This window comes from Convolutriloba macropyga, chromosome 9, assembly GCF_964194025.1.
Source record: "Convolutriloba macropyga chromosome 9, txConMacr16.3, whole genome shotgun sequence".
Classification (NCBI taxonomy): domain Eukaryota; kingdom Metazoa; phylum Xenacoelomorpha; order Acoela; family Convolutidae; genus Convolutriloba; species Convolutriloba macropyga.
In genome coordinates, this window is record NC_134476.1 from 56,761,652 (window position 1) to 56,833,740 (window position 72,089).

General features: G+C 35.3%; 4 protein-coding genes across 4 annotated transcripts in view; all 4 read right to left on the reverse strand.

Moving 5' to 3' along the window:
• LOC142345485 (uncharacterized) overlaps positions 1 to 8,206 on the reverse strand; it is a 13,965-nt gene extending 5,759 nt beyond the window's left edge. The window contains exons 1-4 of the mRNA XM_075397551.1: positions 8,099 to 8,206; positions 7,912 to 8,009; positions 4,613 to 4,817; positions 2,186 to 2,654 (exon numbers count right to left, since the gene is read on the reverse strand). Of these exons, the coding sequence (XP_075253666.1) occupies positions 2,186 to 2,654; positions 4,613 to 4,817; positions 7,912 to 8,002 (765 nt within the window). The 5' untranslated portion in view covers positions 8,003 to 8,009; positions 8,099 to 8,206. The remainder of the gene's footprint in view (positions 1 to 2,185; positions 2,655 to 4,612; positions 4,818 to 7,911; positions 8,010 to 8,098) is intronic.
• A 21,170-nt stretch (positions 8,207 to 29,376) lies between these two features.
• On the reverse strand, positions 29,377 to 30,349 carry LOC142346274 (uncharacterized). The gene has a single exon (XM_075398787.1). The coding sequence runs from the start codon at positions 30,268 to 30,270 to the stop codon at positions 29,377 to 29,379; it is 894 nt and encodes a 297-aa protein (XP_075254902.1). The 5' UTR covers positions 30,271 to 30,349.
• Positions 30,350 to 44,463: 14,114 nt separating this feature from the next.
• LOC142345486 (uncharacterized) lies at positions 44,464 to 46,682 on the reverse strand. The gene is made up of 2 exons (XM_075397552.1): positions 45,481 to 46,682; positions 44,464 to 45,181 (listed from the first exon to the last, which is right to left on the reverse strand). Exons 1-2 carry the CDS (start codon positions 46,460 to 46,462, stop codon positions 44,730 to 44,732), a joined length of 1,434 nt encoding a protein of 477 aa, XP_075253667.1. The 5' UTR covers positions 46,463 to 46,682; the 3' UTR covers positions 44,464 to 44,729.
• A 14,909-nt stretch (positions 46,683 to 61,591) lies between these two features.
• Positions 61,592 to 64,273, reverse strand: LOC142346275 (uncharacterized). The gene has a single exon (XM_075398788.1). The coding sequence runs from the start codon at positions 64,271 to 64,273 to the stop codon at positions 61,592 to 61,594; it is 2,682 nt and encodes an 893-aa protein (XP_075254903.1).
• Between the last annotated feature and the right edge of the window lie 7,816 nt (positions 64,274 to 72,089).

Below are 72,089 nucleotides of genomic sequence, written 5' to 3' on the forward strand. Positions count from 1 at the left end.
GCCAATATCTCAACTCAAATCTGTTGAAAGGCCCGGACTTGCTCAGCAATCTTGTTGGGATTATTTTAAGTTTCAGAGAACGTCATATCGCAATATCCACCGACATTGAGCAAATGTTTATGCAAGTCGAAGTTGCTCCTTCAGACCGTTCAGATCTTCGTTTCTTGTGGGATCACAACGGATAGAAGAAGTATATGAACACGCTAGAAGTATATGAACACACAAATAGAAGAATATGAACACACTAGCCACATATTTGGTGCAACGTCATCACCTTGCATTGCATCGTACGCTCTACGTCGTTCTGCGAAAGAATCAAACATTTTCCTGAGGTTTCCCATATTGTTGAACGCAATATCTACCATGACGATTTGTATATTTCCACCGACGACGCTGAAAAGGCTGTAAACATAATGAGCAGCACTAAAGCTTGCCTGTCTCTTGGTTGTTTTAACCTCACCAATTGAAACTCTAATTCGGCTGCATTTTTGCAACAAGTTAGTAGGGATCAACTTCTAAACACAAACGAAGCTTCACCTCAAATTCAAAAGGTCCTCTGATTACCGTGGAATGCAAAAACAGATACTAATGTAATCGAGAAAAAATTGTTCAACAAGTTTCCCTTGCATAACACTCTGGTAACGCAAAGAAAACTTGTGGCTTGTTGCATTTATTTTTGACCCTATAGGTTCTATAGCACCACTCACCCTTCGAGTTCGTAAAAGTTTACAGGCCGCCTTGAATCATGGACCAAAATGGGACAAAGCATTGGACCTCGATGAGTTTGCAGATCTAACTCAACTGCAAAATGAACTACGAGACTTCCTCAAAGTTGCAATACCTCTGTGTTTATTAACAAAGCAAGAAAAGAAACAGCTCTCCGTACACTCTCAGAGGCGATGGAGTATGCACGCAAAAAACGTTGAAGCCGCACGTGATCAAAAAATATCGCTTGCTTAGCGAATATTTTTCACACCTATTTTTCTAGTTGGCTCTAAAAATCGATATGAACAAAAATTATTCTCTTTCCTCTGCTCTCCAATTCGTTCAGCCATTTGACCAAAACACGATTTCACGTTCAGCATTGACTGTTAGAACCTGTTTTAAATACACTCCATAACATTATAGAACATAGCCGGCAGATTGCCAGAATAGCTGTGAAAGAATAGACCTGCGTGCCATATAATAGAGATAGAAACAGATACAGATGTAAATTGAAAAAAAAAAATCGACGCCGCTCAAAAAACTAGGCTAAAAACAGTCGGCGATAAATTAATAAAGCTTGTTAGAATTAATTCCACAGAAGCCTCTTATTAGAGACCTTTAGGTTCCTTTGACCTTAAACAAATTCAAACTAAACTTAAGTTTTAAAGTGCAAAAGTCATTTTTATTGAGTGAGGCAAGTCACGTATGATCAAAATCTAATCACGCAAATAACCTAAAAACTTTCGCTGAAGCGAGTGAGAAAGGACGTCACGCGCGCAAATGCCGTTAGTGAGAGGAAGAAGTCATTCAGAAAATTTGACTTTTTCAGCTTTGCTGTGTGAACAAATGTAAAACGAAAAAAGAGCGTCAGACGACGAAACAAAAAACATAGCAGGACAAGTCCTCCGTACGAATCAAAGAATTTTCACTGACTAAACAGAAAACTAGACCCTGAACGGACTATGAATTGATTGGGAAAACCATTTAGAAAAAAATCCGATCCAAAAGAACGAAAAAACAGTAAAAATCAAAGTGAAATTGCCGCATGTGAACAAAAAACCTCTAGCGAGAAAGCGAGTTTTTGTTCAAACACTGTTTTCTCACTCTACTTTAAATTTAGAGCGAAAAAATTTCACGCCGCAAAAGCACTCGCTTTTTCGGTCCACTTCGTATTTCGGCGTGACCAAAATCACTACTCCAATTTGACTTCAAAACTCTTGAAAATGTGTGAACAGATCTTAAAAAAAGACAGCGCCCCAATACAATTCAAATTCTTTGAATTGTAAAAAACCAAGAGCACCGCAATATAGCTTCGCTCAGCTTACAGCTTCGCAGCTATAATAAAAAAGACGCTCCACCAATACTCCTCTACGAGTCGAAAAAACCACGAACACCGCAATAAAGCTGCACTCAGCTTACAGCTTCCCAGCTATAATTAACAACAGAGAACAGTAAAAATTTTATAGATTAAACCAGTGACCTGATTTGGCGATGAGTGAACAAAGTGTCGTGGGTTGTGTTGGTACTCGTGCTGGTGGTGTGACTGGTGTTGGTGGTGATAGCTGTTGTTATTGCCTTGTTGTCCAATGTGATATCCATAGTGATGTTGCTGTTGGGAGTGATGCCTGTAGGTGTTGTGCTGGTGCATGTAAGGTTCCTTAGGGACACCACTGCCACTCGTAACGTGACTACTGATGCTACTTGCACTATTATTACTACTACTGTTGTTGCTGCTATTGTAAAAGGAGGAAGGGTGCGTTGGTCGCTCCCCCTGATAACTGTTATAAGAATTACTTCGAGTATATTGGTTGTTACTAGGTTGAGGGTTAACATTATGAGTTGATGGGTGCTGATGGCTATCGATGGGTGTTGAAGTCTGTTGTTTTGTCTTCTGTTGCACTCCAGGGTTGCTGTCTTCTGGTCTCGACTTTATCGAATCCGTTGTTGAACTATAAACATAGCCGGCAGGTTGCCGGAAAATAGCCGCGATAGACGCTTGTGGCGTTACATGAATTGAAACAACTATAGAAATAAAATAGACAGATCGACCACCAGTCCTTTAATAGACCACTAGACTTTTTGGGTTAGCTTCGGACTGTCATTTTATGAGACACAAGCTCTATAAGGAGAAAGCCCTAATAGGGCTTTTCAAAATTAGGATCTTTTCCGTTTGTGCCCCTCAGCTTAGTGGGCGCATATTATTTGCACCCCCCAGATGCACGTGCAATATTTGGGGGGGGGGGGGGGCTCAAACGGAAAAGATCCCAAAATTAATATTCGAAATCAAAAACTCAAGACTCTAATATTCAAGAATTAGGGCATATGTTTGGCACTACTTAGATGCACACTATTGACCTTTAATAAGTAAATGTTCATAAAATTTGAAGTTTCATAAGTGAGCTCAAAGTCATTTTTTTGAGTGAGGTAAGTCATTGAAAAAGTCAATTCCAAGAAGTCACGGTAAGACGAAACAAAAATCTGTTAGACGAAGTAAAAAACATAGCAGGACAAGTCCTGACGTACAATTCAAAGAATTTTCATTGATTAAACAGAAAACTAGACCTAGAACGGACTATGAATGGATTGGTAAAACCATTTAGAAAAAAATCCGATCCAAAAGAATGAAAAAACAGTCAAAATCAATGTCAAATTGCCGCATGTGAACCAAAAACCACTAGCGAGAAAGCGAATTTTTGTTCAAACACAGTTTTCTCACTCTGGTTTAAACTTGGAGCGAAAAAAATTCACGCCGCAAAACCGCTCGCTTTTTCGATCCACTTCCTGTTTCGGCGTGACCAAAATCTCGGAAACGACTCGAAGGAGAAAATTGCCCATACTATTGACAACTAATAACCAGAACAACTATTGTGAATCTTGAACCTCCACAAACGCCATAAAAAAATTAAGGAAGAATAGAAACGGCATTCAAAAACAACTTGATTAAAAAAACGGGAAAAACGGGAAATGAGTTTTTTTAATAGTACAAGGAAACATAAAACTGAGTAAAATTCTTTCCAATTAGAGCAATGAAAAGCTCGCAAAACAATGGGCAAGTCATAATAGGCTAAGCTAATAAACTTGTCTAAGACATAGTCCAAGTCATAATAAACTTGTCTAAGACTAAGAAAAAAGAAAAACTACAAAAAAATAAAAATGGTTTAAAATTTCTCAATTTTTCTGTCAATTTTCCTAAGAAAAAAAATTAGTTACATCAATAAAACTTTAGCCAGTTGGTAGCTGAATATTCCTTAAGCAACAAACTTCTATTCGAATCCCACTTAAAGCATTAAAACAAAAAAACGGGCAAAAAATTATTAAATTTCGTCTAAAAATCAGCAAAACCGATCAAAAACCTCCAAATGAGCATTAAACTCAAAATTAACTACTTGAAACCTTCAAAACCTTCAAACTACTTGAAACCTTCAAAGTTTCAAAAAACTGCTTTTAAAAGCCGCACGTGAACAAAAATATTTCGCTCGCTTAGAGAAAATATTTTCACACATCAATTTCTCGCTCTCTCAAAAACAGCGGTATAAACAAAAAACCACTCTCTTTTCGCTCCGCTCTTCACTTTTGTTCAGCACCAAAATCACTCCAAATTTTTTCATGCGTTTCATCTGTCAGACGAAAAATCGGAGGTACAAAGAATCGCATAAAAAAGACCAACATGACTAAAATAGTAACTTGATTTGAGAACAATTAATACAATGTGAATGAAGCACGCGTTTCTGAATGTGTTCACTCAAAATTTACTACTGGGTTAGTTACACTTCACAGCTTACTAGTTTCACATCGACTTGAACTTCCTCAAAAGTCGGCTGAGGATATTGTTAGCCTCGCTTTGTTTATACTTAATTGTTCAACCATACTGCTATTTTCAGTGTAATACATTGAAAGAGTAGCATACCTATTATGAACAGGAGTAGCAACAGATGCAGTATCCTTTGGACACGAGTCCTCTTCACAAGTAGTAGTGTGGCTGTCTCCAAAGATTCTCTGTCTAGCCTTCATGTAATCTTCCTCCCTCTGTTCATATGTGCGAGTGTCCACTTGACTCTTCACTGCCCTAATTTGGGACAAAACTGCAGCTTGTTGAGGCTCACAGGCAGCAGCTAAAATTATAAAACAAATTCTTAGTCGAGAATTTTTACGAGATTCACTGTCTTCGATTTGAAAAAAAAAACGACCCAAACTTTTTCAGTAGGCAAAAGCTCTTGAATTTATTTGCACCATAAATAAACATAACAACAGTGAAATTGATCAGTCACATCTGGTGTCTCTTCCAATAAAATAATGGATTGATAAAAATCAAACCAATTTTTTAATATCTTGATGAAAAAATGACCGATTTAAAATTTGCAATATTTTATAAAAATTTACACAATTGTCATTTCTATTGTTTCTTGATCCTGGATTGAAAACAGGTGGTTTTTATTCATTGAATTTGAGAGCACATTTGTTATCGCATTCAAAGCATCATCAGATTATCGAACAGTCTTAGCGTGAACAAGCATCTGAAGAAAGTCGTCAGATTGCTTGAAAAGCTGCAAAAGACTTGCGCGCCCTATAAATACAGCTAGAAACAGGTAAGCTGAAAAAGTTATCGAGGACGCTGAGAAAATGCAAACAATGCAAAACATAGCTGGCAGATTGCCAGAAAATAGCCGCCAGAGCTTTGCCGATCTGCAGTCTGAAAAAGTTAGAGTAAAAGAGACCAAAAAAAATTTATTTTATTAAATGATGGGATGTTAAAATTTGATTAACAATCTCTTCATAACCTACTGCTGCTTCAATAAGCTGCTCTCAAATAACCTTCAGTTAGAGTGACACGCACTCACTTGATCTTATCTCTTTGAATTAAAATTAAAAAAGTCAATTTCAGAGTGACGAAGTCATTTTGAGAGTGAGTTAAGTCACGTGTGACCGAAACCTTATTCACGCGAATGAACAAAAACTCGCTTCACTAAGAGGGAAAAATGACGACACGCACGCAATTTAGTTAAAATTTTGAAATTGCATATAGGAATAAACAGAAATGGTCGTCAAAAAATCCTGACGAAATAAAAAACCAAGAGAATATAGCCCAAGCTATCGCTTTGCGGCTATTTAAAAACATTTATCGAAAATGATGAAACTGTCTGTAGAAGCCTTTTATACGGATTTTTATTACACATAGGAGTTTCTCTGACCTTTAAACATAACTAATCCAATTTTAATGTTCGAAAGTGTTAATGTTCAAAATTTTAATGTTCAAAAGTAATTTTATTGAGTGTAGGTCATGTATGATCACGCAAATATAATCACGAATATAAATTTAGAGCTTTCTTTCTCTCTCTCTCTCTCTCTCTTTCTTTCTTTCTTTCTTTCTTTCTTTCTTTCTTTCTTTCTTTCTCTCTCTCTCTCTCTCTCTCTCTCTCTATCTCGAGAGAGAGAGAGAGAGAGAGAGAGAAATTACGTCACACGCACAAACACCGTTAGCTAGAAGAACAACTCATTCCGAAAATTTGACCTTTTCAGCTTTGCTGTGCGAACAAATGTAAACCGCAAAAAGAGCGTAAGACGACAAAGCGAAAAAACTTAACTAGGAGAATTTCGGAAGCGAATCGAACCGTTGGCGCTTTACAAAATAAACGTAAAGGCAATTACCTTATATATTAAAACATCAATTCTCATTTCACAAATATGGTTTTTTTAAAAAGGTAAATTTTACACCACTGTCACCACGGGAAAAATTTGAGCATTGACATCATTGGAGGAAATTAAAAACAATTAAAAAGCATTCAGTAACCATATTTAAAAAACCGAGCAGATCAGCAGATGTCATATCATATTACTAAAAACATTTGGTAGGGTTAAAAAACGGCTAAAATTCTAATAATGGCCAAAAAATGACAGGTTCAAAAAAAAATCTGTCACGGCTAAAAATTGCCATGAAATAATTCATGACACTAGTCGTAAGATGATACAACTACGTGATCAGCTGTTTGACCCAAAAAACAAATTATGAAAGCATAAAGCAGATAATATTTTGAAACAAAACTGATTTTTTAAAGAAAGCAATACTAAAATATAGGAATAAAACAAAGCCACTGGATTTTTGATCTGGAGTAACTGTACTTAAAACAAAAAACGTATACTTCTCACTTGTTGGAGAAATGAGTTCAAACTATTGCAAAAATTAATATAATCATCAAAAAAAAACTTCTATAACAAAACCGAGAAACCAAGAATAGCAGCAGAAACCGAGTGCTGCCAAATTTTAAATGAAACAAACAAAATTGGAATAATAATTTTAAGAAAAAAGCTCAAATAACTGAATTTTAAGCAGCTGATAAAAGCAGAGCGAACAAAACAATGGGCGTCAGGAGAATGCAACAATGATGCATGCTATTTGTGGAGGAAATGGACATATGATAGATAGTTGATTTTTTTCATAAGGAAGATTTTTTTTAAAGTTAAAATTTAAATTGAAATAAAAAAGAAATGAAAAGGAAATTTCATTACTTGGAATTCGACCTGGAAAAATTAAACAGCGATCCTGCATAGATAAAAAAAATTCAATAATTTGAAACAAAACAAATTTAATGTCCAAAAAAAAATTAAAATTGCACTTCTGATAAAGTTGCACTGATTATCAAAGGCTGAACGCAAAAATATGTCCCCATTTTGAAACCTGAATGCATTTTTAGCCTCTCAAAAACAGTGCGATATCAACTTAAGGGGTTTACATTTTAATATCAAATAAGACTGTTTCTACAAGAAACCAAACTACAAACAAAGTACTGGGCCACTTGGGTAAAAGTAAAAGCGGCGAGCAATTTCTCTTTGCTTGAAAAAAATTAGTTCAAGGCAATTTTACTCACTTTCGCTTTCAGGAAAAAAACCGTCTGATCGCATAGTAGTCCGGTATATAAAAAAAACCTCAAGTAAACCAATACTCTTTTTCAAGTGGTAAAAAACAGGAAAAATGTAATATGGCTCCGCTCAATTTACAGCTTCGCAGCTATAACAATGAGACTCACAAAAAAGACTCACTCACATATTTGTCTTGTCACTGAAAAAAATTAGGGATAGCGCTCAGATCATCTGGTGTATATGTTGATAAACAAATGAGATTAATCACGAAAAAAAGAGCTCTGAACAAGCAGTCAAAGTAAAAAAAAAATATTATTGTCAAGTGCGTCACTGAGATAATAGTATGCTTACACTCTGTGGGCTTCTTCTTCAAAATTTTGAACTGCATAACTGGTGAGGGCGGATCAGTTGAATCATCTACAACCTCGGATTGAATAGCCATTTTAGAGCTAAAACCATTCAAGACAACTTCAAGTTGCATCTCAATGAACTTGCCAAATTATATTAATAGAATAAATTGGAAAAAAAAATATCGTACCTTGGTTCAGGATTATACTTGGTCAATTCTTCGATCTTCTTGTCTAGAACCTAAAAATTCAACTATTTTACAATATAACAGCATAGGAGAAACGATTCAAAGACATGAGATAATTATTCTTTCAACAGCTAGTCTTTTATTTCTTCAGATAAAAATAATATTGGGGAGATGAGTGGAATCCGGCTTCCCTCAAGATCAAATCGGAAACTTTTATAAGCATCCGAGAAAAACATGAGTGGTGCCATGGCTGCTGATATGTGGATTATAATGAAATAAACTTTTATAATGATTTCAACAAATGCGCAATTTGTATTTTTTGAGAAATGTATGACGCTACACACATGTAATTAATAGTAATCGTCAGGCAAGGGAAGTAGGGAGGAGAGTATCAGCGTCATATAGCAAAACCTTATAACCATAACCAGCTATTATTAATAAAAACAAACTTTCTCATTCGACAGATGGAAAGATGATTATATCAAAAAATATATTTAAGAGTTGCAATGGAACAGGTCCCGTTGAATTGGCACATGTTTGGCAGGCTGTCCTTATATAATTAATTGAGGATTAGTTCTTCATACTCAATCGTCGAGGCCATATCCGACAATTAAGCTGCTGTGAAGTTTATAATGCTTGTAAAGACAGCTCTTTAGTTACCGCAAGAGCACCTTTCTGTGAAACCATTCTGTTATACCTGGAGAATGGGTAGATTTGCTCGGATAAGACGTGTTCTAGATCTTACATTTTTGGGTGTAAACTAAGAAGGTCTTACTTATGGCTTTCTCAAAAATATTTATCATTAATCTTAAAGCTTGCCTACTAGTTCTACTTCTCGTAGTCTAGAACTCTTCTGTCCTATGAGTGTAAGTAGGCAGTGCACGGGACCCGATTATAAAGCCTAAGAAGTTATATCTCATTGATTATTAGAGAGTAAAGAGAGAGAAGAATACTTTATTGTCATCCAGGTATGGCTCCAGAGTTAGAGTCCCGTTATTCAGTCATCAAAACTTAGTCTGGTGGATGAATAAAATTTACAAAATCAGAATAAAGTATTCAGGAAAGATATTAAAGTAAATAAATAGAGTTTATGTCTGTTGTCTTTGGATGTCAACCAAAGCAGGCTCCATCTTTCCAAGTTGTCAGAAGTCTCCATTCTTTGAATATCCAACTCTCAGATAGGTGAAGGAAAATCGTATCTATGAAGGAACAAAAGTATCTATGAAGGAACAAAAGGTGAAGGAACAAAAGTATCTATTCCATGATCCACAACTTGGGAAACAACCCAGTGCCTCCTGTTGGTGAGATGTCCTTCTGCTGTCGGGGACTCAAATGACATTGTGATATTGTTAGATGTTGGGTGTTAACTAGTACTAAAAGTTTTGTTACGCCTAGGAGTTCCTTCATTTTCTCAATTTCCGGTTTGGTATGTTTATTCTATTCTAAATATCATTCGGATTATTTGTATATCGGAGAAACATCTTCGTTAGGACTATAAACAGTTGTGTTTTTATAACACTTCACATGCATATGTAATGTCAGTTCAGTTTGGAAAAAGAAAAACAAAAAGAAGTTAACTATTTTCATATTTTGTTATTAGTATAGTGTAGTCTCATACAGTAATTTGTTACTAAGAGGACTGTTTACTACAGTAAAGATTCGTGCCTGCTAACCGACAGATCGTAGAAGGATATTTTGAACTATCTCTTGAGGCAATACGTTCATGTGACCACCTTATTTTCTGATATGACCTTATGTAATTGTTAGTTGTTGGCAACCTTGGGTTAGGAGGTTGAATTTTCGTTTGATAAAACATTTCTAGTGTTTAGAATGTTTAACTGTTTTGGTTTGTTTTGTTGATCATCTGATCATATCATGCACAGGTGTGTATAATGTCTATTGGTCGTGCAATACTATTCAGTTTGTACAATAGTACAGTTTGTAACTGCCGTCAAACATATACTGCGTATAAATTACTGTTTCAACTGTGTTCATTTAATAAAACCTTCAAAATTCAAATTATATTCAATTTATATATAAAAATAAATAAATATTTCGAATACATATGTTATATATAAAAAATGTACAATTTATATATTAAAAAAACAAATATTTCGAATACATATGTTAATTCTGAAATTTTTGCTTCTGATTCAGGTCACTTTGTAACTTTTCGGTATTAAATACTTTTCAGTTTTACAAAGCATACATATGCCCACATGTTTCTACGTTGTGATTAGAGGGTTTCATTATAAATTACTATACCTATCGACTGCGAATTATTATTTCTCATCGCACGTTAAGCACTCTATTTCATCAAAATTGCTAGCAAGTTTTAATATGCGTGTTAATGGTTGGTCTTATATTTGGAAATTTGACTTCATATATTACAAGTTTTTTATTTCACAAATTTACATCCTTTCTATAGCTTATGGCTGTCCATCAGTTCAATAAAATAATTCCAATTTTACTTTCATTTAATCCATATATGAAGGTATGCTTTGCTGTATTGTGGTATAATTAAACAGTCGTTTAATGTATCATTCTATACGGTAGCAACACTTCCGTGATATAAAAACTATATTTTATTTCAGAAATTAAGGTTTAACATAACTGTATTTTATCTTTTCTTTCTGTTTTCTAGGAAAGAAGCTTCTATCTATATCTCTGTTTAGTTAAAATGAATACAAAGATATATGAAATTATAATAATGGTCACAAAGTTGAACTCTGTTAGATTCGAGTACATTCACACACTAATGCCAATGGGGGTGTATTATGAAAGGACTGTGACCATTGTCATTAAACGGTAGCACAAGCAATTTACATGTATATGTAATGTCCCCTCCGTTTGAAAAAAACAAAAAGAAATTAACTATTTTGGTATCTTGTTATTTGTATAGCGCAGCCTCATGCAGTAATTTTGTTACTGTGAGGACTGTTTAATACAGTAAAGATCCAAAGCTGCCATCCGATAGATCGGAGATGGATATTTTGAAATATCTCTGAGGAAATAAGTTCATGTGATGTAGCAACATTGTGTTAGGAGGTTAAATTTATGTTTGGTAAAACAATTAGTGTTTTGTTTGATGCTTGGATCTTACACAGGTGTGTATAATGTCTATTGGTCGTGCAATATAATTCAGTTTGTACAAAATTAGAGTGAGTAACTGCCGTGCATTATATACTGCGTATAAATTACTGTTACAACTGTTTTCATTTGTTAAGTCCTTTAAAATTCAAATTAGAAAAAAAATTGAATACAGATGGTAATTCTGTAATTTTTCTTTCTATTCAGGTTACGGTAACTTTTCAGTATTAAATACGTTTCAGTTTTACAAAGCATACATATGCCCACATGTTCTTAATTTGTGATTAGAGGGTTTCATTACGAATTACTATACCTATCGACTGCGAATTATTATTCCTCATCGCACGTTGTGCGTTCTATTTAATCAAACTTTCTAGGGAGACTTAATTTACGTGTTAATGGGTGGTCACATAATTGGAAACTTTCCTTTGTATATTACACATGTTATTACTTTACTAATTTACATTCTTTCTGCTACTTATGACTGTCTATGAGTTCAGGTAAACTAATTCGATTTTCATTTACATTTTCTCCACACATTAAAGTATGGTTTGCAATATTAAGGTTCACTTAAACTGTCATTTACGGTATCATTCTATACGTTAGCTACTTTCGAGGTTTTTGTATATGTAATGTCCCTTCCGTTTGGAAAAAGAACAAAAAGAAATTAACTATTTTGGTATCTTGTTATTTGTATAGTGAAGTCTCATACAGTAATTTGTTACTGTGAGGACTGTTTACTAAAGTTAAGATCCAGGACTGCTATCCGATAGATCGGAGATGCATATTTCGAAATATCTCAGAGGCAATAAGTTCATGTGACGTAGCAACATTGTGTTAGGAGGTTGAATTTATGTTTGGTAAAACAATTAGTGTTTTGTTTGATGGTTGGATCTTACACAGGTGTGTATAATGTCTATTGGTGGTGCAATAGAATTCAGTTTGTACAATAGTAGAGTGAGTAACTGCCGTGCTTTATATACTGCGTATAAATAACTGTTACAACTGTTTTCATTTGTTAAGTCCTTTAAAAATCAAATTAGGAAAAAAAATTCGAACACAGATGGTAATTCTGTAATTTTTGCTTCCTATTCAGGTTACTGTAACTTTTCAGTTTTAAAAAGCATACATATGCCTACAAGTTTTTACGTTGTGCTTGTACAAGTTTTTACAGGAAAGTTTCATTGCGAATTACGCTATACCTGTCGACTGCGAATTATTATTCCTCATCGCACGTTATGCGTTCTATTTAATCAAACGTTCTAGGAAGACTTAATGTACGTGTTAATGGGGATCTCATAATTGGAAATTCTTTTTGTTACTTATGACTGTCTATGAGTTCAGGTAAACTAATTCGAAATTCATTTACATTTTCTCCACACATGAAAGTATGGTTTGCTAAATTTTGGTTCACTTAAACAGTCATTTAAGGTATCATTCTCTACGGTAGCTACTTTCATGATATAAAAACTATTTTTTATTTTAAAAACTAAGGTTAAACATAACTTTTATCTACTTTTTTCTGTTTTCTAGGAAAGAACCTTCTAGCTATATTTCTGTTTAGTTAAAATGAATACAAAGATATATGAAATAATAAAAATGGTCACAAAGTTGAACTGTGTTAGATTCGAGTACATTCACACACTAATGCCAATGGGGGCTATACTATGAAAGGACTGTGACCATTGTTATTAAACGGTAGCACAAGCAATTTACATGTATATGTAATGTCCCCTCAGTTTGAAAAAAACAAAAGGAAATTAACTATTTTGGTATCTTGTTATTTGTATAGTGCAGTCTCATACAGTAATTTGTTACTAATAGGACTGTTTACTACAGTAAAGATTCGTGCCTGCTATCCGACAGATCGTAAAAGGATATTTTGAACTATCTCTTGAGGCAATACGTTCATGTGACCACCTTATTTTCTGATATGACCTTATGTAATTGTTAGTTGTTGGAAACCTTGGGTTAGGCGGTTGAATTTTCGTTTGATGAAACATTTCTAGTGCTTAGAATAATTAACTGTTTTGGTTTGTTTTGTTGATCATCTGATCATATCATACACAGGTGTGTATAATGTCTATTTGTCGTGCAATAGTATTCAGTTTGTACAATAGTACAGTTTGTAATTGCCGTCAAACATATACTGCGTATAAATTACTGTTACAACTGTGTTCATTTAATAAAACCTTCAAAATTCAAATTATATTCAATTTTTATATAAAAATAAATATTTCGAATACATATGTTATATATAAAAAATATACAATTTATATATAAAAAAAAAACAAATATTTCGAATACATATGTTAATTCTGAAATTTTTGCTTCTGATTCAGGTCACTTTGTAACTTTTCGGTATTAAATACTTTTCAGTTTTACAAAGCATACATATGCCCACATGTTTCTACGTTGTGATTAGAGGGTTTCATTATGAATTAATATACCTATCGACTGCGAATTATTATTTCTCATCGCACGTTAAGCATTCCATTTCATCAAAATTGCTAGCAAGTTTTAATATGCGTGTTAATGGTTGGTCTTATATTTGGAAATTTGACTTCATATATAACAAGTTTTTTATTTTACAAATTTACATCCTTTCTATAGCTTATGGCTGTCCATCAGTTCATTAAAATAATTCGAATTTTACTTTCATTTTCCCCATATATGAAGGTATGCTTTGCTATATTGTTGTATAATTAAACAGTCGTTTAATGTATCATTCTATACGGTAGCAACACTTTCGTGATATAAAAACTACATTTTTTATTTTAAAAACTAAGGTTTAACGTAACTGTATTTTATCTATTTTTTTCTGTTTTCTAGGAAAGAACCTTCTAGCTATATTTCTGTTTAGTTAAAATGAATACAAAGGTATATGAAATAATAAAAATGATCACAAAGTTGGACTGTGTTAGATTCGAGTACATTCACACACTAATGCCAATGGGGGCTATAATATGAAAGGACTGTGACCATTGTCATTAAACGGTAGCACAAGCAATTTACATGTATATGTAATGTCCCCTCCGTTTGAAAAAAACAAAAGGAAATTAACTATTTTGGTATCTTGTTATTTGTATAGTGCAGTCTCATACAGTAATTTGTTGCTAAGAGGACTGTTTACTACAGTAAAGATTCGTGCCTGCTATCCGACAGATCGTAGAAGGATATTTTGAACTATCTCTTGAGGCAATACGTTCATGTGACCACCTTATTTTCTGATATGACCTTACGTAATTGTTAGTTGTTGGAAACCTTGGGTTAGGCGATTGAATTTTCGTTTGATAAAACATTTCTAGTGTTTAGAATAATTAACTGTTTTGGTTTGTTTTGTTGATCATCTGATCATATCATACACAGGTGTGTATAATGTCTATTGGTCGTGCAATAGTATTCAGTTTGTACAATAGTACAGTTTGTAACTGCCGTCAAACATATACTCCGTATAAATTACTGTTACAACTGTGTTCATTTAATAAAACCTTCAAAATTAAAATTATATTCAATTTTTATATAAAAATAAACATTTCGAATACATGTTATATATAAAAAATATACAATTTATATATTAAAAAAAACAAATATTTCGAATACATATGTTAATTCTGAAATTTTTGCTTCTGATTCAGGTCACTTTGTAACTTTTCGGTATTAAATACTTTTCATTTTTACAAAGCATACATATGTCCACATGTTTCTACGTTGTGATTAGAGGGTTTCATTATGAATTACTATACCTATCGACTGCGAATTATTATTTCTCATCGCACGTTAAGCATTCTATTTCATCAAAATTGCTAGCAAGTTTTAATATGCGTGTTAATGGTTGGTCTTATATTTGGAAATTTGACTTCATATATTACAAGTTTTTTATTTTACAAATTTACTTTCTTTCTATAGCTTATGGCTGTCCATCAGTTCAATAAAATAATTCAAATTTTACTTTCATTTTTTCCATATATGAAGGTAAGCTTTGCTATATTGTTGTTTAATTAAACAGTCGTTTAATGTATCATTCTATAGGGTAGCAACACTTTCGTGATATAAAAACTACATTTTTTATTTTAAAAACTAAGGTTTAACGTAACTGTATTTTATCTATTTTTTTTCTGTTTTCTAGGGAAGAACCTTCTAGCTATATTTCTGTTTAGTTAAAATGAATACAAAGATATATGAAATTATAATAATGGTCACAAAGTTGAACTCTGTTAGATTCGAGTACATTCACACACTAATGCCAATGGGGGTATATTATGAAAGGACTGTGACCATTGTCATTAAAAAACACAAGTATTAATTATAATACGTCTAGTTTTAAACGGTCGCACAAGCAATTTACATGTATATGTAATGTCCCCTCCGTTTGAAAAAAAACAAAGAAATTAACTATTTTGGTATATTGTTATTTGTATAGTGCAGTCTTATACAGTAATTTGTTACTGTGAGGACTGCTTACTACAGTAAAGATCCAAATCTGCTATCCAAGAGATAGGAGGTGGATATTTTGAAATATCTCTGAGGCAATAAGTTCATGTGACGTAGCAACATTGTAAAAGTAGGTTGAATTTAAGTTTGGTAAAACAATTAGTGTTTTGTTTGATGGTTGGATCTTACACAGGTGTGTATAATGTCTATTGGTCGTGCAATAGAATTCAGTTTGTACAATAGTAGAGTGAGTAACTGCCGTGCATTACATACTGCGTATAAATAACTGTTACAACTGTTTTCATTTGTTAAAACCTTTAAAATCCAAATTAGGAAAAAAATTCGAATACAGATGGTAATTCTGTAATTTTTGCTTCCTATTCAGGTTACTAACTTTTCAGTTTTAATTGCTTTTCAGTTTTAAAAAGAATACATATGCCTACAAGTTTTTACGTTGTGCTTTTACAAATTTTTACAGGAGAGATTCATTGCGAATTACGCTATACCTGTCGACTGCGAATTATTATTCCTCATCGCACGTTGTGCGTTCTATCTAATAAAACTTTCTAGGAAGACTTAATGTACGTGTTAATGGGGGGTCCCATAATTGGAAATTTGCCTTTGTATATCACATGTTTTACTATTTTACTAATTTCCTTATGACAGTCTTTTTGTTACTTATGACTGTCTATGAGTTCAGGTAAACTAATTCGAATTTCATTTACATTTTCTCCACACATGAAAGTATGGTTTGCTATATTGTGGTACACTTAAACAGTCATTTAAGGTGACGTAGCAGCATTGTAATAGTAGGTTGAATTTATGATCGGTAGAGCAATTAGTGTTTTGTTTGATGGTTGGATCTTACACTGGTGTGTATAATGTCTATTGGTCGTGCAATAGAATTCAGTTTGTACAATAGTAGAGTGAGTAACTGCCGTGCATTATATACTGCGTATAAATAACTGTTACAACTGTTTTCATTAGTTAAGTGCTTTAAAATTCAAATTAGGAAAAAAAATTCGAATACAGATGGTAATTCTGTAATTTTTGCTTCCTATTCAGGTCACTAAAACTTTTCAGTTTTAATTACTTTTCAGTTTTAAAAAGCATACATATGCCTACAAGTTTTTACGTTGTGCTTTTGAAAGTTTTTACAGGAGAGTTTCATTGCGAATTACGCTATACCTGTCGACTGCGAATTATTATTCCTCATCGCACGTTATGCGTTCTATTTAATCAAACGTTCTAGGAAGACTTAATGTACGTGTTAATGGGGATCTCATAATTGGAAATTTGACTTTGTATATTACATGCGTTATTATTTTACTAATTTACATTTTTTTTTGTTACTTATGACTGTCTATGAGTTCAGGTAAACTAATCCGAAATTCAATTACATTTTCTCCACACATGAAAGTATTGTTTGCTCTATTTTGGTACACTTAAACAGTCATTTAAGGTATCATTCCATACGGTAGCTACTTTCATGATATAAAAACTATTTTTTATTTTAAAAACTAAGGTTAAACGTAACTGTATTTTATCTATTTTTTTCTGTTTTCTAGGAAAGAACCTTCTAGCTATATTTCTGTTTAGTTAAAATGAAACAAAGATATATGAAATTACAATAATGGTCAAAAAGTTGAACTGTGTTAGATTCGAGTACATTCACAAACTAATACCAATGGGGGCTATATTATGGAAGAACTGTGACCATTGTCATTAAAAAACACATGTATTACTTATAATAAGTCTAGTTTTGAACGGTAAAACAAACAATTTAAATGTGTATGTAATGTCCCTTCCGTTTGGAAAAAACAAAGAAATTAACTATTTTGGTACTTATTTGTATAGTGTAGTCTCATACAGTAGTTTGTTACTCTGAGTTTACTACAGTAAAGATCCAAGCCGGCTATCCGATAGATCAGAGGTGGATATTTTGAAATATCTGAGGCAATAAGTTCATGTGAAGTAGCAACATTGTAATAGTAGGTTGAATTTATGATTGGTAAAGCAATTAGTGTTTTGTTTGATGGTTGGATCTTACACAGGTGTGTATAATGTCTATTGGTCGTGCAATAGAATTCAGTTTGTACAATAGTAAAGTGAGTCACTGCCGTGCATTATATACTGCGTACAAATTACTGTTACAACTGTTTTCATTTGTTAAGTCCTTTAAAATTCAAATGAGGAAAAAAATCCAATACAGATGGTAATTCTGTAATTTTTGCTTCCTATTCAGGTTACTAACTTTTCAGTTTTAATTGCTTTTCAGTTTTAAAAAGCCTACATATGCCTTCAAGTTTTTACATTGTGCTTTTACAAGTTTTTACAGGAGAGTTTCATTGCGAATTACGCTATACCTGTCGACTGCGATTTATTATTCCTCATCGCACGTTGTGCGTTCTATTTAATCAAACTTTCTAGGAAGACTTAATGTACGTGTTAATGGGGGGTCCCATAATTGGAAATTTGCCTTTGTATATCACATGGGTTACTATTTTACTAATTTACTTATGACTGTCTTTTTTACTTATGACTGTCTATGAGTTCAGGTAAACTAATTCGGATTTCATTTACATTTTCTTGGCGTACAACTATTAATTCAGATACTTATGCCAATGGGGGCATATTATGAAAGGACTGTGACCATTGTCATTAAAAGAATCATATGTATTACTTATAATATGTCTAGGTTTAAACGGTAAAATACAAGGATGGGTGAAATTACAAATATGAAGTTTGGTTTGCAGCAGAGTGAAAATTTACAGCTGATCATAACTTTGATTATGTTTTCATGAGTTCGTGTGTTCGATGAATTAGTGCTGGTATTGTCGAAAGAAAACGTTAAAATACGTGTAGTTGTTTCCGAGGTTCTTTCCGCATAGTGCTTTCAGTTTTTTTACGGAATGTTTGTTTTGTGACATGAAATCTGCTATCAGGGATAGTAGTTAGCCGAATATTATGTTGGCTACTGAGGCTCTCTCGGCCTTTCTAATGTTCTTCTGTTCTGTGGTTGGTTTGGAGTTGTTTAGTTTTACTTGATGTAATCTCGCATCACTTGGTTGGTGACGCTTCCCCTGATATGGTATTTGTGGTACTCCTCACAGAGTACCAACGCTTCAATAGGTACTATTAAAGGGCGGTATGGATTCGTGTTTGGTTGGTTTAAAAATGGGGTTAAAGTTTCGTAAGGCACCGTAAATATACGACGCAATTAGTTCAAAAAATAGGTTTAAAAAACAGTCCATACAAACAATTCTTATTTCATTGCCAATTCGTTTGATCAAAATGGATGTCACCAATATTAACTGCATCGTTACAATTTCCTTTTCCAATTAAATCTTTGTAGAAGACTTAAAAAAAGGTGCAATGGAATCTTGTACAGGTTGTTATAATGCCGGTTGTCAGGTTTGCTGGTTGTTATATTACATTTTTGGGATCTTAATTCCACATTTACACAACAACATTCGGACTGGAGCTTGATCTTTTGCGTTCCGTATTTCTTAATGCTCTAATATTACCTCCATAATAAGTTCAGTGATTCTGGTTCTCGATCACTTCGATTTATTACAAAACACCTAGAAAAGGAATTCTTTGCTAACGTCATCGGTGAACCATGTTTTAAAAAGTCGAGAAGTCTGAGGTGATTTCGCGAAGCCAAACATTTTTTGAAGTTCTAGGCTTCAATGAAGCAAATTCATACACTTAAAATCAGCATGAGAACAACTTTAGTTTGCTATTAGTCATCAACATTCGGCATCTACAAGCAAAGTTTTATTCACCGACAAAATTTTGAGAACGCCTCCCAGCCTTATTCCAGTGAAGACATCTTTTTGATGGTTGTCGTGGTTTTGTTTGGTGAACAGGAAATTTAGAGGTGCCTCACTATAACCTTGCCCAGTTTTCAGTGCATTTCTCTGACGTGCGTATTGACAAATAGGTTTTACTCTTTTATGCTGTGATTAACTCAACTTATGTTTTAAAGTTCGCATTTTCACGCAGTTATATTGGCTGGATCATTTTGTAGCCAACTTTTTTCGAAATTTTGGAACTTTTATCAAACTCAAAGCATTCTTGAAAATAGCTTCAGATTGTATTTCTGAGCTAAACCCGAGCTAACTTTTCTTTAATGAGATGCATTAATTCACATTATCCAATAGAGTGAAAAGTCGTCTTCCCATTACATGGTTGCACGTTTTACGCGAAGTTATAGATTTGCTTGTAACTTTTCGCTTTTACTCATAATTAATTTTGTTCTGTTCAAATTTGCATTCAAATTACCAATAGATTATATAATTGTCAATCAAAAGAAAGTTTAGAAAAAGCGGCAGTGCTTGTGTGTGGCTCTCTTCAATGATGAGAGGTGCCGAAGCCCACCTCCCGTAGGAAAGCCAAGGTTGAGTCGCGATTTGTTTGGGGCGTAGATTCCGGCGTTGATCCGAGGAAATGTCTCCTCTGAGCCTCCCATTTGCTGCATTCATTGATATGCCTATTGACATGCTTGGAGTCTTTTTCACGTCCTGAACTGCAGTTGGCGCAGAGTGGGCTGTATGCTCTTTCATGTTTGTGACGGGTTCTCGCTGCTGAGGGGAGTTTGTCTAAGCGAAGCTGATGGAGACAGACTTCTTCTCTCGTTGTCTCTGGGTTTGGGGGTAGGGGGGAGGCCATTTGTCATTTTTCTGTGAGAGTGTTCCGACGAGACCTCTTTCCGGTATTCTTCGCGTCTCGTATCCTCTCTGAACATTGTGATATGTTCTGATAGACTCATATTCGGAGGTGTCATTTCAAAACGTTGCTTCACTTTGTTTCGCCAGTCCATCCTGAATCCTGCTGTTCCTCTTGATTTGAGTCTTACTCTAGGTTTCGCGGACACCAGTCTTTTGAGCGGGTGGTCCTCTTCGAAAAGTGTACACTTCCAGTATAACTTTGCTGCTAGCTCCTGCGATGTTTGAAAAAGGGTTGGCAACTCCGCTTCCGATCTGCATTGAGTAGCTGGGGTCCCCGCGGGAGCTCCCGTGATGGTCCTGGCGGCTGCGTTGTTGCCAAATTTCGAGGGCTCTCAGCTGGCTGTCGGACAAAAACATCCCCATACCTCCATCGCATAGAATGCTCCAGGCTTCACGTACGCTCTGTAGAGACTTATTAGATTCACTGCTTTCAAGCCCCATTTGTGTCCATGGAGCGAGCATATGATTTGTTATCTCCTTTTGAATTTTTTCTTTGCTTCTTTCGCGTAGTAGTAGTAGTAGTAGTAGAGGGTCTTGTTTCTCCACCTCAGAACAATTAACATAACTTCCGCTCTAACCAATGTTTTTCACCGAATGTCTTCTGCTCTAACCGAGCCTCAAAACTGTAAGTATTCTGCTCTAACCGAGCATTTAATCGAACGTCAAACTTCTGCTCTAACCGAGCAATTCTCACAACTGCTGAATTGAAATCTGATAAAACCATGCTTGCTTTAAAAATGCCACTGTTTAATCTGCTTGAAAGCATACCGAAAATCAGACGCCAACTCCCGAATATCTTGCGGATTTGGATGCACTCCATCCGACGAAATATGTCGATATCGAAACTTTTTATGTTCAATGAAAGGAATCCGATGATCGCGTGCAACATCCCGGTAGCAGTCATTTACTTTCTTAATGACTTTCCATTTGTCTTTTCGGTTAATTAGTGCCATAATCGTTACTTTAAACTTATAGAACTTGAGTTTTTCAACAAGATAATACATCTCATCTGATGTTTCGACAGGTCCCATCAGTGGTTTATTACGTTTATCGAACAGGTTGTTTGTACCAGCCATGACAACTACATTTCTTACACCAAATGATTTCATATTTTCAATTACGCGATCGCTGCAGAGTGTTGAGATGCAGCCTCCTGGGCAAGATATAGTAATTGCGTTTTCAACAAACACGCCATACACAAGCGATGATCCTAAGATACAATTTTGATACAATCGTTGACTTTTCTCTGGAAGGGTTAATTTGCGGTACGGTTTACTCAATTCGACGACTGTACAGCGTCGTTTCATTAAATTACATTTGATTTCGTTTATTCTGGACCTCCGAACAATTTTGTTTTCCATCTTCTCTCTGAAAGACGCATTCAGTAAGAACTCGAGAAAAGAAACGTTTTTAACTCTTTCCTGAACAATGTATGATCAGCTATGCAACGTAGGTGTGAGGGTGGAGCGTTCCACTTCTTTGGGCCAAGAAAAGAGAAAGCTCGTGAACCGTAAGAGTTTTTGATTTTTGGCAACTTCAGTTTCCATTTGTTTTCAGAGCGAGTTTGGTTATATTTGTACTGTAAAATCACTAGACTTTTCAAATAAAGTGGCACATTAAGGTTAAACACAATTTTGTGAACATATGTCAAAATTTTGAAATCGATTCGCTGAGCAACAGGCAGCCAGTGCAGGTTGTATCTGAATTCTCGACGACTCATATTTTCGAAGGTTAAAAATGAATCGGCAAGCGGCATTCTGTACTCTCTGCAATTTTGTTATTTCTTTGATGTTTAAACCCGCTAATATAGCATTGCAGTAGTCAAGCCTAGAGATGATTAGATTTTGTACAGCAATTTTTCGTGACTCTAAAGAAAGATAATGTTTTATTCTATAGAGTTTCCTGAGTTCATTGTAGCAAGAGCTCGTTCTTTTGTTGACATTCTTTTCGAAACTCAAGTGCTGATCAAGACTAACACCGAGTGAAACCAAATTGCTACTGATATTCAGGACAAAATTGTCCAGTTTTAGCGTTGTGATATTTGGACGTTTCTTTTTAGTAGACAATAACATTATTTCAGTTTTGTCCGGATTACCTTTGAGTTGCAAAGCTGTAAAAGCTCCGAACAATTCTTTTACTTGTAACCTCAGCGTTTCAATAAGTGGCTCTTCGTCCTCCATTTCGATTGTGGTGTACAAAACTGTGTCATCGGCGTACATTTGGTACCGTAGGTTACATTGTTTGATAAGACCACCAATTGGGGTTGTATACATCGAGAAAATCATCGGTCCGAGAATGGAGCCCTGAGGTACTCCGTAGAAAACTTCAGTCTCTGAAGAAAATGATTTCCGTATTTGAGTTTGTTGTTTTCTTTCAGTTAAGTAAGACATGATCCACTGTTTACATTTTCCTGTTATTTTGAAGCGCTCTTCCAAAATTTTCCCAAAATTAGCAAAATCCAGAGTGTCAAACGCTGCACTTAGGTCAAGGCCAATTACTAAAAGGTACTTTCCTTGGTCAAGCTCTACATAAAGGTCGTTTATGGTCTTGAGGAGACAACTTTCTGTAGAATGGAAACGTCGGTATGCTGATTGCTGTGGGTCAAGCAGGCAATTTTGATCTAGATGTGTCCGTAGTTGGCCGGCTGCAGTTCTCTCAAGAAGTTTATAAAGGAAGGAAGAGTTTGCAATGGGCCTATAGCTTTTGGGATCTTCTGTGTCCAAAGATTGCTTTTTAAGTTTCGGCTTCACAAGGCATTTTTTAAAAATTTTAGGAAAAATGCCATTTTGAAAACTCATGTTTATCAAGAATAAAAAGAACAATTTCCAGGATTTTTAGAGCTGCTTGCAGAGCACAGTGGGCATGGAATCTAGTTCACAGTAGCTATTTGACATTTCAGTAAAAGCTTTGTCCAGAGCATTCAGATCCACGGGATTGAAAACACTCATTGGAATAACATGACTTGTGTGTATTGGTTTTAAAGAGATTAGTTTATCAACTGTTGTCGTGGTGGCGTTTTCAATAGAGCTTTTGATTTTTGTTACCTTTTCCTCAAAGAAGGTATTGAATTTTTGTGCAATTTCAGCATCTGTTCCCCAACCAACAGGCAGTTTTTCTGTAGTTTTAACGCCCATAAGCATATTGAAGCTGCTGTACTTCTTTTTAAGATCGACATTTCGATTAACCTGCTCATCAAAAAATTCAGTTTTCTTTCGTTTGAACATCTCCTTGCATCTCCTGATTGCCGCCAGAAACTTTTCTTTACTTTGGTTGTCTGGATTTTTCTTATACTTTTTTTCGAGCTTTCTTCTGTCTCTCTTCAAATCTTGAAGCTCTCTGTCGAAGAAAGGACAAATAGCCAATTTGGAACTGCGCCTCTCGATTGGAATGGCTTCTTTTGCAGCAAAACCCATTGAATCAACAAGGAGTTCAGCAGCAGTATCTACACAGGTAAGGTGTCCATTCAGATCTAAGGACAACTCTACATCATTCGCAAGCTTATTTATATCGGCTTTCTTCCACGCTCTGAAAACAGTTTGCTTTACGCTATTTGAGGAAACAACCTTATTGAAAAGGCAAAATTTGATGAGGTCGTGGTCACTGTAGTTTAAGTGTTGTTGTTCGATCTCAGAGAATAAATACGGTTCATTTGTTACCAATAGATCCAGAATATTTCCTGCACGATGAGTTGGTTTCTTCACTAGCTGTGTTAGGGAGGTTTCTTCGAAAAAGGAATTTAGGGCAGTGCTCTGAGGCATATTAAAATCACCAATTAAAAACAGGTCGCTCTCAATCGATAAGGGTTGAATGTTATTGCATAAAAACTCAAGAAACACTTTTGTGCTGCCTGACGGTGGCCTGTAGAGCAAGCACAGAGTGATTACTTTCTTTGGAAAACAGAAAAAGGCAGCTTCAAGGTCTGACGTACTTGTATGCGAGAGAAGTGTAAGTTCGATTTTACGTTTGTAGATGACCGCTAATCCACCCCCTCGGGAGTTTGTTCGAGGCAAATTATGATGACTATAAAGCGGTGAATTTTCGTACGCCTGAGTTAACACATAGTTTTCATCAAAATCGCTTGACAGCCACGATTCCGTTATAAAAAAAATATCATAATTATTGTTTAAGATTTCATCTGAAAGTTCGTTTGTTTTATTTCTGAGCGACCTGATATTTAGCAGACCACAGTAAAGACGGTTTTTTAGTCAGTTAGATGCATTCTCATCTGACGGTATAGATTTAAGCCAATTCCTCGCTTCCTCGTTTAAGTAGTATCTGCCATCCACAACATTCTCCGGCCAAAAGTCGCTTCTCTCAATGATGTCCGAAGAAGATTCTGCGAATACTAGATGATAGCTTCTCAGTTTTGACCCTTCTCTGCTTATTTCTCTGAGATGTAGTAACTCAGCTCCATTATTTGCACACCAGTTCTTGATCAATTCATCAGTGCAGTTTGTATTCAAGCGTCCTAGATAGATGTGCCGTCTGCTTTGCTTTCTTCTCACTCCACTAAAGTCATCGGAACTTGCCCTTGTGCCAACATTTTGGATTTTTGGCCTGTTCGATTTAGCAATAAAGTCGCCTTGATCGATATCATCCCAGTCATTTGGTTTGGGTCGTTTTACACTGTTATTGCTGTCAAGTCTATTGCGCCGAAATCCATGTTCCTGGTTGAAGGAACCTTTTCTCTCTGGGTCTAACATAAACAGTGGCTTTTGCGAAGTTTCTGATATTGAGTTTGTGACCGCTTGCGTTACAGTAGGCTTCTGGAAAAATGAGCTGTACTTCGGTTTTAGTTGTTTAATTTCTGCATGCATCTGAGTTAATTTTTCCGGAACGCTCTGCAGGTCTTCCACTTTCTGGCTCAATTCTGATAGTTGTTTGGTTATATCACCAACTGAGGGTAAGGCACAATTTTCACAACTCCATAATATCTCTCCCTTTATAGGTGCTTTAATGCCAATAGAGGATTTATGTGCTGCTTTCTGCAGGTTACGCAATTTATGGAATCATTCCTTTGTACAATGTCATCACACAAGCAAGTAACATGCAGGCTGTTGCGCCCATGATCTGATGTTATCCGCAACCATAGCCATACTTTTGTTGTAGTTCGTTGCTGTCGATTGATAGTTTCCACCCTAACCGGGTATATTAAAGTGTGAATGAAGAGTTTTCGACCCAATCCAGGTTATTCGCCAAAAGCTTTCTTCAATTATTGTATCTTATCAGTTTATCCAAAACCAATCTATTTAATAAGTTTATCACAACAATTAGGTTTATCACTTATTTGCGCTTTTGTTCTAAAACATTCTGTGACTTCTAGAATAAATTTATGACAACGCAGTTCATTTTGAGTGATCTAATTTTCTCTTCTTCTGAGTCAAAGTTTGTAGCTAAAAGTGACTCCGAGAGAAAGTTAATCGAAGCCATTGATTACATATCTAAGCTACACATGCTCTAAATTAAACTGATACCGTCTTCCGTTCGAGAGCCACTCATCCGGCGGTAATTGGTTAATCTTTTGCCAATTTCCGAATTTGAGCTTCTCGCTGTAGCTATTGTGTGCCATCTTTCAGAGCTATGTTGAAAGTGTGCTCCTGAGGAAACGTGCCTCTGAACACTAGATGGCTTTTTAACTGAATTAATAAAGGTCGGATATTTTTTTGTTCTTATTGTCATTTTTAAATCATTGTTTATTGTTTCTGCTAGGTGTTTGGTGTTTGAATGCTAAAGCAGAAAAATTAATAAACATAGTGCGCAAGTAGTTTTCTAATAGCCGGAAAGCGATAGGTAAAGTATTATTGGGTTTCTCTTGGTTTTTTGAAATCAAGACTTTTGGTTACGACAATATGACTTCACGAGCACCTGCAAATCTGCTTTTTGTTCATTGCTTCATGGAATTCCAAATTAATTGCGTATGTCAATTCATTTTTCACTCCTATTGGAGCGAGGTTTTTGTTTATTCGGTTGAATAAGTTTTTTCTCATGTTACGTGCCTCACCCAAGAATAACTTCCTCACTCTCAAATTGACTTTTCTTTACCTTAATTCAAAAAGATGAGGTCAAGTGACTTTGTATCACACTATTTCTCTAGGATAGATTAATTCTTCGCTCATTGTGCTCAAACTGTTCTAAACAATAACTGCTCAACAAAACAATCGAAAATTATTTGAGTTTTAAAAACAAAATTAGGATTAGAAAAGTTATAAACCCTTAAAACCCAATTTTAGATGCCAGGTACTTGAACTTTGTTAATACAGTCTTATTTAAATTCTCTTATGGTTATTGGTACAGATTTTAGCCCTGCATCCCCTCATTAAAAAACAGCGAAATGTTTAACTACATCATCATTTGTCCGCAAAAAAAAACAAACTTGAAGCATATTTTGAAAGCACTTAACGTCTAAAAGAGATGTGTATTTTAGACGCACCTATTTTGTCGTATGTGATATCTAACTGTGATGCAATATTTATCTTGCATGGACTTTGAAAATCAATCAAACTATGTTATACGAGAGCTTTCACCCATCGATTGAAGAAGGGAGAGATTTTTTAAGCAAAAATAAACTTTTAATCACCATTATAAATTTTATCATTATTTTTGACAATAATTACTCAAAAGGAAAGTGTTCATATCTAATGGTTTTTGGTATAGATGTTAGCCCATGTATCTTTCATTAAAAACAGCAATATGTTTAACTACGGAATGACATCAAAATAGTTCGCTCCAAAATCTGTGCTCATTGTTCTTCTTTCCATCCCGATCAGGGTTATGAGAATGAATGTCGGCTATTTGTTTGGTATGTGTTAATGCTCAATTGTTTAACAATTGTTTTAGGGTTTTGGTGTTAGCCGCTTTAGCTTAGTGGTTAAGATCTCAAAACTCCATCCAAGTGGTGGTCGGGTCGAGTTCCTCAAGTTGTTGAGTTCGAATCGAACCAATAAATACTCATTTCAATAATAGCGCGGCATTGCTTTTAAATCTTTATGAATTGTGAAAGTTTCAAGTTATTAGTTGACGTCCACAGATAATGTCAAGCGCATGTATCACTCCTTTCTTTATCTACCATAAATATTATAATCTTTTTGTCTGCAAAAATAAACAAATGGGAAGTGTACTTTGAACGTGTTTGGTGTCTCAACCAGATGTGTATTTTCGACGCACCTATTTTGTATGTGATATCTAACTGTGATGCAATATTTATCTTGCATGGGCTTTTAAAATCAATCCAACTATGTTATACGAGAGCTTTCACCCATCGATTGATGAAGGGAGAGATTTTTTAAGCAAAAATAAACTTTTAATCGCCATTATAAATTTTATCATTATTTTTGACAATAATTACTCAAAATGAAAGTCTTCATATCTAATGGTTATTGGTATAGATGTTTGCCTGTGTATCCCTCATTAAAAACAGCAATATGTTTAACTACGGAATGACATCAAAATAGTTCGCTCAAAATCTGTTTTCATTGTTCTTCTTTCCATCCCGATCAGGGTTATGAGAATGAATGTCGGCTATTTGTTTGGTATGTGTTAATGCTCAATTGTTTAATAATTGTTTTAGGGTTTTCTTGTTAGCCGCTTTAGCTTAGTGTTTAAGATCTCAAAACTCCATCCAAGTGGTGGTCGTGTCGAGTTCCGCAAGTTGTTGAGTTCGAATCGAACCAATAAATACTCATTTCAATAATAGCGCGGCATTGCTTTTAAATCTTAATGAATTGTGAAAGTTTCAAGTTATTAGTTGACGTCCACAGATAATGTCAAGCGCATGTATCACTCCTTTCTTTATCTACCATAAATATTGTAATCTTTTTGTCTGCAAAAATAAACAAATGGGATGTGTACTTTGAACGTGTTTGGTGTCTCAACCAGATGTGTATTTTCGACGCACCTATTATGTATGTGATATCTAACTGTGATGCAATATTTATCTTGCATGGGCTTTTAAAATCAATCCAACTGTGTTATACGAGAGCTTTCACCCATCGATTGAAGAAGGGAGAGATTTTTTAAGCAAAAATAAACTTTTAATCACCATTATAATTTTTATCATTATTTTTGACAATAATTACTCAAAAGGAAAGTCTTCATATCTAATGGTTATTGGTATAGATGTTAGCCCATATATCCCCTCATTAAAAACAGCAATATGTTTAACTACGGAATGACATCAAAATAGTTCGCTCAAAAATCTGTGCTCATTGTTCTTCTTTCCATCCCGATCAGGGTTATGAGAATGAATGTCGGCTATTTGTTTGGTATGTGTTAATGCTCAATTGTTTTAGGGTTTTGGTGTTAGCCGCTTTAGCTTAGTGGTTAAGATCTCAAAACTCCATCCAAGTGGTGGTTGGGTCGAGTTCCTCAAGTTGTTGAGTTCGAATCGAACCAATAAATACTCATTTCAATAATAGCGCGGCATTGCTTTTAAATCTTAATGAATTGTGAAAGTTTCAAGTTATTAGTTGACGTCCACAGATAATGTCAAACGCATGTATCACTCTTTTCTTTATCTTCCATAAATATTGTAATCTTTTTGTCTGTAAAAATAAACAAATGGGAAGTGTACTTTGAACGTGTTTGGTGTCTCAACCAGATGTGTATTTTCGACGCACCTATTTTGTATGTGATATCTAACTGTGATGCAATATTTATCTTGTATGGGCTTTTAAAATCAATCGAACTATGTTATACGAGAGCTTTCACCCATTCAAAAAACATTCGATTTGTGCTGTTTTGAAAGAGCTTTTCCCGTTTTAGTCGATTGAATTTTTGGTTTTCAATTTTCAGTCTGCTTTGTTTACTGTTTTGTGACATAAGCGGAGAATTTATATTTTAAGAAAACGAAACCGACGTCACTGATGAGGTATTTAAACTGACTTATTTCAGCTGCTGTTTGGTATGTTAATGTTTGTAATAAAAATGTTACTTAGAGATAATTTAAATTAACAAATAATGACTATACATTCTACGAAATATAGCAACAAATTAATCAATAATTAATATTCAAATATATGAGTCAGTTTAGTCAATATTGGGCCACTCGCTACCGATTGGCTGCTTCAACAGATTCTCTACCGATTGTGTTGATTGCGGAAACTCCATTTCTTTGTCGTTGTTCTCACTCGTCTCAGTTGTGTTAATTTTCTCTTCCTCATTGCCTTGTTCGACGTCGTTAATTAGGTGAATTGTTTCCTCGGAGTTCTTCAAGTCTTTTGTTGTTTCGATTTCCATGTTGTCTTCATGGATATCCTTTTCTTGGTCGACCAGGCGCTCCCTGGCAGATTTGGTGTCTGCTTTGTTTCTTGTCTCTTGGGGGTCTTTTCTGTCGGTACTCGATTTTGCAGTACTCTCAGATGAAACTTTTTCCGGCTCTTTTCCCGTCCCTGTAGATGTTCCGATGAGGTCGTTATCCTGATTGGTTTGTTTATCAGCGATGAGAATAATTTTGCCATTTGGCAGCATTTTGGACCTTAGAGTATGCATATCCACGTTCTCTGGAATCTTGAATTGTTTTTGGAATGATCGCATGGTTGTCTGGGAACCGTTTCGATTGTGCCATTCTGCATAGCCTCGAACAGTCACCTTCCGATTTTCCTCGTCTAGTGTAACATTGAGATTGTCGGGTTCCAAGTCCAGACTGTTGATAGCCGAGATCCAATGGTTGTTCGACTCACGGATCCCTAGTTGATGCAGGTCTTCTTCGTCCAACAAATTTTGTTGAGGTTTTGATAAATGAAAGAGGTCGGAATCATTGTAGTTGCAATCGATAGACGGAAAATATGGTTTCCATAATTGGTCAAAGGAGGGTCTGCGTTGAGGTCGATAAACTGCAAGTGCGGGTCGACATCTCTTTGTTGGTGGCTCCCAGAACATAAGAGGGAGTATGTCGGAGTTTGAGAAGTTACCGAATAGCATTTTTGGATAAATTATTAATGGATATAGATTTTCGAACAAGTTTACGATCAAATGCACGAGAACGAGTGAAGCAATCAAATTGTAGTTTTGATTTGAAGAAACAGTCGTTAATATAAGAAGAAGAAAGTCGCTGGTTTAAATACTATATGAGGCAGATTATTCTAGAACAAACGTGTACGAATGTTGTAGAATGTGCTCTTGCTTGCATGTAAATGTTCTTCTTGTACTTACTAGAATATACTTCTGAATATACTAGCGAGAATATTCGTTTCTGGTATGGCACAATGCGTTTAATATACCATAACTGCGACTGCCAATTTTGAGCCGAATGACTTTTAACGCGAAATATCTTCTTTAAAATACTAAACCACCACATGAACATTTGTTATTCACTGACTAAATAGAAAAATAAGCTAAAACAGTGGAAATAAATAAGCTAACATTTACTATGGAGATTTTATATCACAAGCGGTTGCTAAAATGAAAATAGGCTAAAGAAGACGAAATCAATATCAGCCGAAATTTACTATATAGGTTGCTATCCTGGTCTATAGAATGTGAAACAATCGCGATCAACATCACCCGGTTTTCTACTAATGTCTGTTTTGCTTGCTGACGGCTAATTCTTGCAAATTACAATTGAATTCTTTCAAGAATTACCAACTTCGTGTAGTAACGCATAACGCGCATTTCTTCACCATGTATAAAATGAGGAGAAAATGAGGACAAGGTTCTAGCAGAAATGGCGTCTAGCAGAATTATGCTAAAATGTGAAATAGAACAGAATTGCCGCGCTTTGATTTTACCGGATCCTTTCAAAATCCCCAAACCCCACCCCCCCCCCCCGATACCTAGTAAAGAATGGCCACCTTCTGTGCTATACTCTACCACATTATTACTTGTCCTACAGTATAGATAGTCGAATATCAGTTTAAGCACAATTGCGGACGGCTGTTCACGGCCATGCAGCTCTCATGAATGGGATGTTATCCGTAAGTCATGGGTTGGATTGGAGAAGAGCCAATTTCTCCATTATGAACGTAGTTATGAACATAGGTTTTCATTGAGTAAAGTGACGAATTTCTGGCTAACTTTTATTTACTCTTGAGAAAACCTTTTTTTGATAAAAATTCCCATCTATCTTGTTGATGACGAGCTGACATGGAAAGTGGAATGCTGTTACCCTTAAGTCTGCTCTTTGGGTACGAGCAACTCTTTAAAATACTAAACCACCACATGAACATTTGTTATTCACTGACTAAATAGAAAAATAAGCTAAAACAGTGGAAATAAATAAGCTAACATTTACTATGGAGATTTTATATCACAAGAGGTTGCTAAAATGAAAATAGGCTAAAGAAGACGAAATCAATATCAGCCGAAATTTACTATATAGGTTGCTATCCTGGTCTATAGAATGTGAAACAATCGCGATCAACATCACCCGGTTTTCTACTAATGTCTGTTTTGCTTGCTGACGGCTAATTCTTGCAAATTACAATTGAATTCTTTCAAGAATTACCAACTTCGTGTAGTAGCGCATAACGCGCATTTCTTCACCATGTATAAAATGAGGAGAAAATGAGGACAAGGTTCTAGCAGAAATGGCGTCTAGCAGAATTATGTTAAAATGTGAAATAGAACAGAATTGCCGCGCTTTGATTTTACCGGATCCTTTCAAAATCCCCAAACCCCACCCCCCCCCCCCCCCCAACCGATACCTAGTAAAGAATGGCCACCTTCTGTGTCATACTCTACCACATTGGACGGCTGTTCACGGCCATGCAGCTCTCATGAATGGGATGTTATCCGTAAGTCATGGGTTGGATTGGAGAAGAGCCAATTTCTCCATTATGAACGTAGTTATGAACATAGGTTTTCATTGAGTAAAGTGACGAATTTCTGGCCAACTTTTATTTACTCTTGAGAAAACCTTCTTTTTTTGATAAAAATTCCCATCTATCTTGTTGATGACGAGCTGACATGGAAAGTGGAATGCTGTTACCCTTAAGACTGCTTTTTGGGTACGAGCAACTCTATGGTCAGATTACACTCATGTAGAAATCTGTGCTTGTGCGTCGAATGTTATGCTGATAGAATCAATCGTTCTAATTTATTTTGAAGGGTTGCGAGGCTTGTTGACTCTTCTCGCTGGTCCTGTATTCTGTCGTCCTGTTGCTCTAAAGAAGTTTGTAAAGACTGGTAATCGAAGTAGAGCGAATCCCTTATTGCTAACATGTTATCACTGAGTAAAAAGTAATCACTGAAAAAATAAGAGTGACGTGTGAACTAACTTTCTGAGCGAGAGAAGATTTGGATCTTTTCCGCTAGCGCCCCCCCCCCAGTAAGTTAGGCACCCCCATTTGTAGATGTTTAAACATTATGTATGCATTTGATTTATTACGCATGCATACGTGTGATTAGGCATTGGAAAATAATATTACAGCGGAGGTTTGAAAATAATATGTGTATAACAATAAGTCACTGCATATAATGTAAGCATCAACCAGAAACGTGTTCTTATTGCATTTTTAGTGATTACGAGCTTTATAAAGGGATTTAATACTATAATTTTGTCGAAAATTGTTACATATATAGTTGTTGAGGTATTATACCAGGAACAATGTTATGCAAATAAATAACCTTTTGAGAAGGGAGCAAAACATTAATTTTTGGGGGGTGCCTAAATTTCGGCTATATAGGACTGGGGGGGGGGGGCGCTAGCGGAAAAGATCCGAAGATTTTTGATCTTGCACTGCGATCATTTAATGACTTTTCGTTTTTTAAAAAATGTTTTTGGCAGTGTGGCGCGTAAAGATAACCGTTTTTGGCCAATTATCTGTCGAATTGGTCAAGTTTTTTTGTTTGAAGTTTGGATTTTTGTGAGAATAATTTTTGATTGATGCTGCATTAAAAGTTAACTTTCTAAAAATGATAACACAAAGTATTGCAGAACCTAATAATGCGCTTCAATTGCAAAATGAGCACATATTTCTCAATTTTGCAATGAAGTTTTGACTTTTTTCATTCATTTGTTCGTTTGCGGATCTTTGAGAGGATTTTTTCGTAAAAATCAGTGTTTAGGACAACATACGTCTGACAATGTGACAATTCATGTATAGAACACCACTGTTTAACGTGAGATGTTATTGTTTTATAAAGTTGCACTCATAACAGTCTGATTAAAGTGGTTTTTGTCCAATTTTTCTGTGTTTCTAGATTTGTCTCGTTTTAATTAATTGAAAAAGTCTTTCTCGACACTCCAAGGCATTTGGTATTGTGTTTTTGAAAATTGAATATTTTTTTGTTTAACCTTGCAACTTTAGAAAAAGCCTGAGTGCAGACCTTCCAAACTTTTTTTGACCATTTTCTAAAATTTCAACGTTTTGAATAACTGAACACTGTCCTCACTTTTTTCTTATCTGTACAGGAGGATGGCTATTTCGTTTTTTCAAGCATCCGATGATGAATAATGAAAGGTATGTTTTTCTAATTTTCTGCTCAAGATTTTGTTTGTGCAATGTTAAAGCTAATTTGACCGTTACTTTCAAATAATGTAATACTTCGGACCATTGAACTCAGTTTTCAATTTTTATGATCTCCGAAAGGAAAGCTATGTACGTTTTTGAAGTATTCGGTGTTAATTAGTGAAATGTTCTTATTATTTTCAGTTTGATTTTTAACTTTTGAAAATGAGGAAGCAGTCTTTTTTTATAGTGGGTTCAGTTGGAGGACCTGTTTTTCACATTTTTGGAAGAAAAATAATGCAAAGCAATTTGGAAAATGAAGTGAATTTGATTGAACAAAAAACGTTCTAGAGCATAACTGCTAGAGCAAACGTTTGGCTATTTTTTACATCTATACATAACGCAAGCTGCAGTTTCGTACAGCTTCTGTTTTTAATTTTATGTTTTAGCATCGCTTTTATGAAAATTACCCTGCCAAAGCACTGAATTTTCCAGAGCAATACCCTCAGCAAATTTTTAGGAAAAGAAATAACTACTAACCTAATTTTAGGAGAGCAGAAGCAATGAGTGAACGAACTGCAAAATTCTAATAGGGGTTCAAAGGACAAGATATCTCTTGTTTTTAAGATTCACTCCTGGTTTTGTTTACTCTCTCCTGTGCATTCTTGGGTTTAAAACTCCTCGCTTAGCCAATAACTACAAGAGGGCAAGCTCTTTGCAAATTAGGCAGAGCTTTAATACAGTACTTTTAGTATTTCTATTTGAAAAATATTGAATTGCACTTGGGCGCTATCTGTTAGAGGAGTTTTTGGTCAACCTGCTGAAGAGAAGTCAAAAATACAGAGAAAGGTTAGTGTGGATTGCAATGCATGGCTTGGGTGAGAGAATTCGAAAGCAACATAGGAGTAAAGAAACATTTTGTCCACATTGTTAAAAAACGATTTCCTTAGCGTATGGTTTCTCAAAGTAGTTGTTTTAGTTTTAGCAATTTTTTAGCATTTTTTTTGGTTGTAGCAATTTTCCTGAAAATATTTTTGCAACATAACTTGATTGACAATTGACTGTACTTGGGAATTGTTTCAGGATCCAAATCTTTTAGACTTTTTTGTCACTTTTGAAAAATTAATTTTTAAGGATGCCTTGTAAACATTTTATTCAATGGATTTTTTTTCGGAAATGACACGTGAAAGTTGTAACGGCCAGTTTTTTTTTGGAATAAGGAACAAACAGGAAAGAAAATTAATTTGTAATTTTATTTACTCTTTATAGGGTGTATTGTTTAAAGTTTTTGTGAAAAGTTAATAGATTTTGCGGCATATTAATTTTGCGGTTTTTTTTGTTCAACCAATTTAGGCCAATCAGAAAAAGGTAATTTCAAGATCTGATATTTGCTCTTAATCTTATTTGTTTTTTTGAAATTTTTCTTCAAATATTTTTTCTAATGAAATTATTGATTAATTGATGCCCTTGAAAATTTATCTTTTAAATTTAATTTCGGAAGAGTTGAACAAATGATAACTAGCACAGAAAGTGGTAATATAGTTTATAAAGGTATATGCGGCTGATACAAGTCCCAAAATATGTAAAAAATCGTAAACAATAGATGTGTAAACGAGATTCAGCACCCCATGAAAGTCCGGCAAATAATTACTATGAGCGATTTTAGGTATTTAAATACCGTTGATTTGTTTATGACAACAATAAAAAAAAATTGGTAAAAGATTCCTTTGAGTAAAATTTTCTTTTCCTCTAACTCACGCACACACTTTCTCTTTTTACGTTTAAGTCATTTTTAATTGAATAATACATTCAGTGAAATTTGACACATTGAACAAAATTTTTTCGTGTTTCAAAAAAATTGATTTTTGGTTTAAAAATTTCAAACCGAAACATTTGTTTCGCTGAAAGAGGACTATATGCATTCTAGTTCCAAGCAAAAATTGTTCACTGTACTTATTATCTCCAGCATGAATGGATTAACAATCAAGATGTATCACGACAATGTAACTTCCGTGCAGTTACCTAAACTCAGTACGCAACAGTATGTTAACACATTTTATAATTTTTGAAGTCGAAAATGAGTGATAGAATTGCTTAGGTCAAACCAGAATGTGACAAAAATTTGAATGATTTTGCAGCGCCATTTTTATCAACGCAATTTGATAATAACATAAAACCTTTTCTCAATGTTAATTCACGTGAGATATTTTGACTGGAGTCTCCAACAATGAATTGGTTTCACTTGATTTGGATTTTATTTGGGCATCATTCTTGAAGTCTCTACACACACTTTTTTTCATTTTTTGATGACAATGAAAACTCAAAAAAGAGGGTTGATTTTACTTTACGCTGAAGTTTTAAGGGGAAACAATTAAAAAAAGGTAGTATTAAGACGTCAAATTATTTCAATATGCTTTTAGAAAAACCTAAGTGCATTTTACATTTACTTTTCGCTGTCTACTCACTTAGTCTCTATAATGGCCAGTCCAATAGGGTTTCCATTGGGATAAAATTAAGCCTACATAAAGTTTGCACATGAGAATTTAAAAATTTTGGTTTTTGACATTGTTTTCATGACACATTAGTTATTAGTTAATTTTTTTCCTTTTTTAACTGTTCTTTCTGTTTCTGGTATTATCAATTATTCGCAATTGTTACAGATTTCAAGTAATTTTTAGTAAGAATTAATAAAACCAATATGATTTTTAAGGATGCCTTGTAAATATTTCATTCATTGGATTTTTTCGGAAAAGACACGTGAAAGTTGTAAAGTCCAGTATTTTTTCAAATAAGGAACAAACAGGGTAGAAAATTAATTTAAAAATTTATTTACTCTTTATAGGGTGTATTGTTTAAAGTTGTTTTGAAAAGTTAATAGATTTTGCGGAATATTAATTTTGCGGTATTTTTTATTTAACCAATTTAGGCCAATCAGAAAAAGTTATTTTCAAGATCTGATATTTGCTCTTAATCTTATTTGTTTTAATGAAACTTTTCTTCAAATATTTTTTCTGATGAAATTATTGATTAATTGATGCCCTTGAAAATTTATCTTTTAAATTTAATTTCGGAAGAGTTGAACAAATGATAACTAGCACAGAAAGTGGTAATATAGTTTATAAAGGTATATGCGGCTGATACAAGTCCCAAAATATGTAAAAAATCGTAAACAATAGATGTGTAAACGAGATTCAGCACCCCATGAAAATCCGGCAAATAATTACTATTAGCGATTTTTGGGTATTTAAATACCGTTGATTTGTTTATGACAACAATAAGAAAAATTGGTAAAAGATTCCTTTGAGTAAAATAATCTGTTCCTCTAACTCACGCACACACTCTCTTTTTTACGTTGAAGTCATATTCAATTGAATAATACATTCAGTGAAATTTGACACATTGAACGAAATTTTTTCGTGTTTCTTAAAAAAATTGATTTTTCGTTTAAAAATTTCAAACTGAAACATTTCTTTCGCTGAAACAGGACTATATGCAATCTAGTTCCAAGCAAAAATTGTTCACTGTACTTATTATCTCCAGCATGAATGGATTAACAATCAAGATGTATCACGACAATGTAACTTCCGTGCAGTTACCTAAACTCAGTACGCAACAGTATGTTAACACATTTTATAATTTTTGAAGTCGAAAATGAGTGATAGAATTGCTTAGGTCAAACCAGAATGTGACAAAAATTTGAATGATTTTGCAGCGCCATTTTTATCAACGCAATTTGATAATAACATAAAACCTTTTCTCAATGTTAATTCACGTGAGATATTTTGACTGGAGTCTCCAACAATGAATTGGTTTCACTTGATTTGGATTTTATTTGGGCATCATTCTTGAAGTCTCTACACACACTTTTTTTCATTTTTTGATGACAATGAAAACTCAAAAAAGAGGGTTGATTTTACTTTACGCTGAAGTTTTAAGGGGAAACAATTAAAAAAAGGTAGTATTAAGACGTCAAATTATTTCAATATGCTTTTAGAAAAACCTAAGTGCATTTTACATTTACTTTTCGCTGTCTACTCACTTAGTCTCTATAATGGCCAGTCCAATAGGGTTTCCATTGGGATAAAATTAAGCCTACATAAAGTTTGCACATGAGAATTTAAAAATTTTGGTTTTTGACATTGTTTTCATGACACATTAGTTATTAGTTAATTTTTTTCCTTTTTTAACTGTTCTTTCTGTTTCTGGTATTATCAATTATTCGCAATTGTTACAGATTTCAAGTAATTTTTAGTAAGAATTAATAAAACCAATATGATTTTTAAGGATGCCTTGTAAATATTTCATTCATTGGATTTTTTCGGAAAAGACACGTGAAAGTTGTAAAGTCCAGTATTTTTTCAAATAAGGAACAAACAGGGTAGAAAATTAATTTAAAAATTTATTTACTCTTTATAGGGTGTATTGTTTAAAGTTGTTTTGAAAAGTTAATAGATTTTGCGGAATATTAATTTTGCGGTATTTTTTATTTAACCAATTTAGGCCAATCAGAAAAAGTTATTTTCAAGATCTGATATTTGCTCTTAATCTTATTTGTTTTAATGAAACTTTTCTTCAAATATTTTTTCTGATGAAATTATTGATTAATTGATGCCCTTGAAAATTTATCTTTTAAATTTAATTTCGGAAGAGTTGAACAAATGATAACTAGCACAGAAAGTGTTAAGATAGTTTATAAAGATATATGCCGCTGATACAAGTCCCAAAATATATACAAAATTTTAACCAATAGATGTATTAACGAAATTCAGCACCCATGAAAATCCGACAAATAATTACTATGAGCGATTTTAGGTACTTAAATACCGTTGATATGTGTATGACAACAAAAAAAATTGGTAAAAGATTCATTTGAGTAAATTTTTTTCCCTCTGACTAACGCACACACTCTATTTTTTTAGTTTAAGTCATATTCAATTGAATGTATTCAGTGAAATTTGACACATTGAACGAAATTTTTTCGTGTTTCTTAAAAAAATTGATTTTTCGTTTAAAAATTTCAAACTGAAACATTTCTTTCGCTGAAACAGGACTATATGCAATCTAGTTCCAAGCAAAAATTGTTCACTGTACTTATTATCTCCAGCATGAATGGATTAACAATCAAGATGTATCACGACAATGTAACTTCCGTGCAGTTACCTAAACTCAGTACGCAACAGTATGTTAACACATTTTATAATTTTTGAAGTCGAAAATGAGTGATAGAATTGCTTAGGTCAAACCAGAATGTGACAAAAATTTGAATGATTTTGCAGCGCCATTTTTATCAACGCAATTTGATAATAACATAAAACCTTTTCTCAATGTTAATTCACGTGAGATATTTTGACTGGAGTCTCCAACAATGAATTGGTTTCACTTGATTTGGATTTTATTTGGGCATCATTCTTGAAGTCTCTACACACACTTTTTTTCATTTTTTGATGACAATGAAAACTCAAAAAAGAGGGTTGATTTTACTTTACGCTGAAGTTTTAAGGGGAAACAAACAAAAAAAGGTAGTATTAAGACGTCAAATTATTTCAATATGCTTTTAGAAAAACTCAAGTGCATTTTCCATTTACTTTTCGCTGTCTACTCAATTAGTCTTTATAATGGCCAGTCCAATGGGGTTTTCAATGGGATAATATTAAGCCTACATAAAATTTGCAGATGAGAACTTAAAAATTTTGGTTTTTGACATTGTTTTCATGACACATTAGTTATTAGTTAATTTTTTTCCTTTTTTAACTGTTCTTTCTGTTTCTGGTATTATCAATTATTCGCAATTGTTACAGATTTCAAGTAATTTTTAGTAAGAATAAATAAAACCAATATGATTTTTAAGGATGCCTTGTAAATATTTCATTCATTGGATTTTTTCGGAAAAGACACGTGATAGTTGTAAAGGCCAGTATTTTTTCAAATAAGGAACAAACAGGGTAGAAAATTAACTTAAAAATTTATTTACTCTTTATAGGGTGTATTGTTTAAAGTTTTTGTGAAAAGTTAATAGATTTTGCGGAAAATTATTTTTGCGGTATTTTTTTATTTAACCAATTTAGGCCTATCAGAAAAAGTTATTTTCAAGATCTGATATTTGCTCTTAATCTTATTTGTTTTATTGAAATTTTTCTTCAAATATTTTTTCTAATGAAATTATTGATTAATTGATGCCCTTGAAAATTTATCTTTTAAATTTAATTTCAGAAGAGTTGAACAAATGATAACTAGCGCAGAATGTGGTAATATAGTTTATAAAGATATATGCCGCTGATACAAGTCCCAAAATATATACAAAATTGTAACCAATAGATGTATTAACGAAATTCAGCACCCATGAAAATCCGGCAAATAATTACTATGAGCGATTTTAGGTACTTAAATACCGTTGATGTGTGTATGACAACAAAAAAAATTGGTAAAAGATTCATTTGAGTAAATTTTTTTCCCTCTGACTAACGCACACACTCTATTTTTTTAGTTTAAGTCATATTCAATTGAATGTATTCAGTGAAATTTGACACATTGAACGAAATTTTATCGTACTTCTTTAAAAAAAATTGATTTTGTTTTCGTATAAAAATTTCAAACTGAAACATCTGTTTCGCTGAAAGAGGACTATATGCATTCTATTTCCAAGTAAAAATCATTCACTGTACTTATTATATCCTGCATGAATGGGTTAACAATCAAGATGTATCACGACAATCTAACTTCCGTACAGTTACCTAAACTCAGTACGCAACAGTATGTTAACACAATTTGTAATTTTTGAAGTCGAAAATGAGTGATAGAATTGCTTAGGTCAAACCAGGATGTGACAAAAATGTGAATGATTTTGCAGCGTCATTTTTATCAACGCAATTTGATAATAACAGGAAACCTTTTCTCAATGTTCATTCACGTGAGATATTTTGACTGGTGTCTCCAACCATTAATTGGTTTCACTTGATTTGGACATTATTTGGGCATCATTCTTGAAGTCTCTACACCCACTTTTTTTCATTTTTTGATGTCAATGAAAACTGAAAAAAGAGGGATGATTTTACTTTACGATGAAGTTTTAAGGGGAAACAAATAAAAAAAGGTAGTATTAAGACGTCAAATTATTTCAATATGCTTTTAGAAAAACCTAAGTGCATTTTACATTTACTTTTCGCTGTCTACTCACTTAGTCTCTATAATGGCCAGTCCAATGGGGTTTTCATTGGGATAAAATTAAGCCTACATAAAATTTGCAGATGAGAACTTAAAAATTTTGGGTTTGGACATTGTTTTCATGACACATTAGTTATTAGTTAATTTTTTTACTGTTCTTTCAGTTTCTGGTATTATCAATTATTCGCAATTGTTACAGGTTTCAAGTAATTTTTAGTAAGAATAAATAAAACCAATATAATTTTTAATGATGCCTTGTAAGTATTTTATTCATTGGATTTTTTTCGGAAAAGACACGTGAAAGTTGTAACGGCCAGCATTTTTTCAAATAAGGAACAAACAGGGTAGAAAATTAATTTATAATTTTATTCAGTCTTTACAGGGTGTTTTTTATTAAAGTTTTTGTGAAAAGTTAATAGATTTTGCCGCATATTATTTTTGCGGTATTTTTTATTTAACCAATTTAGGCCAATTAGAAAAAGTTATTTTCAAGATCTGATATTTGCTCTTAATCTTATTTGTTTTATTGAAATTTTTCTTCAAATGTTTTTTTTCTAATGAAATTTTCGATTATTTGATGCCCTTGAAAAATTATCTTTGAAATTTAAATTTGGAAGAGTTGAACAAATGATAACTAGCACAGAAAGTGGTAATATAGTTTATAAAGGTATATGCGGCTGATACAAGTCCCAAAATATGTAAAAAATCGTAAACAATAGATGTGTAAACGAGATTCAGCACCCCATGAAAATCCGGCAAATAATTACTATTAGCGATTTTTGGGTATTTAAATACCGTTGATTTGTTTATGACAACAATAAGAAAAATTGGTAAAAGATTCCTTTGAGTAAAATAATCTGTTCCTCTAACTCACGCACACACTCTCTTTTTTACGTTGAAGTCATATTCAATTGAATAATACATTCAGTGAAATTTGACACATTGAACGAAATTTTTTCGTGTTTCTTAAAAAAATTGATTTTTCGTTTAAAAATTTCAAACTGAAACATTTCTTTCGCTGAAACAGGACTATATGCAATCTAGTTCCAAGCAAAAATTGTTCACTGTACTTATTATCTCCAGCATGAATGGATTAACAATCAAGATGTATCACGACAATGTAACTTCCGTGCAGTTACCTAAACTCAGTACGCAACAGTATGTTAACACATTTTATAATTTTTGAAGTCGAAAATGAGTGATAGAATTGCTTAGGTCAAACCAGAATGTGACAAAAATTTGAATGATTTTGCAGCGCCATTTTTATCAACGCAATTTGATAATAACATAAAACCTTTTCTCAATGTTAATTCACGTGAGATATTTTGACTGGAGTCTCCAACAATGAATTGGTTTCACTTGATTTGGATTTTATTTGGGCATCATTCTTGAAGTCTCTACACACACTTTTTTTCATTTTTTGATGACAATGAAAACTCAAAAAAGAGGGTTGATTTTACTTTACGCTGAAGTTTTAAGGGGAAACAATTAAAAAAAGGTAGTATTAAGACGTCAAATTATTTCAATATGCTTTTAGAAAAACCTAAGTTCATTTTTCATTTACTTTTTGCTGTCTACTCACTTAGTCTTTATAATGGCCAGTCCAATGGGGTTGCCATTGGGATAATATTAAGCCTACATAAAATTTGCAGATGAGAACTTAAAAATTTTGGGTTTGGACATTGTTTTCATGACACATTAGTTATTAGTTAATTTTTTTCTTTTTTTTAACTGTTCTTTCTGTTTCTGGTATCATCAATTATTCGCAATTGTTGCAGGTTTCAAATAACTTTCAGTAAGAATAACTAAAACCAATATAATGTGCTCAGTTTTTAGTTGAAACATTTTTGTATTTTTTGACAAAGAGTTCAATTCATAAAATTACGTTCAACTTTTCCCTCATGATTTTTTCCATGAGAACATTTCCCTCAATCTTTGTTCTTTTAGTCCTCATGGCCTTGTTCACTATGATAGCAGATCCAACTGGGGGCTGTGAAAGTACAACGTTAAGTCATTTATTTTTTTATTTGATGGTTGGGTTTTTTTTGCTTCGACACTATGTTCCTGCAAAGTTTTAGTGCTTTCATTTTGGTCTCTTGTCAGTTGGTGTCAATAATAACTAATTTCATCGTTCTTTGCCAAACAAATTGGTCAATTCTGATATTTTCTTTTTGCAACTGAATTTTTGTGAAAAAAACGTTTGTTTTTGAACAGTCTTAAATTATTATTCGTTCTGTAATTTTATGTTTTTTTTCAATGGTTTTTACGAGTAAAGTAATAAAGCAGTAATTATATTCATTTTTCATGACGCTCTTTTTTTACCGACGTCATTTGGTAATTTCATTAGCAACGCGCTTTCAACAGCACATCCTGATTTTTTATGACAATTGAATTATAATATTACTGTGCACACTACTTTTACTACTATAATAAAGTCCAATTAAAGTTTTTCTATAAGGGTCATTTCAGGTCAATAAAGATCACCTATAAAATTGAAAAATTATAAACAGGAGAGGCAAACGAGTCAAAATCAGCAATTAATAAATTTACAAAAAAAATCGAATTAGGTTTTTTTGCGGGTTTAAGCTGAAAAAAGTTAATCCACCAGTTCAGATGGGTATCTGGTTGTATCTTTTTTCAAGCAACCCTACACTTCGCAGTGTATCTGCTATTTGTTACAATACCGCATTACTTTATGTCAAAACACTAGGAATTTTAATCAATAGGAAGTTTTATGGTTGTTAAATTAGTTGTGGCATCACCAAAAAAAGGTCCGAACAATTAGCAATTGAAATGTAAAACTCATAAATTTTTTCATTTGGGTTTGATATTTGCTAACCCGTGTTGACTTTTACCGAAAGCAAAATTTTTGAAGCAGATATTATTCTAAACTTAAAGTAGATATTGCAAGTCAGTAACTTCACCCTCCATAAGTCTGCATAATGAAAATTTTCTTAACTAAGGTCACCAATTTTTGAGTTTTTTACACTTCTCAGTGAGCTTGCTCGAAGGGACCAAAAATTGGCGCTCATTATGGTCCAATCATTTGAGCTCTGAACCTTTTTCTGTAGAACATCCATTTATATTGTATATATGGGGTTCCACTAAATTGAATGAAACGCCATGTCGCATTGTTTAAAACCAGAAATTTGCTTATTATGTCGGCAAGTCTCGGAATATTTTTTAAACTAAGAGACTACTTCCACACTCAGCTGATTAAATGTGAGCATATAATGCAAAAAGCTCGGGAATGAGTTAATTAGTCTCCACTTGATGTAAAAATCAGTTCGCACCATCATCATGATTATGCAAAGGCTTGATTTTTTCAGAGTTACGAGTTTTAATTGAGTTTGTAGACACTGAAAAATTACACCGGTTCTTTCTGAGTTATCCTGGTGTGTTTCTCTGAATGTTTTCTTGCTGTGGTTTGGCATACGTTTTTGAAGCTATACGTGCTTAAGTGCTTTACAGATATGGCCTTCAGGATTTCGGGAAAAATTCGATGAATTTGATGAAATATATTTTTAAAAATTAGATCTCAATTACACTCTTAATTGGTGGTAATGTTACTCTGCAAACAATAATATTCAAAATGAGTCATATTAAGCTAATATAGGCGAGGCTAAAAACTAGGTTCCATTGAATCAAAGGGCTAAGATGTACAATGATATAAGCCTACAAAGTAATAAACATTACTACGGGCACAGTTACTTGTCAATTTACTAGATTTCAGATATAATCTGAATCGAAACAGTGATTAAATATGTAAAACACGATACTTTCAGTCGGTGTTTACATGATACATTTGGTTTGCTGTTAGCTTTCCTTCCATTAATTACGTCTCCAGTAGGACAATAGTTTCTGCAAGAAACAATCTTGTCGTTTAGATTTCACAAACATTACTCTCATTTGCTTCATGACGAAGCTGTAGGCATTCATGAATGTCTCCATGATCGTCGGAATAGCGATTGGAGCAACATCTTGTGTCGAACTGGGATCCACATCAAAATCGATCTCGACTGTAACCGGAGCCATATTTTCCCACACAATGCTGCCGCCACACCCTCCGCCATATTGAAACTGGTTGCGAGCAATTCTGTCGCTTCTTCTGGTGACCCGAGAGCCAGTTTTGACGATCTCCAGGTGGGAATTGCGCTTATCCCATCGGAAATTGAAAGTAGACATTTGGCCGTTTTCACTCCAGGAATCGTAGAGGAAATCCTGGTTCAAGTTGCTCCCACAGAATGTCTCGCCATTACAGCCCTCGATCTTCTGCCACACGACTGAAAAACAATAAATAAATATAAGACCAATTCCGCGGTTATTCTGATCCTTAATTTATTGCTACAGCTATTTCTTCCAGCATTTGAATCATCATTCGTTATATTAGCACGTTCTGCAAACAATAGCAGGTAGAAACAAACAGAAATTTTTTTTTCATTTTTTTAACTTATAATAGTCTAATATCATTACTGATTCAGAACTATATGATCACGTCACTTTTTACACTTGACAGTCAAAAAGTCGGAATAGCCAAAATAGCCGGAAATTGTTTAAAAACTACTCTTTCAAACAAACTGACCCGAGCAATGGGGACACTTTCTGAAGTTTGTGTCAACATCTTTGTGATATTTCATTGCCTCAATCCTCACCCCGCTCAACACCTTTCTCAGTTGATTGGTCATGTTGGCTATGTGACCTGCTTCACTCGCCATTTGAGGACCATCAAATATGAAGTTGTTCTGCTCTGAAAGTCTTTTCTGCGCCGCAATGATTTCTTCAAACATCCATGCTTGAAACTCAAAGTGCATGTTCATTTGATCAAGCTTATCAAAGGCTGCTTTTTGAAGATAAAAGTCGTCTTTCATTTTTTCGAAGCGTGACACTTCTTTCCGAACTTCGCGGAGGATTTTTATGTTGTTGTTGTCGATTCGAAACAATCGCAGAAACAACTCTCCATTAACATCCAAGGGGATCGAGTGTCTGTCTCCAACCGTTTGGCGAATTTCAGCGCACAATTCTTCGCCAGTTGTACCCAATGACGAGAATAGGACTGTTTCAATTCCCAAGTTGTCCTCTAAATGAGGCAAAATATCCGCCGATTTCCAGGAAACAGTGTCCATATGCGTTATACATACTCCAATAAGCTGTAATGGCATATCTTCTGGCATGAAACCTTCTGCGTATTTTCGAACAGCGCTTATGACGTTATCCATTCTCACTTCGGCTTTGACTGTCAACAATATCAGATGCAGGGGTCGAAAGTTCAAGGCATGCGCTATGTGCAAGTTATGCTGGAACTGGTCGCTTATCGAGTTGCTTCCCGGCGTATCGCAAATCACAATGGTTCCGTCGAGAGACTCAAAAGGCTGGGCAACTTTAGTAAAACTCTTGCAACTCGCTGAGCTTTGCCCGGAGAATCCGGAGATTTTTTCGATTAGAGTTGATTTTCCGGAACCAGCGTCCCCTACGAGAACGGTGTAAATCTGTTCTGAGGATTTAACTTTAAGATTAGGCAACATCGCTTGCTTCATAGCGTAATTTGAGTTCCAATCAACGGCCATTTCAGATAATAACGTAGATGGTAGGACAAACAACAAAATCTAACTCGTGAATTGTGATAGTTACGTGTAATGCACACTGATGTATGTAGTTATGTTTAGTAGCTATTCTACGTTTGATGAAGCTACTGAAACGACAACACCAGTTTGTTTCTGAGAAATACCAAAATGTGGGAACGCTTGCAGATAAAGCAACCATTTTACAGCTCTGTTTTTATTTATTTTCTGGTTGCTACGCCAACCAGTAAGTTCTATGCAATATAAATATCAAACCATAGTTCATGTATAAATAATGCATAGTGTATAAATAATGTTAATGGACAACAACGCAGCATAACAGCATCATGCGCGGAATAATTACTTAATTTCTTGCGTGAACGAATGTATGAAGAAAAACACCAATTTTTCAATATTTTTCTGCAAGCTTTTTTTAAATTGCTCTCTTCAAAAGTTATACAATCGCTACAAAATTGAGAATTTTTATGAATACATAGTATGGTTTAATTGTTGAAACGCAGTTAACATCACCCTACATTAGACTTACCGTTTTATATCCGGTATTAATTGCATCATAGAAAACAACTTAAATAACAACTTAAACAATTTAAGAGAAAAAATATCTTAGAGCATAGAAACTTTTCTTATGTTAATACACTCAGAAAGAAAAGTAACTTACCAGATTTATAACAACAAATGCAGCTAAAGATTTAGAAAACAAACGTAAATCACTTTTGAGCTGTATGTTTGTCAATTACTGATACCTATCTTCTAATTTTGAATGGTAAATGAAACTTTGAAAACGATCTCGATTTAAACAGTTTTTTTCATGTTATTAAGAAATGACACCCAATCATTGGCCCCAAAATGGCATGATTTTTGACATCTTAACCTAATAAAAAATCCAAACTATAGAATTATTTTTATTTTTCAGACTAAATACGACTAAAAACACTCTTCTCTTCCTTTTTGAATCTCCCAAAATAATTATTTTTTTTCTCCAATTTTTTTGAGCCTAAACACCTTCATTTAATTTCCAAAACTCGTCCTGTCTCATCTGGTTTGTTGCGCTATCGTGTCCCTAATCCTGCTAACAGGTTATGGGCGCAGCCAACAGACTGTTTATAGGCCACTAGAGTATTTGACTGAAATTTTAGTGTCAGTGTTGGCAGTTTCTACGTTTCTAGATTGACAATTGGTTTATTATCTAAAATTTGATATCTCATATCTAACAACTAAATAAGGAATTGTAATAAAAGATTTGAATCTCAAAAATTAATATGGAGCCATCCTATTACAGTTTTAAATGGATAACATTCAGTGGGCTAGCAGATGCGTTCCCAACTTAGAGTACCCCTTTCTCTGCCTTTCTACAAACCAAGGTTCTCTTCGAAGCTTTCACACATACAAGTGAACAGGTCAGCATCATCAGGGGAAATTCCAATGATGCGTAAACACGAGAATACGAGGCAAAGTCTCAGTCCAGGGCTATAATTAGGTATTTGATGCTGATGGCGATGACGCTAGACACCAGAAGCCTCATGCTCATTTGGCATGGCTATTTCAACAGCAAGGGTTTGGTTGATGGACACAAAGACTACCATTTTCTACAGCAATGATTGAAAAGTGACAAGAAGACAACAGTCATAAATCTGATGAGGCAGTTGGAGCAAACTACAATTCCGATAGAGCAATGCTGGTGAGAGTTTTGCTGATACGTTGTTTAATGCAAAAATATTAAACAGCCCTCTAGATAAACACGAGCATTTTGTGGTGCATGAGGGCTTCAACCCTGCAGAAAGCTTTATGAAATTGAGGAGGCCTCTTACCAAATTTGCGGAGCACCGCAGATAGAAAGATGATGTGGAGGAAGATCAACATGCGGTGATGTCAACAAAGTAGGCTTTTCCTCAAATTGGTATTTATTCTTCTGTCAAAACATAACATAGGAAGACTTTTGTAGGCCTATTAGATCCAAATCGTTAGATTGTGTTTTGTGTTTAATAAATCAGGACATTTTGTAGCTATTTGTTATGAAAAACACAATCCTGTACTTATTATTTGGTTGAAACTCATCTAGCAATTGCAGGCAAACATCAAAACCAAATTCTTAAAGGCTTAACATCCAGTTTAAGCAATGAAAACTCTTTTGAAGTTTCAATTACTGGTTTAGTTGTAGAGTCAGGTGGTACTGATCACATGATGATAAATAAAATGTGACTCAAAAACTATCAGAAACCAGAAACCAAAGTTAACAATCCAGATTCAGGGCAGATAAAATTTGAAAGAATAGAAGATGCAGGTCTGGAAGCTCGAGACAGTAATGGTGTCTTATATAAAATAATTTTGAAAATTTCGGCATGAACCAGAGCGCAAAACAAATTTCATTTCAGTTTCAAATTAAATTTTTTAAAAAAACATGAAAAAATTCACACAAAATTAAAGTTAGTGCTAAAGTTAGGAGGCAAATAAAGCTTCCGATTCATAAGAGTAATCAAATTGTTCTTCTCCATAAAGGGAGGAAATCAAGCTCCACTTTTCAAATCCAAGTGGAGGCACACGTTAAGCAATATTTTGGTAAAGTAAACTTGGTACACGTGAACTATTGAATTGTAAAAGATACAACAGATGAGGTTTAACACGCTTCAGATTTTTTGTGAAAAATTTGCGTTTAGAGAAATTTCAAAAACACTGTTTCAAAAGCAAGCGTTCAACTCAAAAAATATAAAAAGTTTACTCTGACGTTATTAGACCTGTGAGTCTATCAAGCAGAGGCGGCGACAGTTTTTCAATGAGTTTGATAGATGAATTCAGTGGCTATGGAGCAGTAAAGTTTGCGATTTTCAAAACGCAAGCTTTGCAAGCGTTCAATGAGTTTTTTGAACAATATTGCCAACTAAAATCTTTGCGAAGTGTTAATGTGCTAGAAGCAACACAGAAGCAAAATGAAGATTTTAAAAAAAATGCTTTAAAAAGGAAACAGCTCTTGAATTCATAGTTCCTGAAAAACCCAGTAAAAAGCGTTTGCAGAACGTTTTAATAAAAAAGATGCCTTCTCATAAGTTCAGATTTGCCAAAAATCTATTGAGTTCGAGCCGTAGATACAGCCTGCTCAGCTATAAATTTAATTGTCCAATACAAAAAAAAACAAATCAAAGTTTGAAAAACTTTTGCAGTAGAAAAAGGAGAAGTGATCATCTACAAATTTTTGTTATTGTATCCTATTCAAAAACTTTTGATGCCAGTAAAAAAACAAAGTTTGATGCAAAAGCAACAAAGTGTCTCCTCACTGGACACTCTAATAATACAACAGCTTATTTGTTGCAAAACGTGAAAATTAGAAAGTATTTCACTTTCAAAAAACTTAAATTCAAGGAAAGCAGCTTCACATGTTTTCAAAATGACACCAATGATTTAGCAGACAGCGTTTTATACTCAGATCTAGACGAAATACAAGAAGAACCTCAGAGTACAAGCATCTCAATTGAATTAAGTTCAGAGTTTGTAAGACATGAATCACGAAATGCTCAGGAAATTGATGACAATAAAAAAATGAAGCTGAAAACGACATTGGACAAGGAGAACCAAGTCCAGGCCTAAATCCAAATCCGAAAAGTAATTTAAAGTTCAATCGCAGAGTCTCAAAGAAAAATACGGAATGAAAGCCTTCAAAAAAATCCCGTACTCGTCTAAAAGTTGCAACAGAAAAAAAATAAAAAACGACCTTCAAGAATGCAAATGATAGATAAATTAGCTCAAATAGCAATTCCTTCAAGTGACCAAAAAAGCATGCAACTTTGGTCTGTGTACGATGAAAAAAATTGAGAACGGAAGCAGCGTAATTTAAGGAACTTATGCACTGTGATAGGTCTAGAGCCAGTCCGGAACGATTTAAAAAAGCTATGCCCATGCTGACCAATGCACAACAACAAGAAATTTTATGAGCCTGAATTTTTTGAAAACGCTTTTAAATCGGAACAAAAAGATAAATGGTTTAAAGCAAGGAAAACACAGAAACACAGATGTTTAAATGAGACAGAAAATTGGCACTTAGTTCCAAGTGGAAAAGGAAAAAATCTTATTCAAGGCTGGTGTCCGTACACAACCGAACATCACTCAAACAGAAATATCAATAAGTATAAAGCTTTTTAAGTCGCAAAATGTTTTAAGCAAACTCCGGACATAAAAATTCAGATACCTTTGCCGCAACGAGCAAACCCACAACCTCGCAATTTTTAGATTTATCAGCTCTAAAAACTTTGCTATCGAATGAATGGAAAAGCAGCAATTTTGTATCTTAAAAAAGAAGTCGATTAAGAGCAACGAAATGTTTTGAAAAACCAGAGATTATTGGCAACCAGTTTTTTCAAGCTGTTGCGGTCTGACATTTAAATCCCATTATCTCAAAAACTACAAGTCCGATTTAGTTCATTTTTTTCATATGCTATATTGTAGACTAGTGCTAGTCACTGCCAAAGTTTGCACAAATTTTAAGCATTAGTGTGGGAGCTATTTACATTTGAAAGTTTTCCCCATGTTTTAGGATTGCTTATAGATTTTAAAATTTAGCCTTACTTCACCATTTTGAGATAGGATCAAATTTTTCACTGACAACGTGTATCTAGCAAATGTCTATCGACTCACAAAATTTGGTGTTAATAACTTTTTTAGTTTCCGAGTTATTATCAAAAAACTGTACATTTTAGCCCCAATTTGGACATAGCCGAAAATATGAAAATCTGTTATTTAGTTCATAATACCTTAATTGTACTTGTTTATTAATTGTGCACTCAAAACTCAGCTATTATAGTGCTGTTTGATCTGTTTCAATCAGATTTGGTCATTTTACCTAAACTTTCTTCATATATTTGCCAGTATTAAATTTATTCAAGTATTTATGTCTCCTGTAAGAAAGGTTGTACTTGATTAAGAAAACGGAAAGGCAGTTAACTTAAAAAAAGATTCTGTTGATTCTTGCCATAAAAGCTCTGAAGTTTATGTACCATTTATAAATGTGATTTGGTTTTGCTTTCATTGATATTTAGTGAGCATACATCCATTTAAAAATTACGCACGCTTTGTTTAGCTTTATCTTTTACGCCTTTATAACTCGTATTGGATCATTAGACAGAAACTAACTGTCTCATAATACAGCACTTTCTATTCTTTTTCATTTGAAAAAGAATTTCACAACGCAAACAGGGCGGCCTTAAAACTTAGTTGAATATTATATTGATAACCTAAGTTAGTCCCAAACGTTTGGTCAGCTGACCCAGACATCCTCGAATCCTTAAATTAGAAGAAAACAACAAAGTCCCTCTGGAGCCCGCAGTAGTGGTATATCTCTTCAGTCAACTGATCTCAAAACGGTGGAAGATGTGGAATCATCAAATTGGCGAAGGATTACAGAAAAACTTAATGTTGTTCAAATGAGAAGAGCAGAACTCAGAAGAAAATTTGGATAAAAAAAAAGTAGAGAAGCGGGCATCAAAACCAATCTTGATAAGAATCTTGCCCTCGACGAGAAATTAGCTGAAGAGAGAAAACATTACAGCACACGGGTCTCATCAAAGCACAAAGCAGATCTGCAAGAGAAACAAAAAATTTTGTGTTTGAAAAGAAAAGAACTTCTGGTATTGTGGGACCAGAAGAAGAAGTCATTGGAGACGGCAAAGTCAGTGAGCTTTGTCAAAGAGCCAACACCTTCACTTGCTTCACCGGTTAATGAGGCCCATGAGGAAACAGGACAAATTATTGAGCCAACTCAGAACACCAACGCAAGTGAGACACAAGCCGATTAGCCAAAATCGAAAGATGTGTTACCCGATGTTTCAACGGAAGAAGATTTGGAACGCAAAGAAGAAACGCAAGCTGAAAGAAAACGCCAAGTGCAAGTGAGTCCTGATTATTAGATGCATAAGTCGAAAATTGAACAGGAAAGACGAGCTCGAGAGACTGACGAGCAATTGAGACAATTTGAGGAGCAGAAGACACTCGTAATGTTGAAACTCGAAATTAACGGCGACGAGTAAGACGAACTTCATCCTGCAAGTTTGGAAAAACCAGTTACACCAGACAGTGGAGACTTCTTGGTCAATATCAGCTGCAGTGACGAGGAAGACTATTCGGGCGAAAACAGAAGACTTATTCAAGCATAGGGTGACAATCAACAAAATGCAAACGATGTTGCGGAAATACAGTAACAACTGGTTGGGGTCACTGATGTCGCAAGGCAACTCTCGGAGAGATGGTGTTTAGCGCTCCAGTCAGCCAACTTCCGGGAACGGTGAGCTCAAACCAAGGGCAACATAGTAAGCTTGAGATTTCTGATACTTCGCAATCAAGTGCGAAACACGGCTTCAACCAGTATGATATGTACGTTCTGCAGTTAATCGCACGTTACCAAAACTCAAGTTAAGAGAATATGATGGCGATCCACTTGATTGGCCAGAATGGAGTGGCATGTTTTGGTCGACAGTCGATTGTGGTACCATATCAGACGACAAAAAAATGACGCATTTAAAAACGCTGTTAATGGGGCCGGCAAAAATGCGCTGGCTGGTATGGGTTATTTGGGCATTATGTATGACACGGCTTGGTAAACACTTCAGCGCAAATTCGGTCAGCCGCACTTGATAATAGGATCACAATTAACTAAATTTCAAAATCATCCAAAATTACGGCCGTACGATAGTGCAAGTTTTGTTATTTTTGTTGACACAGTCGGAAACTTTGTAAACGTTCTGCAACAATTCGGTTACAGCAACGATTTGTTTTCATCACATAATCTAGCTATGATAGTTAATAAACTACCGGCAGACATAAAACGCAGATGGTTTGCACACATTGAAACCGCGTCGCATAGGTTCCAGCTGCCAATTTTGGTTGAATTGAGCGAATGGCTACAAGAGGAATCTTTAGTTCAAGAGCGAATGAAAACTTCAGCAACAAAGCAATTTCCAGAGAGTTTGAAAGTGTGATAAATTCAAAAACTCTCTATCACGGAATGGTCAGAAGCGGTGAAGCAAGCTAACCTCTTTTTCAAATGCTTGACGGGAAAGCATCGCGCCAGAGATTGCAAATCAAAGCTCAAATGTGGAATAGACGGCTGTGAAAGAAATCACAATCGCAGGTTACACAACAGACAAACTGTGACAAACGAGCTAATCCAGTCACCAGATCAAACAAGTGAAACCAACCTGGCAAATGAAACAGATCGGTCCGTCAAAAGACTCGTCCAAGTTGCACCGTTGCGCATATACGCTGAAGACGGAAGTTTTGTCGAAACTAAAGCTGTTTGCGACACCGCCTCCTCACAAAATTGGATAGACGAAGGATTGATACAATCTCTAGGCCTTGAAGAAAGAAATATTTCAATGCCAGTGACCGGGATCCATGAAACGAACTCAATCGACTAATTGAAAGTACCGGTCAAGATTGGGCCGGCCGATGAAGTCAGCGACAGGGTAAAAATAACACTCAGTAGTCATAAAGATCTTGTAGTTGGAATTTATAATGTAATTAAGCTAAGTAAACGTTAGCCTCTTTTATCGCGCATAAGACTAAAGAAAATTGACTTGAGAGACGAAAAAGTGATTCTTGGTCAAGATGCTTATTCCCTAAAAAAACCTTTAGAGTACATATATTGTGCAAATAATTCTCCATGGGCGGTAAAAGATCCATTAGGCTGGACGCTAAGTGGTCCACTGTCAAATAGTGAAAACACAGAAAGCAGTTTCTTGATCAGCGATAGCCAAGAGAATCAAGAGCTAACGGGAATTGTGAGAATGGGGTGGGAAATCGAATCCTACGGAACAATATTTCAAGTAAACAGCAGAAAGAACACTTGAAGATAAAAAGTCTCTTGAACTACTTAAGAAGACAACATTAAAACTACCAGAACGTGTCCATGTTCAAATGTTTTACACGGGAAAAGAACAAAACCTTGATTGTTATAGTTTTTCAGCCCTCGGACAACTACGATCGCTCGAACGAAGATTAGCGAAAAACGTTAAATTGAAATTGAAGTAAAGTGATTCAAAAAAGGAATTAGCAAAAGGTTACATATCCTTGCCTCAGAAGGGTGAACTTGAACGTCAGGATGTTTGGTATCTGCCTCAGCATCCAATTGTAAACCCAAGAAAACCAGAGAAATTAAGAAGAGTTTGCAATGCGGCGAAAAAGTTTCAAGGATACTGCTTAAACGACGTTTTGATGAAAGTTCCCGACCTTTTGCAAAATCCAATTGGAATCTTGTTCAGATTTCGAGAAAACTGTGTTGCACTAACTGCATAAATTGAAGAAATGTTTTAGCAAATTCAACTGCCTGAACAACAAGCCTCAGGTACGCTACCTCAGGTTTCTGTGGACAGATGAAGACGGTAAACTGATTCCGTACCAGAACAACCGGCACATTTTCGGAGCAAAGTCATTGCCAAAATGTGCAGACTATGCCCTTCAACAGTGTGCAAAACTGTTTGGAATGGAACATCCTATTGCATCGCAAGTAGTAATGGATAACTTTTATGTGGACGATATGCTTCTCTCGGTTTTCACAACTGAACAAGCATCTGAAGGAATCCAAGAACTGAAATCATTGATAGCAAAAAGAGGCTTCAAACTCACAAAATGCTCAAACAGTGAAATTACACCAATAGAAAGCGAAGACAACCCTGAGGTCTTGGGTCTTGAATGGATAGCAGCCAGTGATCTGTTAACTGTTCGGAAGGACCAAGAGTTCCTGCAGAAAACGAATTGGACGCAAAGACAAGTTTTGTCAACAGTGTTGCAAGTGTTTGATCCTCTGGGGTTCATTGCACCATTTGTCGTTCGATTAATGATGTTAGTGAAACGAATCTGGTAGACACAAGGCCAAAGGTGGGACTCGCCGATAGCCGAAGACATAAACACTGAATTTAACAAGTGGGTGCACGAATGGAGTCACTCAAAGCAATTATCGGCTCCAAGATGGTACAATCAGGAGTCCTGTGACAGAGTCCTGTGACGATCGACTAATAAGGTTCATTGTTGGAAAAACAAGGGTGGCTTCAATGAAGCACCATACTATACCAAAACTAGAGTTATTGTCAGCAGTTACAGCAAACTGAATTAAAGAACTAATTTTGAAAGAACATAGAATTTCGTTTGCGTCAATCTATTTGTGGAGCGATTCAACTACTATTTTACAATGGTTGCGTAATAGTTATAAAAACAGCCTACTTTTGTTGCTAACAGGGTAGCAGAAATCCTAGACAGTTCAACAGTTGATCAGTGGAGACATATAGCTCAAGCTGACAACCCAGCTGATCTGGGAACGAGATGTCTCTCCATTAATGTACCGACGCAAAGTGACTGGATAAACGGACCGGATCAGCTGAAGAGCGAAATTAACGAAAGAGAAAATTGGGAGCAAAAAGAAGTATTTCCTGATCGAAAAGTTTTGAGTAATTCGTAATTCGAACAATAAATCAGCTCCAATTGAATGGAATTGATTGGGTAACTTCAGAAGGCTGAAAAATAATGTTGCGAAAATTTTGAATCTGAACAAAGAAATAACCCCTGAATTGCTTCAACAAGCAGAGAATCGAATATGGGAGTTAGTCCAGAGAGGAAGTTACACAAAGGAAATCGCGTCGTTGAAGAAAGGAGACTCTGTCAAAAGCAACAGTAAAACTGAATCCCTGAATCCGTTTCTGAGCGAAAGTCTAATAAGATCAAAAGGTCAACTTACAAATGCAAACCTCAATTTCGGAGAAAAACATAATATTTTTTACCATATTCTCATCCAACAGTTGAATTAAATCTCGAGTTTCACCATAAGCTCAACCATCACCAAGGTGTTGAACATATTAGGGCTGAAATTCAAAAAAGCTTTGGATAACTGGTCTAAAAAACGCACTGAGATCGGTTAAACATCAAAGGAGTAGACTGCTTTGGACTGTTTTCAATTAAACTTTTCCGAAGAACAGTGAAAAATTGGATTTGTCTATTCATGTGTTTTAGCGTCAGATCAGTGCATATGTCTATTCATGTGTTTTAGCGTCAGATCAGTGCATATGGAGATCGTATAATCACTGGACACACAGTCTTGCTTAGACGCAATTCAGCGGTTCATAGCGGGAAAAAGAAATCCGAAATCGGTAATTTCAGACAATGGAACTGACTTTATAGGCGCAGCGAACGAATTGAAGGTGGCCTTCAAGGAACTGAATCAATCTGAAATGCAGCGCAGTTTAACACAAAACGGAATACATTGGGTTTTCAGCCCCCTGCAGCTCCACATTTCGGTGGCGCATGGAAGGCATTAGTGAAATTGAGCAAAAGAGCGATTTTCAATATTTTGGGCAAAGAATATTTGAAAGAGGAAAATCTCTCGACTGTAATATGCATAGCAGAACAATTTCTCATTAATCGACCTCACACAGCAGTTATTAGCGATGTTGAAAATTTGGATACGATAGCACCGAATCATTTCCTTGTTGGAGGGGCAAACGTGTCGTGGCCCATTTCTCTATTTAGCGATAAAAAAAAGCTTCATATCAGAAAGTGTTCCGACACATCAGCGAGCAATTGAAATCCCTTTGGAAGCGGTGGATGAGCAAATATCTATCATCACTCCAATGCAGAGGAAAATGGAGAACTGAATCAGGCGCGGACATCAAAGTAGGAGTTTTAGTCTGGCTGGTTGATGAAAAAGAAAGCTACTTCAACAACCCTTTAGCCAGAATTCAGAAGCCTTATGAAGGCGACGATAAAATAGCTAGAATGGAAACAATCAAAAACTGCCAAAGGAACCTATTAACGGTCATTAGTTAAACTTATTTCATTAGATATTGACTGCATTTGAAATATTTTGCTAAAAATAAAATAGGACCGCCTATGTTGCGGTCCGACAATTAAATCTCATTATCTCAAAAACTACAGGTCCGTTTTAATTCATTCTGTTTTTTATATGCTTTATTGTAGACTAGTGCTAGTCACTCCCAAATTTGCAAAAATTTGAACCATTAGTGTGTGAATTACTTACATTTGAAAATTTTCCCTATGTATTAAGATTGCTTATAGAATTCAAAATTTAGCCCTTTTTCGCCCTATTGAGATAGATCCTTTTTTTTCACTAGCAAGGTGTATCTTACTTATCTACTCTATCGACTCACTAGTTTTGGTGTTGATATCTTTTTTAGTTTCCGAGTTATTGTCAAAAACCGTATATTTCAGCCCCAATTTGGACATAGCGGAAAATGTGAAAATCTGTTATTTAGTTCATATTACCCCTAATTGTACTTGTTCATTGATTTTGCACTCAAAACTCAGCTAGTTTAGTGCTATTTGACCTGTTTCAATCGTATTTGGTCACTTTACGTACACTTTCTTCTTCATATATTTGCCAGTATTAAACTTATTCAAGTATTTATGTTTACTGTACGAAAGGTTTTACTTGATTAAGAAAACGGAAAAGCAGCTAACCTGAGAAGATTTTATTGATGCTTACCATAAAAGCTCTGAAGTTTATGTACCGTTTATTAATATGTTTGGGTTTTGCTTTCATTGATAATTAGTGCGCATATATTCATTTAAATTTTACGCACGCTCTGCTTAACTTTATGTTTTAAGCCTTTATAACTTGTATTGGACAATTAGACAAGAAGTGAACCGTCTCATAATACAGTCTTTTTTACTCGTTCTAATTTGAGAGAGAAATTAACAACGCGAACAGGGTGGCCTTAAAACTTAATTGAATATTATATTGATAACCTCTGATAGGCCAAAACACAAGCTTTTAAAATCAGTATGGACCAAAGCAAACATTCCCAAGAGCTTTCAAGTTTTCTAATTAATTTTGAGAAAAAAATACAAAATTATTGTCTTTTTCTAAAAACCAAAGAGAAATTGTTTGTTTTAACTTGCGTTGATCATTTAGTCAAGTCAGGAAATAGTAAAACGCAAATCAATAATTTCAGCAGGTCATTGGAGTCAACAATAAAATTGGATGACAGAGAATATATTGAATGGTGTTTTGGAATCCGATTTTCTAATAAAGAAAAAGAGATAACTTTAGATGAAGAGTTGTACACTAAAAACAATCTTAATACAATTCATAATACAAGAATGCAAAACAAGCAACACACCAGCAGAAAATAATCCAAAATTTGAAGTTGCTCAAGAACATTCTGTTAGAGTAAGTTAACACGAGTTTAAAAGTTTAGCAGGTTCATTGCTTTATCTAGCTAAGCAAGTTAGACCTGATATCAGGTTGATCACAAATGTTTCATCAGGCTTCATGATCGACCCAATTATTGAGCATTTCAATGCGGGCTATTTCAAAAGGTTACTTATTCATGAAGGTTGTCAACAAACCTCATTTTTGTACATATATATATATATATATATATATATATATATATATATTTATATATATATATACATATATATATATATATATATATATATATATAAATATATATATAAATATATATATATATATATATATATATATATAAATATATGTTTATACAATAAACAAAATCTCTAAGACTTTTTTGCCATTAATTAGCAGCAGCACTCCAGTTGGCGAAACAGATGCAACCTGGAGTTAAGACCTAAGTGATAGACGATTGCCGACGCGATAATTTTTCAAGTTGAGTCAGATGGCAAGTCATGAAGCACCGGTCAGCGTCTTTCTCCGGTTGTGAGGCAGGATAACAAGGTTTAGGTTCCGCGGTTCAAGAAGTCATCTTCTTTCATGTACTTTTTAAGAAATCGGGTACGAGCACTGTGAGCCCACAGCAATAGGACAGGACAACCAGAGTTGCATAAGCTTTAAACAAACCCTTTGCTTCACAAAACGATCATAACACTTCAAAACGAAATTCCATCAAGAACGAGTTGATGACAGCTCAATCAAACTGGTCTACAACTCAATAGATTAAATAGCAGCAGATCTTCTCACAAAATTGCTGTCACACAAGAAAGTGGAGCAACATCGATAACAACTATTGAGCGAGTCCAGATCCTTATCTACCGGTAAAATTCTGGGTCGAGTTATTTGATCATAGAAAAAAACTCAGAAAATTTTTTATTTTTTATAGGGACAACTGCAAATAAGGATTTAGAAAAGGAAAGTGAATCAGTTCTGAGCTGTATGTTTGTCAAATATTGATATTTATCTGCTAACATTGAATTGTAAATGAAACATCGCGGACGATCTCATGATGTCATGGGAAGTAATTTTTTTGCATATAAATATGAAATGGCACCCAATAAAACGCCACAAAATCTCCTGATTTTTGATATGTTAGCCTATCACCAAATGTAAACTTTAAGTATTTATCAGATAAGGTTTACGACAAAATTTTGTTAAAATCTTCACTTCGCTTCTTTTTTGATTCTCTTTAAATTTATATATCTTATTCCCTCTAATTTCTTTTGAGCTTAAACAGCTTCAATCTCTAACTTGCCAAAACTCGTCTTGCCTCCTCGGGTTTGTTGCGCCATCGTGTCCCTGATCCTACTAACTGTATAAGATCAAGCAAAACTTAATTAGGTTGGATTAGGGAAAAATCAGTTCAATAAGAACACTAATGAATGATCACCAAAAGAAGCACACCAAAACATTTTTTTGAACATATGAGTTGTGATGCTTCTTTTTGGGTCGTAGGCAATCATATTTTTTAAATGTGTTTTTTAGGCCGTGAGAGTTGGTTTGAATTACTTTTGACTAAAGGTGACTAAAAACTATAGCCTGCACATATCATATAGCGTCGTGCTTACAAAATTGCTGGATTAAAACTGATCAGGTTTTACTCTCGTACTATCTATACGTATTTTAGTGATTAACTGCACAACTTTCTATCTTCTTAGTGAGGCGTGTTCGAGACTTCATGAACGTTATGAAGAATTGCATAGAAGTGAGTAGTAAATATAGGGAGCACTGGGAAAGGGGGGGGGTTATCATGCCATGGGAATAATAGGGTATAGATTTGCATGGGGATAATAGGGTATAGATCTGCATGGGGATAATATGGTATATAATTGCATGGGGATAATATGGTATATAATTGCATGCGGATAATATGGTATATAATTGCACGCGGACAATACGTTATATAATTGCATGCCGATAAGTTCTTATGCGGATAATGTGGCGGTAATTGTCTCGCCGTCTGACTTTCTTTTTCCCCTAATTTGACCGTCCGCTTATTGAACTTAGGCTAAAGAAACTTTCGTACAAATTGAACTGAAAATAAAAAATTGAATCAGGGCCGTGCAAATTGAAGCAACACTCCAAACAAAATCTGAACAAATCTCGCACAAAGTATTTCTCAACACTATTCTGAATTCAACACACTATGAAATTGAGTTTGTACACTGTCCCTTTCACTGTTCGCCGCTACTTTCTGTAGCTTCTAAATCAATGAATGAACAAAAACTTTGCTCCTCCTCTGAGCTGCTTCTATCAAAGTCAACAATTTGGTCATCAGAAATGTCCTCATCTCTTATTCCTCCCACATTAATGAAACCAGGATCGGGCGGCGAATAGTGGCTGGCATTGTCCAGAAGTAGGTTCAAGTTATCGCTACAGTGTTTTCTCATTCTTTTCTCTGGGGGTGGTAGATATGTTGGACAGTCCCAATCCACTTCAGTGTCACGAAAAATTTCACTTAAATTGTCACTATTCTCTGTACTGTAATCCCAACTTATCTGACTTTGGTCAGGATCAAACCATCCGAGCGAACTAGACGTTTCGCTTTGATTATCGCCCACCACAGAAAAGTGTCCATATGGGAGCGTTCGCAACCCATCTCCGCAGATATATCTCTTATTATCAAATGCAGATAGAGATATTTTATTAGCTGTCACCGTTTTCAGTACTTGATTTTCGGATGTTATTCTTGTATTTACCGCTCTAACTGGTTTCGATGTTTGGAGAGTTTATTTATATAATTCGTGGGTGAGAAGTTTTTGGGCTGCCCTGGTCACACCTTTAGCAGACAACTTGTGACAACCTAAACAAGGTAAACATGTTTTACAATAAGCTATTAAGTTTTGTTATGTAGTTTCCTCCAACGCACTTAACTTGCATTCAAATTACTGAGGGAAGGGGTTAGAAATTATTCATTATATGGACTCACTTTTTCATGTGATTGAATACATCTTGGGTTTGAGGCACACAAACTCGGATATATAGTCTCCACTGAATTCGTCCTTGAATTTAAGGACTTCAGACTTATTGTTGTTGTCGTGAAGTGGGTGGTCTTCTGGATAGGATGAAAAATCGAATTCGTTTTTTACTTCCGCAGATTGGTTGGCTAAATCCTCATACAGATCTTTTGACTCAATTCTATATAAGAGGCTGTCTGTATCCGAGTACAATAGACGACATTGAAAGTTTTGTCGCATAACTTGATAATGAAAGCGGTACATATAGTACTTAGACAAGTCGAGCACAGTTGCACCCACAATAGTCGGCGTATTCCATGTTATAATTTTCGGCTTGCTGCACATAGCGGCCATGTTCTCCCCAAATATTTTGAATCTCTCAAATTCGAATTTCGAAACAAATTTTTCTGCTCTCTCCGCATTTCGTGTAATTTCCACCCTCGACTGTCGCCTTTTCGACTCAATTGTTTTGCCATATACAGAATTATTCATGAGTTTATAATAATTCTTTTGGAATTTATTAGTTGCGTTTTTCCGCATATTGCTATTCAAGGTAATATACGGTTCGAGCCATCGTTCCTGATTGAATTGCAGCACGCGGTGAAGTTTCGTTATACGTAATCCAAGTTGCACATATAATTGGAGTAATTTATAATGGACTACGTAGCTCTTCTTGTCAAACAGTGTTTGCAGTAGTTTAGGGACCTTAGCTTCAGGAATATTGTACTGCTCTTTTAGGTTGATTTGGAAATCGCTTAGCCACACGTCTTGTACAATTTCCTTTACAGGCGCTAGCGGATAGTCCCTTTGGTTGTCGTGTACGTCTGTAGGACACTCCAGATCCACTTCAGCAAAGTAGCCGATGGCAGAATCCTGAGGCATATTCAAGATCTGGCTAATGGAAACTTCATTGGCAAATCTAAAGCTTCCGATCGGAAGCAGCTCTTTCTGCATGACACCCCCATACAAATTATTAGCGTCGAGGTACAACCCGAATGTGGAAGCCTCTTCTGGGTTGAAGCCCGGTAAGAACTGATTGTTGGCTTTGAAGTACCTGGTTTCGAATACGGAAGTAATTCCGCCTCTTACTGACTGTTCAATCATGTGCAGGTGCTCGGGTTCTGTCAAAAGTTCTACGCGTGCTTTTGTTATCCGTAAAGCTGCATCTTTTGCCATATTTGGCGCTGTGAAAAATTGCGCCATGTCCAATCTGTATGTCTGGAAACTGATTTTCCGACAGTATTCCGAACAGCAGGCCAGAAGGGCAACGTCCAGTTTCAAATAGGAATCGTGGTAGTCCTGCATTGTCTCACAGTTTAGCAGCTGCCACATCTTCTTCGCTTTATCTAATTCGGACTCATTGATTGATATTTTTCCGTTTTCCAAAGAATTTGTCCATTTGCTGAGAGCCGGCAGCTCCCTCTCCGCAAACTTTGACCGGTCGCTCATGTAGGAATAAGGGTAATAACCCTTCTGCTTCAGAAGTTGTCTGTCAGGTGCAGGAATATGGGCGAACATAGACTCCATTATACCAAACTCTGACTCTGGCAAGGACTCCACCAACTTTTTGAGAGATCCGTTGAAGAGTTTGTAAGAATCAACGAAGCGTAGATATTCGTAAACAGGTACGACCTTCTTGTCAGCCCTCTCAACTCTATCAACTTGCACTCCCAGCATCATTGCAATGTATTTTTCGTCTGTTGCTGGTATGACGTTGATTGTTGTTGTCGGTTCGCACTTTTGCAGACTAAGACAAATATGATGGAGGTCATAATTTTGGATGTTGTGTCCAATTACGGGAATAAAATTGGAATTCAGGCGCGCTCTGTTACACTGTGGGTGGGCCCAACCCAGGAAGCCGCCGCTGTAATGGCAGTGGTCCAGATCTTTTTCGTCAGTTTCTGAGAATTCGTTTTCACAAATCCAACACTGTTTGCTCGCATCTTTATGAAGTGATGATCGGTCACCACGGAAGAAAGGGTGTTTGCGCTTCTGTTCGTGTATATCCTTAGCAAGTTTATGAATCATTTGAACGAAATTTTGCATGCAGTTTTCCGAGCTGTCCAAATGAGTAAATTTGGGCTCGGGGTTGCCGTGCTCAATAACAGTCAATGCAAAGCCACATGGTTCGTGAACTTCAATTGGTCGCGATGAAGCTCTCTCTTCACTTGGAGCACAGGAGGCCACTGGTTTGAGAAACGACTCGAAATCAAAATAGATGACTAAGGGAGCAAACCAAGTAGCTGACCAGTTTGTGAATTTGTATAAATTATTGTCTGGTTTTGGCATGCGGATAACAGCTGGTGGATTATTACCGCAAACTTCAACATGATCCTTAAAGTTATTAACATCCTTGTGACACAAGTAAAGACAGTTCCGGCATAAGTGAAGAGTTGACTTGAATTTGATGTTTTTGATGAAGCAGAACAGCCTGCACAAATCTTTGATAAGAACGTAATGGTGTTTATCATTCTCATAAAGAAGAAGCAAATCGAGGCTCAATTCGGAAGTTGTCCTTTTAGACACCCGCATTGGAAACAAATCTCGGTTTTCAATTCCAAAAACGTTAACCTCTACGTCGTTAAGTGTTTCAAACTTATCAATGTCATTGAAACCCATGGGCATTGAAAACTCACCAGCAGGCTGAAGCGATGACATGTTTTGATAGAACTCGGGTGATGTTAGCTTTAAAGAGTCATTTCGTCCTTCTTCTCCCTCAATCCCTCAAAATTGTTGCACTTAAGATAGGAAGCTGCGATAAAGCTGTAAATGAAACAGTTGTTGTCTGTATGGTTCCTTATGTTGAGAAGGGCTCTACAATTTTGTAACTTTGTTGGTAAGGCAATAAATGAAGATCCAGTGGCCGGTCTGTATTTGGCGAACTTAATATTGACGCGAATAACTCTTTCCAACATCCAACCACTTCCAGAAGAGGCAAAGGTGAACAACACAGCGAGCATTTTTTCCACCATTTCTACAAAATTGTCATTTGAGAGCCCTTCAGCGTACACAGGAGTCATCAGAGAGTTAGCGAAGATGTTGATACGCTCGTCGTCTTCATCAGGCTCACGAAATTGTTTGAAAAGTTGCAGTTCTGCTGAGAATTGAACTTTTTGCGGGCCCGCTGATAGTTTTTGATCAATCAGTTCCTGAATTTGCTCCTGTTTGAACTTCATGAACGCCTGGAGGTCTCTTGCTGGCACCATTTCGTCATCCGTGGGTTCTATTGAGTAGGATTGAAGACTGCCATTAAAAGCTGACTGATCGGAGGGTTGAGTAGGTTGAAACTCAGCACCAAAGACTGGAATTGAATGAACTGACCTTGCATGTTGGGCATAGAGGTGCGAACTGTTGAATCCGAGGTGGCAAGCCCGACAACAGTTTGTGAACCTTGAATGTTGAGTTTGCATGTGTTCCTCCAGTTCTGACATTTTTCGAGATGTAAACTCACACAAAGAACAGTGATAAATTGGTAATTTCATTTCATCTGGATGAAATTTTGTTTCATGGCGAGAACGATTTCCTCTAGTGCTAAGCACAGAGTCGCAATACCGACAAGCAAAAGTCATGACGATAGAATATAACAACTTGACTTGAATATAACAACTTGAATTGAATTTAGGAAAGAATTGAATGATTCGGAAAACTAGTATTGCACTTTGTGGTAATTGCATTCGCTACGAAGGGTGTTACATGAAGGCATTCTGTATAACAACGTAGTTTGGTGGGCGCCAATTTCAAACATTTGAATTCGTCAAAGTTTATTGGTTGAAACTGGCGGGAAATTTTCGGTTCGAATTTTTATTGAAAATAAACGCAAAAAAGATATAAAACACTTTCCGATTTCAAAACTATGTGCTAGTAGACCCTCAGAGGGGTCATACCGAGTGTTGTTTTTGTGAATCACCTAAAAAAACGCATTTCAAAAAGCGGAGAAACATGTCACTTTCTTTTGAGTTTTTCAAAAAATTACCATTTTAGACCTCTTAAAAAACGGGTGGTTAGAGTTGTCCTACGCTGTCAAGTGTGATGAGCAAAATTGCTCCCCGGGACGAAAAACATAGGACCGCACTAAAAAAATTGCTCTAAAACGAACCGAAAAAAAGTTATTTTTTCTGTCAATCATCATAAATCAATGTCATTAAATGACAATTACATGACAGAAACATGTGTCTTTTTTCTGAAGCCTTTTTCGATGACAGGTGTTATGAGAGAAATTGATGCCGTGGGCCCACAATGTGCAAAAATGCAAAGAAACGCGATCTAACATCTTTCCTAAGGGTACTTCATATGCTAATTAATGCCAGATGTTAATGTGACATTGATGACCAGATGTTTTGGAAATCGGTGAAGGAGCCATCTTTTGGCCATGATGCTTATGACCAAAAACATCCAGCATGTTCCCACAAAGACATTGGTATAAAAAAATTTCCAATTTTTTTTTTTTCATTAATTAGCAATTATGTTAATTAGTCACTAATTAGCCGTTAATTAGGCGCTAATTATCTCCGTAACGGTTAAGTTAAATTTGACGAGCGTGATGAGATGTTTTGCAGGACACAGTGTGCTGAAAACCCCTGCACCATCAATTTCATCCCAAGTTTTTTTTGAAGCCCTCATTTTTGGGGTCAAAGGTCAGAGGTCATCTATCAATAAAAATTTTTTTTCTCCATTTTTTCAAAAATTTTTTTCGCAAACCTGCTTTTTTTACCCTGTTGAACGAGAGCGCAAAGCTAGGCGGTGCTGCTAGAGGACGTAAAAACTTTTTTTAACAGAACCTAATGACATCATTTGGGTTTTCAAGTGCAGTTTTTCGAATTTTATCTCTGACGGATTACAATTTTCGACAACTTTTCCAATTTATGAATTGTTTTCAGAATTCATATGCTGCTACTCTTTTGGCATAATGTTAACAGGTCTTTTGAGCCAAAAACCGCACACATTTTGCAAAACAGAAATTGTGTTAATTCCATATAACTTTAGGCTTAACAAGCAGATGTTTAGAATTTTTTTGATTCGAAAGTCTAATTGTGGATTATTACCACAAAAACTAAACAGTTCATAGTGATTGCAGTACATGAATGCCTGCTTGGAAAATGATATCTGTGATTGCGTCATAGGGGAAAGTAAAAATCTTCCCTGAACAAGTCCGAACATGATCACTTACTTGAATTATATTTTTGTCTAAGTTTTGAATAGAAACACAAAACGGACAAAAAAGAAGTTGTATTACAAATTCAAGAAATAGAAACGAAGTAAAATGTATAACACAAACACGCACAAATTAACATCTCAAAATTGAAACAGTTTTTTATATGAAAGTAAAGTTTCAAGTTCTAATTAAGTTAATTTAATCGAATAAGTCCATCAAAGAATTTTCTGGTCGTCGCTTTTTTGGTGCACCGCTAACGTTTGGAGTCTCTGAACACGTGGGTGTTTGAAAACTGTCGCTCAGAGCCTCTCGCTTTGGCGTTTGAAAAGTTGTTCCGGACAGAACGTTCTCGTCAAAGTTATCGAAATCGTTTGGAGGGTTCCTGATTTCAGCAAAGAGAGATGGGCTGGGTGCCGGCGTAACAGTTGGACTTGGGTCAATTGCCGGTGTTGTGGGTAGACTAGATAGTGTCGATTCACTGTTTGGCGAATCAGGTGATGAACTGATTTCCCACAAATTGGCCAAATCATCACAAGCTTGATATGCTCCGAGTTGATTTTCAAACAAGGGTACGCACTCACAGTCGTAGCGGTAGAGAATTCGTTTGGTTTCTTCAGGTAATGTGTCCATATTACAATCTTGAAATGCTGGCAATACTTTTGCAGGTAAGTGACCTCCTGAGGTAAGAATGCTGCATTCCGAATGGTCTGTTTTTTCGGGCAGGGCGGCAATTGCATTTATAAGAAGCTTTGGAAGAAGACAGTGATGGTAACTGTTCCAGACAATGTCTTGTTTTCGTTGTTGGATGAGAAAGTTTTCATAAACTGTTCGATAAACCAGAATTCTTTCACAGGAAGACTCTGATTCTGCAAGAATTTTAACCGACATTTCAACAGTTAAGTGTTAAAAGAATTCAATTAAACAGATTCGAATTTGTTGCTGGAAACAAACTGCAATTTGACTCAACACATATATGAATGCCGCCGAATTATAGCTCAAGGTTTCTGTGTACAACTTTTGCATTAATTTCACGTAAGCTAGAGGGTCACATCTGTTTTTAATTTTGAGCCAACATACACACAATTTTAACTTGAGCGTACCAAAGATTGTTATCTAGGGTTACATCTGTTTTCAATTAACTGTTGTTATATATTGTGTTCAATGTGTAGTTTCTTATCTGAGGTCACATGTGATTTTAATTTGTTGTGTATATGATTGCCCTATGCCTTTGAAATTGTGTTCAACATGTAAGTTTCTTATCTGAGGTCGCATCTGTTTCTAATTTCTAGTGTATATGAGTGCTTCGAAATTGTGTTCAACATGTATGTTTATTATCTGAGGTCGCATCTGTTTCTAATTTCTAGTTTATATGAGCGCTTTATGCATGTGAAAATTGTTCAAAAGATCACATTCGTGCACCATATGTTTGCCATAAAAATTGTAATGAACAGGCTCAAGTACGCCGTAGGCGTACTTGAGACTGTATTCGCCAATCATTTGTTTTTAATTGAGTGTTTGATGACACACGTGTAATCCAAGCTTGCCGCCGCCCTGAGTTGGAGCGTTCACAATAATTGTTAAGGGAAATAATATCAAGTAGCGCCATGCCTTTCACTTCCACTAAAGACACAGAATTCGGCGATTGTTATTTCGACATTTCGAAAACTGATAAGCGCTTGATCAGAGCAACTGTGAAAACGTATGAAAGGACGGGTAGCTATGTGTTTCTAAAATTGTTCAAGAAAGCGGAAAGCGATTACGAATTTCAGCAGAGAGTTTCTCTAACTGTTCAAGAATTTGAGAACTTGATTGAAAAGTCAGCAGATATACGCTCTCAGTTCACAGAAGAGGAATCAACAAAACCCCCTCCAGCAAAAAAACCACGATTCCAACAAAAGTCAGAAGAAATTTCCAAGACCAGCAACAAAAATGGTTGAGGCGATGTACGAGCGTTCACCACATTACTTTAAACCATTTCAAAAACAGTTCAAGTTTCAGCTGGTCGAAGAGAAACCTACCCTTTCTAACACAAATGTTTATGCAGTGTGTGCCCATTTTGATTCTGAGTTTTGCGGCTTAAGTTTTACTTTCGAAAAGGAAACTTTGAAAAGAAACCAAAATTTTCCTGTGCCTTGTATTTTTACAACCTTCAAATTTTTATTTTCGACTGCAACAAATTTGGAGACTAATGGAGACGTTTTTACAAAGCTCAAATTGGCGGTTGAATTCAACAGCTCCGCAGATAAAGTTGACTCACAGACAGTACGCAAACAACTGCCAGCTTTTACCTGCCACAATAATATGAAAATTAGCAATGCAAAACAAGTGAATATAAATCAAAAACCCTGTGCGAAGATGCCAGTAGTTGCTCAAAAGACGATCTACAACGCCCGTCCTCCATCGAAACAAGTTCAAACTGATTTTGTTAATAGTGAAACTATCCGAAGAGTTGAAAACATTTTGTCTGGTCCTCATTCTGGTGCTTTTTGTCAAATTATGGATATTTTTGTTAGTGGATACGGAAAATTGAATATTGATACTGATTTGTTGAGTGTTCGCCTTGTGTACGAAGAAAAAATTAAATTTTGAAAAAATAATTTATTGCAATCAAGGAAGGGTTAATACAGCATATGAAAAGCAAAGCGAATTAATTGAGCATCACTCAGTTTTACAATTTTTTGTGAGTTAAAAATATAATGAGCAATATAAATACAAAAAAGCATTTTCTTCTAGAGAAATTATTCTTTGGTAGACATCTTTGTATGACGAAATAGACTGTCCGAGAGGATCAGCAAAGAACAATTGATCCTCCTCCTCTTTCTGGCACAATAGTAACCAATGGGTGCCAAAACTTTCTGCAGTTGCTGCGTTAACAATTAGGAAACTGTTTGGTTTCAACTTTTGGGGAAAATTATTTGCAGCGAAGACACCCAGAAATTTATGCTTGAGTAAAGCACATCTTTGAATAAGATCATTGATATCATCTTCGTCCATTTTTTTAGTTTGTCAAAATGTGATTCTTTGATACTCTTCTTGCACTATCAACAAAAATTGTACTAGCTTTTTCACCAATAATGAAAATTTCAATATTGTTTGGTAAGGCCACAGAAAATTTTAACTCAACAGATATTGAACAGTTTGTCAGTTCAGGGTGAATAAAGTCATGGGATGCTTGTTGGGTACTGGTCAAATCAAAAACCATTATAAATTGGTTTGGGTAATCTGTCAAACTTATTCCATGTCCATTATCAATGTAAGCTAGATCCGATATTGTATTAAAGTAAAGACGTTTGTCGTCAGCTGTAGATATTGGACTATCTGCCACAGGCAAACCGTTTCGATATACATAAATGTGCTCTAGGTTGAATTTTTGGAAATGAAATGGATTTTGCCGGTTGTTACCCAGAAAAGCTTCATTTGTATTTAAGCAGATCGCCAGTCGGCGAATTGGTTCTCTCGCAAATATATCTTCTTGTTTCCAGCTGTGTAGACCCGTTGAAGCCAGAAACGTTTTTGTGAGCGTTTTAAGGTAAGGATAGGAGGCGGGACTACTCAATAATGTTTTCTCAATGGCGGACACAACAGTGTCATTAAGGGTCATCTTCCGCACATACAAATTAGCTTCGACAATTTTTACTTTGTATTGTTTCGCATCATCATCAGACATTATAACAAAATCATCAATTGAGCGTCTGAATGCAATTCGAAGTGTCACACCACTTAGCAGATGTCTGTCGCAAGTGAAAAAGTCTACAGCAATTTTGCCATAGAAGGTGCTTTCAGCTGATTGTCTCACCAAAGTTTTTCTTCTGTTCACTTCTGCAGGTGATAGCGTTCCCGGGTTTTCCTCATAAGAGTAGCCCTGACAGGCCAGCCATGTATTTTTTGCATCTTTATTATGTGAGAACTCGGTCTCAATGAAACTTTTGTGAGCATAATTTCCGTTAGCGTTTGAAATTTTCAGTCCATTAGCAGACACTGTACAATCAGAGAATAGTGAATGTAACACATTATTGCAAAAGTAGGGAGAATCTGTTTTTGTAATGTCAGCGGCGGCTGTAGCGTCATATTTCAAATCAGCTTCAGAAGACTGGACAATTTTACATTTAACTTCGAGGAAAATTTTTTGTAAATCAATGAAGTTGTTTCTGTCACCAGCGACTTCAAATTCTAACATGGGTCCGTTTGGGCTGTAGATTGGACCCAATTTTTGACAAAAACTACCATCAAAAGTCAACAGCAGTGAGGGTTTTTCAAATAAATCCAATGAGCTGTGAGTTGCTTCTGATGGTAACAAATTAGCGATCATCGTTCACTTTAGCAAAAAAATCCGACCGACTTCTTTTTGGTGCTCTATGCGTTGAAATGGTCTTTCTGCGTTTCTCGCCTACTTTCATTGGCTTGCCTCGTATTGATTTCCTCCGACGTGAAGTAATTCGTCGAGAGCCTCCAGTCTGTTTTTTAACAGTTTTTGAAATTGCGTTCTTAATTGCTTGTTTAGGAGATTTTTTGTTGCCCACTACATCCAGAATCTCTGGTACACTTTGTTTCAGGAGCTCTTTCCCGATACGTTTAGCAGTTGGCAAAATGAAGCGACGTGCTAGGGGCAGTGCAACACGTCCAATTCCTGCAGCTAAAGCTCCAAAACCACTTCCTCTTTGTCGATAATGTCCAGAGAAATGAGGCAAAGACGTAGCTTGATTAGCATAGTAAGGATCCATTTTATTGGGAAAACTTTTTGAATTGTAGTGTTAGAATAACTTTTCCAGTTCCCGAAAACGGAACTAATTGTCCTGTTTCCGTCCGCAGTTCAATTGAAATTGATTGAATTGTGTTGGTCAAAAGTTTTTTGTAGTCTAAATTTGTAAAAACGATCCGATGAGTTGGTTCAAGCTCACATACACTACCGTTTTTCAGACGTTGTTTTGAATCAATGACTCTCAAAAGAGGCGCCTTAGTGTCACCGACGTATTGGTATTCAATTATGTTTGTATAGATGAAAATAAAATGCTTTCCAGCACAAAGGTCGGCTGGAAATTCCCCATAATATGCTTTTGTATCATCACTTTTCATAAGCCTGTTTTCATTTGGATTCATTTTGTACCCAATATGAATTCCGTTACCGTCAGGAATACCTTCAAAACCAATGATGCTGGGGATTTCTTCACTGGGAAACGTAATTCCCTCATATTTCCCTAGCAAAACTTCGTATTTTCCAGAGCTCTTAATTTCTCTGAAAGAAAAATTGGGTAATCCAACTGTGCGCTTAATTGTGGCAAGAAGTTGAGCCACCGTATCAAATATTCCTGGCATAAAAGCTAG

Coding starts and splice junctions, on each gene's coding strand:
- LOC142346274 (XM_075398787.1), bottom strand. CDS start 30,270: ATGCTATTCGGTAACTTCTCAAACTCCGACATACTCCCTCTTATGTTC.
- LOC142345486 (XM_075397552.1), bottom strand. CDS start 46,462: ATGGCCGTTGATTGGAACTCAAATTACGCTATGAAGCAAGCGATGTTG. Junction 45,182..45,480: donor AAAGTGTCCCCATTGCTCGG/GTCAGTTTGTTT, acceptor ATTGTTTTTCAG/TCGTGTGGCAGAAGATCGAG.
- LOC142346275 (XM_075398788.1), bottom strand. CDS start 64,273: ATGTCATCGCTTCAGCCTGCTGGTGAGTTTTCAATGCCCATGGGTTTC.